This window comes from Rhinoraja longicauda, chromosome 43 (genome assembly GCF_053455715.1).
Source record: "Rhinoraja longicauda isolate Sanriku21f chromosome 43, sRhiLon1.1, whole genome shotgun sequence".
Lineage (NCBI taxonomy): Eukaryota > Metazoa > Chordata > Chondrichthyes > Rajiformes > Arhynchobatidae > Rhinoraja > Rhinoraja longicauda.
Window position 1 is genome coordinate 1,009,082 of NC_135995.1, and position 72,089 is coordinate 1,081,170.

General features: G+C 45.9%; 1 protein-coding gene and 1 long non-coding RNA gene across 3 annotated transcripts; both read right to left on the bottom strand.

Moving 5' to 3' along the window:
• Positions 1-6,314: 6,314 nt before the first annotated feature.
• Positions 6,315-19,611, bottom strand: LOC144612170 (putative G-protein coupled receptor 139). Of its 2 annotated transcripts, XM_078431736.1 has the most exons (3): positions 19,295-19,611; positions 15,470-15,558; positions 6,315-7,994 (listed from the first exon to the last, which is right to left on the bottom strand). In XM_078431736.1, exon 3 carries the CDS (start codon positions 7,915-7,917, stop codon positions 7,096-7,098), a length of 822 nt encoding a protein of 273 aa, XP_078287862.1. In that variant the 5' UTR covers positions 7,918-7,994; positions 15,470-15,558; positions 19,295-19,611; the 3' UTR covers positions 6,315-7,095. The 2 variants fall into 2 exon arrangements, with proteins under 2 accessions (XP_078287862.1, XP_078287861.1); XM_078431735.1 differs by lacking the exon at positions 15,470-15,558.
• A 14,333-nt stretch (positions 19,612-33,944) lies between these two features.
• LOC144612176 (uncharacterized) lies at positions 33,945-47,599 on the bottom strand. The gene is made up of 3 exons (XR_013549637.1): positions 47,536-47,599; positions 45,700-45,878; positions 33,945-34,029 (listed from the first exon to the last, which is right to left on the bottom strand). It is a non-coding gene; the product is annotated as an uncharacterized LOC144612176 (long non-coding RNA).
• Positions 47,600-72,089: the final 24,490 nt, after the last annotated feature.

Genomic DNA, 72,089 nt, shown 5'->3' on the forward strand with positions numbered 1-72,089 from the left:
AAATGGAGGCATACGTGTCCGAATATAATTTTGGTTGGAACCCGTCCTTGAGCTTGCAGAGGGATCCCTTCTTCTGCAGGCGAAGGGATATGGGCACAACCCCAACATTGTAATCAGATAAGGAAGCATGTGTTTCTTTCAGCTGCGAGTTCACTGTGTTCTGTGTGAAAGTTGTTAGTTGAATTTCATACTCCAACTCCTACCTTCATCCTGTTTCTCATAACTAGATGCTTCTCTTCACTCTCATGTCCTCTATGACCCCATATAATGTTACTATATTCATAAGTATTTAATACTCTAAAGACAGTTAATAAAGAATATGTCTATATTTCGACAATTTTTTTTATCGCTACAAAATTTTACGGTTCTTGCGTTTCCTTCTCCTGGAGGGTTCTGTCTGAGTGATGCAGTTTACATCTGGTGGCATGTATCCAATCAGGTTTTTCTTTTACTTTTACTGCTGTTCGTGTTGTTAGCAGCACCACATATTGTCCTTTCCATCTAGGAGAGAATTTTGCAGGCGTCTTCCCTCGATTATTTTGTTGACACACCAGGCATGTTCTTGCAACTTTATCAATTATGACTGTTATCCAAGGTACATACCATTGTTGGGACAATGCGTATGCCATCCCCCCTTGTCCCATGTGAGCCTGTCCATGGGCAAAAATATGCTCCTGGGGCAAAAATATGCTCCTGGGGCAAACTACACGACCATCAGGGTAGACCCAGACAATAGGGTCTTGATAACACCCTGCTTTGCTCCAGGAATTCTTTTCCTGGAATGATGCTAGGCTCTGGGCATCCTGTAACTGGGTTACATCAATGCTAACCGGGAGCATCCTTTGTGCTGCAGACTTAATTTTAGCCGCTTATAATTGCGGGGTTTGCCTGAGGGCAATCTGGCTACATAATCAGCTGATCTGTTTCCCTTTGATGCATCATCATCCGACGATGTATGAGCCTCGCATTTAATAAATGCAATCTGCCGTGGCAATTGAATAGAATCCCATAAATTTAAGACCAGTTTATCATGCTTAATAGTCTTTCTTGTTAATGTAATGAATCCTCTATTTTTCCATAACTGCCCAAAGTTATGTACAACCCCAAAGGCATAGTGAGAATCAGTGTAGATATTAGCACTTTTACCTTTTGCCAATATGCAGGCACGAGTCAGGGCATACAGCTCAGTTACCTGAGCAGACGTTCCGGATGGTAAAGCATATGCCTCCAGCACTTGGTGTGGTGTGACCACCGCATATCCTGCTAATAATCTGGGATCGCTAGGTCGGTGTGAAGAGCCATCAGTAAATAGGACCAGGTCAGGATTTTCAATCGGATGATTCTATAAGTCCAGCCGGAGAGTGGCAGTGGCTTCTACAAGCAATAGACAACTATGGTCACACCCTTCTTCTGGCAGTGGTACAAAGGTAGCTGGATTTATAGCAGTTGATTGCTGATAAGTATAGTTGGGGTGTGATAAACGGATAACTTCATAACCTGTTCTTTTAGCGGCTGTGAAATGCTGTTTGGCTGCAGAGTTCAATAATAACATCATGGCATGAGGAACAGTCACTACACACGGGTGATCAAGGACGATGGGGATTGTGTTTTCTATCATAGCCGTTGCCGCTACAGCTCGCGAGCAGGCTGGCATGGCATTTACTGCAGCTTGTAAAGCCACGGAATAATAGGCTACCTGTCTTTTTCCCCCTCCATGTTCTTGAATCAGGACCCCAGTCGCAAACCACTTTGATTCATTTACATAAAGTTGAAAGGGCTTTTTATAATTTGGCAATCCAAGGGCCGGAGCAGTAACCATAGCGTTCTTTAGATTTCTAAACGCCTGGTCTCTTTCTGCAGTCCATATTACTCCGGATGACTCAGTCTGCAAGGTGGCTGAACGTAATGCTGCATCTATTTCCCTGTAGTCATGGATCCCACAGTAACCCACCATGCCAAAGAAGAAGAGAATGTCCTTCTTTGTCTTCAGGACCGGGACCTTCTCTATTGCCTTTATTCTGTCTTTTCCAAGTCTCCTTCTGCCCTCCTGCAGCTGGAATCCCAGATACTGTAGTCCAGGCTGGCAGAACTGTAATTTGTCCAGGGATAATTTATGCCCTCTTTCTGCTAAATGTTGCAGCAATTTAATTGAGTCTTTACAATCAGGACCTGTCACAGAGGCTACCAAAAGGTCATCGACATACTAGATCAAAGTAGATTTTGCTGATAATTGACATTCCTCAAGATTATTTTTCACCGCTGCTGCATATACGGCCGGGCTTTCAGTATACCCCTGGGGTAGCCTAGTCCAGGTGTATTGTTGATCTTTGTAGGTAAAAGCAAACAGGAACAGGTTGTCTTTATGCAGGGGTATGGAGAAAAAGGCTGAACATAGGTCAATTACTGTAAAGGTGCCGGCTTCCGCCGGTATAGATGACAGAATAATATTGGTGTCAGGTACTAAAGGAGCAATCGGGATCACCATTTTGTTAATAGCTCTCAGGCCTTGGTTGGCAGAATGGAAGTATTACACGGACTTTGCGTTTTCACTAATACTTCTTGTTGTAATAAATAAATGATGACTATAGCTATCCCTTCTTAAGTCTCCGGGGACAGTCGATACTGTTTTAAACATGGCAAGGAAGCACCCTTTTTTAAGCGGTATGAACATTGATTTCTCTAACTTTAGATAGCTCCTCTGTCCCTCTCTTTCCCCTCCCCTTCCCAGCTCTCCCGCTGTCTTCCTGCCTCCAACTACATCCTTTCTTTGCCCCGCCCCCTCCCCTGACATGAATCTGAAGAAGGATCTCAACCCGAAATGTCACCTATTCCTTCTCTCCTGAGATGCTGCCTGACCCGCTGAGTTACTCCAGCATTTTGTGATACCCTTTTTTAAAGTCACGTTATGTTCAGGGGCTGAACGCACTCGCCCCACATGAATCTTATGCTTTGCCCATAGTTCAGAGGGTACTTGGATCAGAGCCATTGGGAATCTTGACGGATCCTCAGTAGGCCGTTGTTGCTTTTTTCTCTAACCCATGTGATCTTTCCTTCTGTGACCCTTGTGATCTTTCCTTCTGTGTCATTAATGAAGTCAATCTGGACCTCTCCTTTTGCCATTGGTAACTTTAAAACATGAATTGACTGTTTGTCCTTCAACCTTGATTTAAAATCATTTCTCCTACTTCTTTCGCTGTTGCTGGAGGTCAGGTGTGACTCAGAAGTGTCTCCCGTCTCCAATCGATCCCTTTGGTTTTGAGAGAGGTGGACCATTATTCCTAATCCCGGGACCCCAAAAAAACAAATAAGGGTTGACCGCTAATTGTTCGATGCTATTCAACCAGGTGGAGACTATTTCCTGGTACCCGGGATGAGGGAGGCGCGTATATAATGCAGTGCAATGTGTTCGCTTATGTTCTTGGCTGGTTTCGATAAGATACTGTAAATACCGGCCTTTTAAATCTTGCACTCTTTGCAGAGCACAATGGATTTGATTAACCAATTGAATGTACGGATTGTTACTCAATTGGCAACAATATCGGATGGGCCCCTTTTTTACCCTTGTTCTTCCTCCTTAATTAAATTTAGCAATTGATGTGTGTGCATTTGAGGGGGTTCCATAAACATGCCGTCTGCAGTACAGTGTAAGACTGCTCCCAGTTTGCAGAACTTGTCTTCCCAATAACGGGAGTGGTGCTGTTCTAGAGATTATAAAAGTGTCAGTAAGTGGGTTGCCATTTACCTGCACACGTGTGGGTTCTGATAAAGGTTCTATCATGGTGTCACCGGCAACCCCTATAGTATTAATATTCGAATTACTGACGGGGCACAGAGGACATTGTGTCTCCGGTATCGACCAGAAGGTCTAAATGGCAGTCACCTATCTTGCCTGCAGCTATGGGTTCTTATTCTGATTTAGACAATCTGATCAGAGCAACCTGTACCGCTTTACATCCACAGCATCCCTGTGATGATGGATTAGGAAGGGGTTACTGAATGAGAAGGGGGCAGGGCCTGGATCCCTTCCCTGTTGCTGTGGGGAACATCTGCAATCTCGAGCCCAATGCCCCGTCTTACCACATCTCCAGCATTTGCCTCGTGTTGTATCTTTTAATTGCCATTGTCCCCTTCCTCGGCCCCTACCTCTACAAATTCCTCCTCTTCCCCAGCCCCCTCTCCCCGTGTAATACTGGCCCGATGTTTTGGTTTCGGCTCTCTCGCCTGGGCAAACAGCCATTCCCTCTCCATGTTCACAAGCGCTGTTATCACATTATCCCACGGCTTATTTTGCCATTCTCCATTAACCAATTAAGAAATACATTGGGCTTTCTTAAGGGATCTGGAGCTTTGGCAACCATGGCTCTAACTTCAGCTGGGGTCCAGGGTTTCAACACGGGGACTTCTCCTATCATAGTACGGGGGGGGGGGGGGGGACTACATCAGTAACTCGGACTTAGACTCTTCCTCAACATTCATCATCTGGAGCATTGTTTGCTCATCCTTCATGATATCTTTTTGATATCTCCAAGATCGTGTATCAGGCCCCTCTCAGAGGTACTATCTGCTTCTGCCAGACCTGCCTGAGGAGCTGTGGCTCCTTTACCGGTGGACTGATCCATACGAGACCCAAAGGTAGAAATAGAGCCTCAGCACCTGAGGGGGCAGCGGCCTGTTCTCTTTCTATATATGCCGGGTTATATGGAGGTTGTCGCGGGCGAAATGCAGCCGCCATCATCAACATATCATCAAAATCATCCTCTACTGGGGGTGCCTTCTCCACAGGGAGTCGGGGATATATTGCTGCCACTTCCTTTGGTATTATAGGCACAGGTCCCTCATTTCCCTCTTTCTGCTTAACACCTTTTCCCTCCTCCAGGGGCTGGTGTCTTCTCTCCATCCCCACCCATTTCCTTATTATTTCTATCAATTTTAAAGGTATACACAGCACTCCATATATAACTAATAACACTACCACTGCAAATATTAATTGTGCTCCCATTTCGACAAACCATTTCTTTTTTAGAAATGAGTAGGACAGAGATAGCTTATAGCTTCCCCCATCCGGCCAATCTCCATTTGATCGATCAGCTGGATTACCACAAAAATTTACCACACATTGGTCATCTCTGTTTTTTGTTATGACCACATCTGCTGGCGATCCCGGTGGAACAATGGGATCTCCTACCTTTTCCCGGTGTCTTATGATCTTTGTTATCACCTTGGCAATGTTTTCTCTTATCTGCATCTTTCCCTCCTGGACCACCTGATTCTTTTCCTCAGGCCTCCCTCTATCAGTAGGATCAGATTTCCCCGACCGACTACTATTGCTTCCCATATTATTTTCACAGGTCTATAAATCAGAAGTTAGGGTTCCGCGGACAACTTGCAATAGTATACTATTCACAGTTTGCGCGCACCGGTTTGACTCCGACCGCAAAACTCAAAGTCACTTTTCAATTTTTGTAGTGCGCTTTACGGCACCTGCTTCAATTTATCTTCTACGCCCAGCGTGAGTAAATTAATCTTCTCCGCTTTTTCCGCATCACCTCTTGGCTCAGCGTGAGTCACCGGCCAGACAAGCGAGGTTCCCGGGGACTCTCCATCCTCTCTGGGAAGCCCACCCCCTTTCGATTGGGACTGTTTTATCCTTCCCTTTTATTTCCAACTTGTGTGTTCGTTCGAATCCCGTTATCATTGGGATCCTGCCGTCTACGCCAAATTCCGTGGAAGAAATTATTTTTTAGGGAAATTAAACGAAAATGAAAATAGGAGACTTTGCAGGTTTGCTACGAGACTTTATTGTGACTCAGGTTCGATCCTGACTACGGGTGCTGCACTGTAAGGAGTTTGTACGTTCTCCCCGTGACCTGCGTGGGTTTTCTCCGAGATCATCGGTTTCCTCCCACACTCCAAAGACGGACAGGTATGTAGGTTAATTGGCTGGGTAAATGTAAAAATTGTCCCTAGTGGGTGTAGGATAGTGTTAATGTACGGGGATCACTGGGCGGCACGGACTTGGAGGGCCGAAAAAGGCCTGTTTCCGGCTGTATATATATATGATATGATATATGATCATGGAGAGATGGCGGCAGGAAACTGCCTACCAGTTCTCTGACTTCACAGCAGAATTAGCCGACAGTTATACTGTGCAGTAAACAACTTTTGTTTTTTGTTAGATACAACTTTCCGAAAATATGCTATCTAATACATGGGAACCAATTATTTCACTAGTCATAACATTAATTTTGTTCGTGTCAACTTTATTCAACAACAGAGGGATAATACAAGTCAAACACACTACAAGGGCATCTTGACATTATTCTATCTCACATTTTAGGCGGCCCGCGTCACCATCACCTCGGGCTGCGGGTGGGGGATGGGAGGGGGGGTTGCTCAATGCATTCGGGGCATTGTCGCCAGTCACGGGGCCAGTTTGTTCACCGGTATCGAAGGGGGTAAACTTAAAACGATCATTTCACAAATCACAGATTCTCCACATAGATCAATCTCAATGTCGCCGAACGTTGCGGAATGAGGAATCGTTGTTTCCCACACCCGAGGGAGAGCCGATCAACACTGCGTCCTCCCCTGAGAGAAGGGTGACCTCAGCAGCGATGAGGTTGTGTCACCCGTGTCCTTACAAATTCTCATTATTAGCATCAATATATATTCTAATTATTCTCATATATTCAGACGCTCCAGGGGACACCAACATTTTATATTCCCTTTGAGAACCCGGTCCCCAGCACCATTCCACCCACCCATCGGACACCCGGCGACAAGGAGACAGTTATCAGAAGTGATCAGAATAGTTTATTCCCGGTCACTATGAACAACCTGTTTCCTGTGTGATTCACGCACAAGGTGATGTGACAGCGCGCAGTTATCCCGTGACTTACAATATCCAGTATTGCTACACTTGGACATCATTGAGATTATATTGTGTAGAAAGGAGTTGCAGATGCTGATTTATTGGTTGTAAATGGCAGCTACTGAATTAAATAATTCGTACACCGGGATACCTCCTGAAAACGTCAGTTTAAGATGCGTACATCTGTTCGACGTTCTGCTATATTTATAACTAGACTGGGAATACTAATGTTTCAATGATATGATTAATTTCACAATGAAACTCACGGGGTATTTAACCACGTTCTTCAGCTCCTCTCGGAACTTTCTCTGGGTCAGGACATACATACACGTGTTGGTGCAGGTACTCAGAAGCTGGAGCATTAACGAAATTGGCAGAAGATCACTGTCTGCGAAGTACTCAGCGCCCAAAGCGCGCTCAGACACAACATAAACAACCACTGTACTCCACAACGCAATAGAACTGCCTGATATGCTGAAGAGTAAAACGATGGATTTCCTCCGGTTCTCCATTTCCGGGTCTTTGCCATTCTCTCCACTGTTGCGGCCCCGGAGCAATCTGCGGACTCTACCAGAGACTAGAATGTACCTGGCGGTCAGTGAATTGACCAACAAAAGCAAAACGAACGGGAGACAAGGAGTTACCGCAAAGTACAAGAACTCAAACGCAGTCCATGAAGGTGAGGTTAAGAAAGACTGTTTCAAGGCGCACCCTCTGGGTTTATTGTCGCTGATATATGCTGACTCGACCGTAAAATACCACGGTGCACTGATTAAACAGCTCAGAGCAATTGCCGTTCCGATAACACCACTCGCCGTTCGCACGGTGCAATATTTTATTTTCAGCTTCTGGTAACAAATGGCCACAAACCGATCAAACGTGAAACCCACGGTGAACCAGACAGAGATTGTTGTGGCAACGCTGGTCAGGGCCCATGTGATGGAGCACACGGGGGTGATGGTGAAGAACGACAGCGGGAAATACATCACAACAATGGACTTTATTATGACATCAATGATGAGGACCATGAGGTCGGCCGCTGCCATTGCCACCAGGTAGCGAGTGATGCATTTGGAGAGACCGCACTTTCCACGGGACAGGATCACAATCGCCACCAAGTTAACTGCAAAAGAACGAACGAAGGATGTTATCTGGCGTTCACGAACAATACTCTGAGCTGAAAGGATTTCCGAGTGACATTTACTACTGAGTTTCCAGAATAAATTAAATTACAAGACATATCAGCAGGTAGATAATGAAAAGATACGTGGCGCGCACAGCTCTCGGGATGCGGGTTGGATCCTCTCCTCTGACTCGGGCTTTCCGTCGGTTCCCGCGCGAACGGATACTTTCCCTCGTAGCACCAGTTACCTGGTCCAATCGAGAGATCATTCCGTATCTTAGCTGGGTGCTCTAATTGACTTCGCAATGCAGATGACAAGTGTGCCAGTGGCGGTGCGTGGATCAGTGTGCGAGAATAATCTGCAGGCTCAAAGTAAATCAGAAGGTAGCCGAGAGGCTGACAGTATTCCTCTTTGGGAATGGCAAATCTAGATAGACCGTTTGTCCTCCTTAACGAAAGATAAATGTCGTTATTGGAGCACAATGCACAGATAGAGGTAGAGTCCTTCCGCGTGTAAACAGGCTCCGGCCCAGCTTGCCCATGCCTCGTCTACTCTTGTTCCACCTGCGCATGTTTGGTCTAGATCCTTCTAAACCCTTCCTATCCATGTACCTATCAAAAGGTTCAAATATTGGGTCGAAAAACACAATCGCCACAATTAGTGAAGGCAGAGTCTGTAACTGGGGCAATAACAGTTCAATTTGAAATCGTCCAACAGTTTCCAGTCCTGCTAAGTTTCGACTAACCTCAAAGCAATTTTCGAAGGCTTCTCTACCCCGTTCTTGAGTTCTGGTCGCCACATTACAGAAAGGATGTGATGGCTTGGAGAGGGTGCAAGGGTTTACGAGAATGATGCCTGGATTAGAGGGTATTGGCTACAGAGAGAGGTTGGACAGAATTGGATTGTTTGTTTCTGGATTGCTGGAGGATGCGGGGCGACCTAACAGAAGTATAGAAAATAGCAACCTTATTTCCAGGGTAGGAAAACCAAATATTAGAGGGAAGAGGTCTAAAGTGTGAAGGGCAAAGCTGAAGGAAGGTGTTAGCGCCATTTTCTTAATACACAAAGGCTAAGTGCCCGGACGCTGCCAGGGTGGGGGCTTGGGTTGGTGTTTGGGCCATGTCGAATAGGGGTGTTTCAGAGACATTTGGATACGTAAATAGATTTGCAGAAAATAGAGGGATATGTGTTAGCTCAGGCAAATAGGAGTTGGCCTTGGCATCATGTTCGACACAGACATTGTGGACCGAATGGCCTGGTTTGTGATGGACAGTTCTATGATTTATATTTTGTTTAAAATAATTTCCTGTCACCACCCGACTCCTACCACTGGAACAACTTTGTATCTAATTCTTCCCAACTGGATCCTATTTGCGCTAACCTTCCAGGTCAGTCGACCATGCGGGACCCTGTGAAAGCCACGGCTAAAGTACACGTCAGCCATCATGCCCAAGTTAATTCCCTTGGCTATTTATTTGAAAAGTTCAATCATATTCTTGAGACACAGTTTCTCAGGAACAAACTCACGCTCCCTATTTATAATCAGTGTTTACCTTTCCAAATTCCGATGAGTGGTGTAGCACTGAATTCCCTCAGGCAAATTTGCCACCACCGATATCAGAATGACCCGCCTGCAGATCCGTGCATACATTCCACATAAAAGAAAGGCATCACTTCAAGGTCAATACCCAACATTGTGATTGGGCAGGGTCAACCGGCAGTGGGGACTGGGCAGGGTGAAGGTACAGTGGGGACTGGTCAGGGTGAGGTTACAACGGGGACTGGTCAGGGTGAGTTTATAGTGGGGAATGGGCAGGGTGAAGTTACAGTGTGGAATGGGCAGGATGTGGTGAAAGTGGGGAATTGGCTGGGTGACTGGCCAGTGGGGACTGGGTAGGGTGATGGTGTAGTGGTCACTGGGCATGGTCAGCGGGCAGTGGGGACTGGGCAGAATTACAGTGCGGTGGGGACTGGGCAGGTTGAAAGCGCAGTGGAGACTCGGCAGCGTCAAGGCGGTAGCGGTAGCGGTAGAGTTGCTGCTTTACAGCGAATGCAGCGCCGGAGACTCAGGTTCGATCCTGACTACGGGTGCTGCACTGTAAGGAGTTTGTACGTTCTCCCCGTGACCTGCGTGGGTTTTCTCCGAGATCTTCGGTTTCCTCCCACACTCCAAAGACGTGCAGGTATGTAGGTTAATTGGCTGGGTAAATGTAAAAATTGTCCCTAGTGGGTGTAGGATAGTGTTAATGTACGGGGATCACTGGGCGGCACGGACTTGGAGGGCCGAAAAGGCCTGTTTCCGGCTCTATATATATGACTAGACCGAGTGGGCCCGTTGGGCCTGTCCTCGTAGGGTTTCCATTGTAACCGGGATGGGAGGAAAGGGGGAGGGTTGGGGGAGGGAAGGGGGAGGGAGGAGGGGAGGGAGGGGGGAGGGAGGGGGGAGGGGAGGGGGGGAGGGGGGAGGGAGAGGGGAGGGAGGGGGGTAGGGGTGAGGGAGGGGGGAGAGGGGGGGATGGGAGGGGGGAGGGGGGAAGGGAGGAGGGTAGGGGGGGAGGGAGAGGGGAGGGAGGTGGGTAGGGGGGAGGGAGGGAGGGGGACCTCCCCTTTTCCCAGTACCCCTCTTTCCCCGTTGGGCCCGTCCTCGTAGGGTTTCCATTGTAACCGGGAGGAGGGGAGGGCGGGAAGGGGGAGGGAGGGAGGAGGGAGGTGGGGAGGGGAGGGAGGGGAGAGGGGAGGGAGGGGGGAGGGGAGGGAGGGGGGTAGGGGGGAGGGGGAGGGAGGGGGGTAGGGGGGAGGGGGAGGGAGGGGGAGGGAGAGGGGAGGGGGGAGGGGAGGGGGAAGGGGGGAGGGAGGGGGGAGGGAGGGGGACCTCCCCTTTTCCCAGTACCCCTCTTTCCCCGTTGGGCCCGTCCCCGTAGGGTTTCCATTGTAACCGGGAGGGGGGGAGGGAGGGTGGAAGGAGGGGGGAGGGGGAGAGGGGTGGAAGGCTGGAGGGAGGGGGGGAGGGAGTGGGGGAGGGTCGGATGGAGGGAAAGAGGGACGGGTGAGTTAGGGGCTGAGTGGTGATGGAGGTTGGGATTGAAGGGGGAGAGAGTGGGGATGGAGGTGGGAAGGAGGGGGGATGAAGAGGTTGAGGGGGGAAGTGGGACCTCCCCTTTTCCCAGTACCCCTCTTTCCCCCACCACCAAGCCCCCACCGCAACGACCCCTGTTGTCCCCCTCCCCAGTCCCCATTCTCAGACCCTCCCCATTCTCTTGGAATAAAAAAATACTTTAAAAAAAATAAGTGCTTTTTAATTGCTTGTTTTGAAACATTCGCGGTTAAGTGCTTTTTAAAAAAACATTCGCAGTTAAGTGCTGGTTTTGAAACATTCGCGGCTACTTAGTGCTTCTGTCAGCTGCTTTTCAAAACAATGTTGCAACCATCTCACACAAGCATTGGGAGGATGGGAGGGAGGGAAGGGGAGGGAGGGAGGAGGGAGGTGTGGAGGGAGGAGGGGAGGGAGGGGGGAAGGGGAGGGGGGAAGGGGGCGGGAGAGGGGAGGGAGGGGGGATGGGATGGGGAAGGGGGGAGTGAGGGGGACCTCCCCTTTTCCCAGTACCCCTCTTTCCCCGTTGGGCCCGTCCTCGTAGGGTTTCCATTGTAACCGGGAGGAGGGGAGGGAGGGAAGGGGGAGGGAGGGAGGTGTGGAGGGGGAGGGAGGGGGGAGGGGAGGGGGGAAGGGGGGGAGGGAGGGGGGTGGAGGTGGGAAGGAGTGGGGAGGAAGGGGTTGAGGGGGGAAGGGGGGGGGAGGGAGGGAATAGGGGCCCCATGCTGATCTGTGTATGTTAAGTGACTCGCACAACTTTAAAAAACTGGCAGTTGCTTTTCGCAACAATGTTGCAACCATCTCACACAAGCATTGTGACGTCACAAGCTGAAGACCTTGAAAAAAAAGGTCAGAAAAAAAATTATGTAAATTTAAAGTAGTAAACACCCAATAGCAGCCGCTTGTCCATCGCGAGCTGATCTCTCATTGGTGCACGGGTGCCATTGTGACATCACGCGCTGAAGCCCTTCAAGAAAAGGGTTAGAAATGAAAAATTTAAACTTTAATATCTCTCTAGCTTTAAAAAGGTAGCTTCAATTTGAACGAAAGTACTTACAATAGTTGCCCATGTTAATGGTGAATACGGCGGTACAAAAATCGTAGCGCTTTGGTGTACCGTCTGGGAGGAGTAGGGTTTGGCCCCTTCAAGAAAAGTGTTAGAAATGAAAATTTAAACTTTAATATCTCTCTAGCTTTAAAAAGGTAGCTTCAATTTGAACGAAAGTACTTACAATAGTTGCCCAGGTTAATGGTGAATATGGCGGTACAAAAATCGTAGCGCTTTGGTGTACCGTCTGGGAGAGTAGGGTTTGTAAGTTATGGACAGAAACTCTTCGGAATCTTTGCGTACATACACATATACATACGGAATGTTGGACCGCAGAGTTTTAGTAGTATATAGATATGATATGATAAGGTGCAGTCATGTTTGGGTAGTGGGTACCGGGCAGGGTGAAGGGGCAGTGGGTACCGGGCAGGGTGAGGTTAATGTGGGGACTGGGCAGGGTGAAAGTATCGTTGTGATTGGGCAGGGTCAAGTGCCAGTGGGGACTGGGCAGGGTGACGGTGCAGTTGGGACTGGGCCGGGCCAAGCCGCGGGCGGGATGAAGGTGCAGGGGGAAGGTGCAGTGCGGACTGTTTAAAGTAGGGTGTACAGCGGAGGGACAGACTGCACGTCAGGATAGATAACAGTGGGGAGTGAGCAATCCCGGGAGGCTTATCGTGCGGATTTCCATTATAATGTTTTATGTCATGCTGATCAGGGAATTTGCAGGTTGACTATGGGTGATCTGACCTGGAAGCAAATGCTACAGTCAGAAGTGTTCTGTCGAATTACAGCAGATGTCCTGAAACTAGAAACCACGTTGATTGTTCCATGTACAACGCATTCAGTGTATGCCCGCGCTGCAGTCCACACCCCGACCCACGCTCTCCACTCTGTCTCCACCGTTCTCGCACACTCCACCTCCCTATTCCCATTTCCGTCAATACACTTTGTAGCGCTTCCATCCACCACATTCTCCAGTTCCTTCCCCAGAGGGAGAGCTTCCCACAGCTCGGAAACAAGCCATTACACCCACCACAGCCAAACTGACATGGATGTACCCACAGAACCCGTAGTCCCCATGCCTTGGAGTTTCAAGTGTTCCTCTTGATGACTTTGGTGTCCCTGCCTCCGTCAAACTCTTTAGTAGCGCGTCCTAGATTCCGAGTCTGAATGAGAAGATACCACATCAGATTATTTCAAACATTTAATCTAAGGGGGCGTGTCCAATGCTTGGCTGAGTAACTTTTCAGCACTCCCGAAAACAAAGCCCTAAACTGCTAAAAAAAAAGATGAACTAAAGGAATCAAGTACTTTAAATTAAATCAGAAAGTATACAGAACGTACGGATGCCTTCCAAGAAAGTAAAAGGAGGAGTACAACTGTCATTGACTGATGCACTAGGACACCCAGATCTCGTTGAACTCCCCCTCCTCCTAACTTGACACCATTCAGATAATAATCTGCCTTTCTATTCTTACTTCCAAAGTGAATAACCTCACACTTATCTACATTAAACTGCATCTGCCACGTATCCGCCCACTCACACAACCTGTCCAAGTCACCCTGCAGCCTTATTGCAACTTCCTCACAATTCACACTACCCCCCAGCTTAGTATCATCTGCAAATTTGCTAATGGTACTTTTAATCCCTTCGTCCTGCTGAACCGGATGGCCACAACGGATAGATCAACTTGCACTTTACCCTGTCCAAAACTGTTACAACTGTTTCGTTTCGTTGGGTTGCTGCTGTCTAAATTACCTAAATTATTGCATCGTATGGGAGGCGCATTCCCAATCTCGTTGTACCCCTGGGTACAATGACAATAAAGATATATTGTATTGTATTGTATTTATAAACAACCTAAAGCCAAAGTGGTGACAAATGGCCAATCTTCTCAATCATTTAATTTGGAAAGATCTAGTAGACAGGGATGTCCCTTGTCACCGGCTTTATTTGTATTGGCCATTGAACCTCTGGCAGAGCTAATAAGATCAGATTTAGACATTGAAGGATTTAAAGTGAATCAGGAAAATCACAAAATTACTTTATTTGCAGATGATGTTTTAATTTGTCTTACTAGACCATTGGAATCCTTAAGAAAATTATATTTCAGACTGGAAGAATATGGGAAAGTATCAGGATACAAAATTAATAAAGATAAAACTGAAATAATGCCTCTTTCTAAAGGTAATTATGATCAATGTAAAAGAGAAAGTCAGTTTAAATGGCAAAAAGAAGGCATGAAGTACCTAGGGGTTAAAGTAGATAATAAGTTAAATAATCTGTATAAACTAAATTATAAACCACTAATTAAAAAAATTGAGGAGGACTTGAAGAAATGGATGAATCTTCCAATTACATTGCTAGGGAGAGTGAACTGTATTAAGATGAATATTTTTCCGAGGTTACAGTATTTATTCCAAACACTGCCTATACCTTTACCAAATAATTTTTTTCAAGAATTGAATAAAATTGTGAGAAATTTTCTTTGGAAAGGAAAATGCCAAGAGTGTCTATGGAAAAATTAACATGGAAATTTGAATTAGGTGGACTGCAATTACCAAATTTTAAAAATTACTATCTGGCAGCACAAATGAGTTTTATTTCATCCCTTTATCAAGAGGGAGGAAAAACAGCATGGGTTAAAATTGAAATGGATAAAATAAAAGAACTATGCCCAGAAGAATTTCTCTATAAATGGGAAGCGAAGCTATTAGTTAAGGATCAAGAGTCACCTTTGCTAAAACATTTAATTAATATATTGTTGAAAACAGTTAAAGCTAATGATAAAAGATTTTTTCTAACAGCTAAAACTCCATTAGTAAAAAATAGATTACTGCCGTTTGCTTGGAATAATCAAATATTACAAGTCTGGGAACAGAAGGGTATTAAACATATAGGAGATTGCTACGAAGGAAATAATTTTTTGACATTTTCTCAATTGAGAAACAAATATCAAATTCCATATTTGTATAATCAAATATCTTTTTCTATTATCAATTACAATCTTTTTTAAGGGAAAAGTTAGGTAATTCAATGTTTTTATTTCAAATTAAAGGAATTGAATCCCTGATTCAGGGCAAGAGAACTAAAAAAATTATATCTTCAATGTATAAATTGTTACAAAAATCTAGTCCAAAGACAGGAATTCAAAAATCAAGACAAAGATGGGAAACAGATTTGAATATTAGCATTGATGAACCAAGTTGGGAAAGATTATGTTTAGAAAGTATGAAAAATACTATTAATGTGAGATATAGTTTAGTACAATACAATTTTTTACATCAACTATATTTAACTCCGAAAAAATTAAACAATTTAAATCTAAATTTACCTGAAATTTGTTTTAGATGCAACCAGGATGTGGGTACTTTTTTACACTCCACATGGGCATGTCCGAAGGTAACTCCTTTTTGGAAAGACCTAAAAAACGTTTTGGAACAATTGATGAATAAGACCATACCATTGGATTCAAGGTTGTTTTTATTGGGAGATACTAAAGGAATATTACCAAGATTAATTTTAGATAAATATCAGGAAAGATTTCTCAAAATAGCAATAGCAATAGCAATAGCAAAAAAATGTCTGGCGGTCACTTGGAAAGATCACAATGGAATAAGAATTGCAAGATGGTATGCAGAAATGCGTAGTTGTATCCCATTAGAAAAAGCTACTTATAATCTGAGAAATAAATATGATTTCTTTTTGAAACTTTGGAACCCATTCACTTTAAAACTAGGATTAAGAATTGGAAATATTTAATTTCAGGATTGTTTTGATACCCCTAAAAAGAATTTAATAAGAAATTAGCCGGAAGTGTTTCCTTCTTGTCTCCAGGTTTCCTTCTTTCTTCTTTCTTTCTTTCTTTCCTTTTTTTTTCCTTTCTTTTTTAAAATCTTTCTTCTTCTCCTTTTTCCTCTTTTTCTAACTGGGGGGTGGGGGGGGGGGGGAGGGGTTGTGGGTGGGGAGATAATACAGAACAATACAAGTATAATCGAATTTAAAATGTATAATCGAATTTATAATGTAGGTACCATCGCGTACTATGAGTTCATACATGTATTTGTTTTGTTAAAATTTAAATAAAATTAATTAAAAAACAACAACATTTAATCTAAACCAATGCCCTCTGGATATAGCTCTGTCTTGTTTGGGACATGTTTCATTGCACGTATCCGGTCCATGCCCCTTAATTTGTCCAATTGTTGGAGCTTCACTGTGTCTTTTTCGTGAAAATAAAATAACCTCAGTCTGTCGACTCTCCCGTCATTACCAAACTTTGCCATCGCAGAAAACATGCTCATGGATCTCCTCGCCACCTTCGACCTAGCAGTTAAGTTCTTCCTACAGTGTGGTGACTAGAGGTGCCCACAGAAGTGCAGATGTGGGCTAGCGAACATCGTATAAAGTTGTACCCCAACCACTCTGCTCTTGGTTTGTTTGTGCGGCAGGAAAAATAAAATGTCACATACACATTCAATGACAACTGATCGACAGTACCTGTATTGTGAATAAATACCTTCGATTTGTACCAGCATCTGCAGTTATTTTTCTTATACTGAGAGTACCTGTAATGCCGCCTCCGAAGATCTTTGGGCTTGTACACCATCGGGTTTGAAAGATAATCCTTTCTAGGAGCCTACCCTCTGCCCCGGGTTTACTCCAGCTTCACCCGAGTTATTAGTGAATGCAGACTCAGGAAGCTGTTGGTAGGGGAGAAGGGAATGTTGATGCTGATGTGTACCGAGTGCAGAAGATTGGGTAATCTCCTTGGAGACGGCCATGGTATGGTATGCATATCTGTAGCGGAATTTCTCCGATCAACCAGTTGCAAGTAAATTAATAGTGTATTCGTAGAAAACTTCCTACGTGTATGCGGACCATTTCGCTCATTGTTTCTGTGCCGAATAATCGGGCTTTGCAACGTGGATGTATAATCGTTTAGATCGGTGCTTGCAAATACACATTCTAGGGTTTACATGTAAGTTAAGTCTTTCATCTTCCAGACTTTCTGCGGACAGTTCTGGATCGTTCGCGATGTCTGAATCAATTTATTATCACCATCCATCTCCTCGCATCGTATTGGAAATGCCTGCTCTCTGCCAAATAAACGGTTTCCCATTCAAGTTGTTCCGCTCTATCCAACCACTCCTAATTGCCCGCTCTTCTCAGCAGCGCCAAGCACCATAGGTGCAGTGTGCTGACAGAACCTAAATGCCATCTTCAAACTGGAACCTGACTGGTGATTTACGCCAGTCAAACAGAATATCGCAGCTCTGGGAAAAGATACGAAAAAAATATTATTTTAAATGCCTGATTGGCCTGTCTTGTTAACACTGGTTTCCTTTGGACACACAAGCTGGTTGGCAGAATAATTTACCTGGATGTGGCATGGAGCTAGAAGCTTATAAAATACATGTCCTTCGGCTCACAGAATCAGGTGTCAAAAGTCGAGCAACCATTTCCTCGAATCATGCTGTTTTAATTCAACGACATTAACAACTATTCTTCTGCTGGCATACAGGTAACTTACAGCAGCGAATTACCTAACAAACTGCACATGCCGGGTCGAGAAAGGAAACCGGAGCAAATGGAGGAAACAGATACGTTCACGAACAGAATGCGTCGACATCATAAAAAGCAGTGCAAGATCGGAGCTCGTTCGCTTGATCTGTGAGGCCACAGAGCTACCAGCTACATAACTGTACCGACTGTGGAAAAAGAAAATTCTGAACCAGACACAGAAGTCAGTCATGACTTGTTAGAAACAAGTCGGGGCTGCACACGCCTGTACAAGGACCGAAATCAACACATCTCTGACGAGCTGCAACACCGCACATTCTCAGCAAAACGAAGGTTAAATTACGAAATTGTAACATGCCAGTAAGTAAGTCGGGAAATCTGAGACGTGCAGAACAATTAGCAACAATTCACAGCTACCAATGAGTGACCGCGGGGACCTGTTACAACGCAACATCCCATCAAATTGCCGTTCCTGCAGCTCACTGCAGTCGTCAACCCCAGCCCCAGTGTCCTGCAGCTCAAAGACTATTTTCAAATGGACCCAGAAACGACCGAACTCAAGCAACGTTGCCAGGGAGAAGCTAAAGCGGCCCCGGTCCAGAAAGCGGAGCATCACAACCACCGGCCAGCGGGAAAGTCAAGAATAAATTGTGGATGTTGCAAATCTGAGATAAATCAGAAAATATTGCCAACAACTGGAAATGCTGGAATATCCTGGGCAGGTCCCACTCGACCAGACTGTATAAATTCACCCGAATTCACACCGTCACCAACAGTAAAACCGCACACGAAATGCATAACGCCAAGGTTTGGAACACGTTACACAGATAATGTCGTTCAATTATCTATTCAGCAAAAATCTATCCCTGCTCCAGACATTCGCTACACTCCAGCCATTGTCCTTTCCAACATCACTGCCGTTCAGATTAACGTGTTTCTTCCCTTCTTTTGTTCCTGAGAAGGAAACTTTGATTTTAAACATTAACTCTTTCTCTTTCCACAAATGCTCCCAGACATGCGGTTTCAATCATTTTCGCATTTCATTCCAGACTTGCGGGGATTATTTCCAACATATGGAAATATTCCACGCCGCCTGTGAATAAAGAAAGTGGGCGGAGTGAAACTGGAGCGTTTCCCTGGCAACAGAGCAACCCTGGTCTCATACTCGGGCGGGAACATCAACGGCTGATTTTTATTCCCGGAAAAAGCAAGAATGTAATTGGTAGCATGACAGATTCACTGAGTGCCGTAACAACCGGAAGATCCTGGATTATCCGAACACTTATCCTAAACACTTATCCTGGATTATTTCAAAATGCATCAGCAGTGCGTTATTCCAATTAGTCCACAGACCAGAATGTGCTGTGCATTCACACCGACACTGCTGACGTGACACAGGCGGGCAGGTTCATAGATCAACTGCTAAACGTTTTGGAGTCAACATTAAACAGGACAATCTTACCTAAGTACCGTTTGAATGAAGATACCTGGTTAGTTTAAAATGAACCTCACATTTGGGCAAATACCATATGTAGAATCATAAAACAGCGAAGCAAGCGGCACACAGCAATTATCAAAATCTCAGATACTGTTTAACAATGATAAACACGGTGAGGAACTATGAGTAACCACTCACCGGGAACACCAACAGCGGCCAGAATCGGGTAGTAAATCGACATTATTTGATCAAGTCGTGAGACTCCCATGTTCTCGATGATGTGACGACTCCGCTGTCGGTACAGCACACAGGACTACTGCCAGCCTTCATCCTCGCTTCATCCCTTATTACAGCAGGGAGAAATCCCCAGCGGCACCAGTCTCCTCGCAATCGACGTTAGTTACACTCACTGAACAAACAAGTCACGCCAGCTGCTCCCAGTTTAGCACTGCTTTGGGAATTACAGACTTAAAGTGACGCGTCAAACATCAGAAAGCAGTCTGTGGTTACCATGGCAGTGAACACTGGGTAAAGTGTACAGAGTCTATGCAGAAATCGGCCAGGACGCACTGACCAACCCGTTGCTTCACTGTGAGGAGCAGACACGTTTCTGTCCGGGTGCTAGACCTGCCACACCAGGGGTTGTGGCTTATAATGATTGACAAGGAATTGACTCATTCTGGTTCAGCAACTGTGAACACGTGATTGAGTTGCAAAAATACATGGCGTCGAATGTGTGTTGTTAAATGACACATCACATATTCTAACAACTTCTGATTGCGTGGGAGGGATATAGGCCAACTATACTAGGCCTGGCCCATATGTGACTTATTGAAAGACACTTTATTGTCACATGTACCGAGGGTACCTAGGAACAGTAAACTGCTTTGCTTTTCATACAAACTAGGCGGTACACGGGTGTCGCACCAAGTGCCACCAAGGTGATTGTCCCTGCAGTGCCCTTGTGAAACTGGCCGGGAACGGACATAAATCTGATGCGACCACTCCGAGACCAGAACAGCGCCACACAGCAACACACACAGTCATGTTACACTGTGATGTAACATTATGATGTATGTTTCTATGTGATCCTCCCAACCATTCTCGCGGCCCAGTGCAACTGGACAAACATTTGTCACGCAGATAAAACCAGGATGTGCTGCGTGGACGGCCTTGTAGATTCCTCTATGTCGCCCAGTCTCCAAGGACGCCGTGTGCTTGGCATACCCCACAACATGAAACGTCAAGTAACCTAGCAAAGTGTTACGAGTAACTTTGCTGGAAGTAGTCGATCCTAAATCAAATTTCCAAGAGCTATCACTGATTCCCGACAATATCGGCCTTATGGCCGCAAGGGCAGTGAAATGAAAGCGGATGCAACGAAGGGCTGGACGGTGCAAGGACACGGGGATGCTCTGTCTCCCACCACAGTGGTCGGCAGTCCCACTGGTAAACGAGCGGGTCCAGCTCTAATGGGCAGATCTGCGGGTCCGGGATACTGTACCTGATATAGCGGCCAACACGAGGACGTCACTGACAGAACCTAGCTGTTCTCTGACCAATGCACCGGTCACAGTTTCAGGAGTCATTGGCGACGCAGGCGGCACCAATCAGCACTGAGACCGCTGTCCGTCCTGTCACTGAGTAACAGACACATCAGATAGAGTAATGATGGGCCAACAGCTCGGAACCGGACCTCCATGACGCTCCCTGTATTAAATCCGCACTACTTTATTCCACTACGATCGGCATCCTCGACGATGACCGAATCACGTGGATCACATAATCTTTTCGAAGGTCGCCGCACCCATCAAATGGATAATGATAAAACACCTCTGGGTAAAAAAAAATACTCTGAATGTCCGGTGATTTTCTACATTTTTAAGAAAGGAGGGCGAGAGAAAACGGGAAATTATAGACCAGTTCGTCTGACATCAGTGGTGGGGAAGATGACGGAGTCCTTTTTAAAAGACGAAATTGCGGAGCATTTGGATAGCAGTAACAGGATCGTTCCGAGTCAGCATGGATTTAAGAAATGGAAATCATCCTTGACTAATCTTCTGGAATTTTCTGAGGATCTAACTAGGAAAATTGCCGGTGGATGTAGTGAACCTCGACTTTCAGAAAGCCTTTGACAAGGTCCCACATAGGAGATTAGTTGGCAAAATTAGAGCACATGATATTGGGGGTAGGGTACTGACATGGATAGAAAACTGGTTGACAGACAGAAAGCAAAGAGTGGGGATAAATGGGTCCCTTTCAGAATGGCAGGCAGTGACTAGGGGGGTACCGCAAGGCTCAGTGCTGGGACCGCAGCTGTTTACAATATATATTCATGACTTGGATGAAGGGATTAAAAGTACCATTAGCAAATTTGCAGATGATACAAAGCTGGGTGGTAGTGTGCACTGTGAGGAAGATGCTATGAGGTTGCAGGGTGACTTGGACATGTTGTGTGAGTGGGCGGATGCATGGCAGATGCAGTTTAATGTGGATAAGTGTGAGTTTATCCACTTTGGGGGTAAGAATAGGAAGGCAGATTATTATCTGAATGGTGTCAAGTTAGGAAAAGGGGACGTACCACAAGATCTGTGTGTGTTAGTGCATCAGTCACTGAAAGGAAGCATGCAGGTACAGCAGGCAGTGAAGAAAGCCAATGGAATGTTGGCCTTCATAACAAGAGGAGTTGAATATATGAGCAAAGCAGTCCTTCTGCAGTTGTACAGGGCCCTAGTGAGACCACACCTGGAGAACTGTGTGCAGTTTTGGTCTCCAAATTTGAGAAGGATATTCTTGCTATTGAGGGCGTGCAGCATAGGTTTACTAGGTTAATTCCTGGAATGGTGGGACTGTCGTATGTTGAAAGACTGGAGCGACTAGGCCTGTAGACACTGGAATTTAGAAGGATGAGAGGGGATCTTATTGAAACATATAAGATTATTAGGGGGTTGGACACGTTTGAGGCAGGAAACATGTTCCCAATGTTGGGGGAGTCCAGAACCAGGAGCCACAGTTTAAGAATAAGATTTAGGCCATTTAGGATGGAGATGAGGAAAAGCTTTTTCAGTCAGAGAGTTGTGAATCTGTGGAATTCTCTGCCTCAGAAGGCAGTGGAGGCCAATTCTCTGAATGCATTCAAGAGAGAGCGAGATAGAGCTCTTAAGGATAGCGGAGTCAGGGGGTACGGGGAGAAGGCAGGAACGGGGTACTGATTGAGAATGATCAGCCGTGATCACATTGAATGGCAGTGCTGGCTCGAAGGGCCGAATGGCCTACTCCTACTCCGCCTACCTATTGTCTATTGTCTATTGTCTACATCATCTCCATTACCAATAGTGGCTGATCGAAACACTCCAGCCCTCCAGACAGAGAATGAATGACTGCTGCCATTCCCAGCCACAAGGTTTTTTTCTGTTTCCTTCCCGAGGTCCTTCTACCACTCACGTCAGGTCATCCATTTAGATTCACACCGAACTGTGGGGAATTGGCTGTGGGTACTGGTCAGAGTAGAGCACTACGGATCCGAGATGTGGTGACTCAGTCAACCGCGAACCAGATTAGGCTCTTCCTGAGAACCCACGTGATTTACACTTGAACAGTCTGCGTTGTCACAAATTTCTTGTCCATCAAGAGCGGGGTAATCAGAACTTCGATCTTACCGGACTACATCATGTTCTCTGGCAACGGCAGTGAATGAAGCTGAACCAGCCGGCAGCACTGATTCACAACTGGTGGAGCCGGAGCTCAATGGGCCGCATTTCATTTCGTCCCCGTTCGTTCGCGATCCCGACTAGAAACCGTCCGGTTACGGATCGGACAAAGAACATCACGAGGCCTTCCTTAACGCGGGAGAAGCTAAGAAACAGCTGAACCGCTCCCTCACAGGCCTGTAAAACACACGCAGTGCACTGTCTATACGAGCTCCCATGTTACCCATACCGAGCAGTGACGATGCTGACCAAAATAAAATTATAAAAAGCTCAACGTTGCACGTGACGGAAAACGAACTTGTCCCCACCGTCCTTATACAAGGATTGAGATGCATCGAAATACACACTTTATTTTATGTCTCATACCTTTGTTATGATAAGGAAGTGAGAGGCCGGCACGGTGTCTAATTGCAATGGGCAGCCTTTGGCAGAAACAGATTTACAATGTGAATTGTGTGTTGACGATGCAAACTACAATACCTGGGCCTGAGCTATGGAGAGATGGGCCTTCTGAAAACCGCAGCAGAGCACCGGAGTACAGACATGTAGGTGCCGGCAACACGACCAAACGATACTTGAAAGTCACTAACTGCTTTACACTGGCAATGGTTGGCTCGGACCAACGCCAAACTAACGCAACCACTCCGTCTAAATCCATTGCAGTACACAACAACGTGATACTTAAAGGAAACGGCATAGAGTATAAGCGTTCTGCCATTTCACAGACACTACATCGTCACGTAGCACAGCAAGTATCCTGGTCTTTGAAACAGGCGCTCTGTCCTGTACTCTCAAGCATTCTGAATACCAATGTGGTTCAGTAAGACAAATCTTGGAAACGCTGAGCAGACATTGTGCGGTCAGGTGCAATCTCAGATCTGTGCGGTAATGTCAAAAAGAACAGTGCAAGAACGAAGATCGTGATCATGTCCAGAGGACATATGACAATATCTAATAACCTCTGGTACAAATAAGGGTTTCACTAATTCTGGTACTTCACAGTTCTTAGATAAACCGTCAGTTCACCACAACGATAGTCCACGAAACAGGTGGTCACGTGTACATCCGTCCACTTCGATCTTTGTGAGATCGCAGCCCTATTAGTACACAGTCCAGAGACAAACACAGATAGTACTGCACCCAAGGGACTTATTTCACTGACATCAGTGGTGGGGAAGATGCTGGAGTCAATTATAAAAGAAGAAACTGCGGAACATTTGGATAGCAGTAACAGAATCGTTCCGAGTCAGCATGGATTTACCAGCATGGAATAGTCATGCTTGACCAATCTTCTGGAATTTTTTGAGGATGTAACTCGGAAAATGGACAAGGGAGAGCCAGTGGATGTAGTGTACCTGGACTTTCTGAAAGCCTTTGATAAGGTCCCACATAGGAGATTAGACCAGTACAAGTTCCGCCTTTCGACTCGAACATCTATATACTAAAACTCTCGTTTGTTATCTTGTTTGTGACTGAACTTCAGCCAAAACGGTACACGATAGCGCGACAATTTTAGGCCCACCTTACTCACCATTGTCACTTTAGTGATAATGCAAGTAGTTTTATTGAAATCGGTGTGATATTTTTAGTTATTCACATTTCAAAGTTTAAAAGGAGGGGAGGGGGAGGAGGGAGGGGCAAGGGGGGAGTGGGGGAGAAGGGAGAGGGGAGGGGGGGGTTGAGCAGAGAGGGGAGGGGGGAGGACAGGGTGCTGAGAGGTTTGGACTAGTGAGAAATAAATGCCAGCCGCAGCAGCAAGAACTGTCTTGCCCTGCTTCCAAGCATTGACATATCAAATTATAGCGGACATGACATATTGGGGGGTTATATTAATCGTCAATGTACTCATAGGGCTCTAACTTGTACATTACCGAGCAACAAAATCTATGGATGCATAAAAATGTTCCCCGTGCTCTGCAATGTGTGCTCACTGAATTGTGTAACACACAATACTGTGCTGTGTTGAAAAACAGCAGCACAACCTCTGGTCAAGTTTGCAGAAGAATGAAATAGACAATAGACAATAGGTGCAGGAGTAGGCCTTCGAGCCAGCACTGCCATTTAATGTGATCATGGCTGATCATTTACAATCGGTACCCGGTCCCTGCCTTCTCCCCATACCCCCTGACTCCGCTATCATTAAGAGCTCTATCTATCTATCTATCTATCTAGAACAAGGATAGGAGACGTCGGGACCCATCTTCAGACTGATTCTATCTGCTGAGTTACTCCAGCATATTGTTTCGTTTCACCTTAAAACCAGGCGCCGATGTGGCTGATCTACACCAGTGAACCTTTCTTCACCAGTTCATGTGGCTGTTGTTGCAGTTCATGCTGTAGCCCCTGGGGCCAATGCTTTCTTCAGGCCGCGGCCATCGACAAGATACGCTTGGTCAGCCTGCTGCGCCATCCCCTTTCACCTTCTGCCGCTTCCAAGTTGGAGTATGTTGGCGAGTGCGGGGAAGAAGGTGTAGGCGGTGGTGATGGAGGGAATGACGGGGAGGAGGGGGGGTTGAGAGGCCATGCGGACAGAGCGGCGGCAGAAGGAGCAGGTGACAGTGGTCACGCGGATTAAGCGAAGGAAGAAGCGGGAGTTGGTGGAAGGGGAGGGAGTACCACATTGAGTGTGTGATGTATGGTGGTCCTCCCGTGCAGCAGTTAGTGCTGCACAGGACAAAGGGAGATGTTTTGTACACAGTTATCTTGGCTGTACACAGTGTGTGAGTGTGATCGTGGGGTTGCAGCCATTTTAAGATGTCTTGCTGCCAGCATTGAATTCATGTAATAAAGACTTCTGTTGTACCTTGAAGACTCTAAAGTTTATACAGACATTGAACAAGAACACGAAAGGGATGTCAGGAGTGGGACACTTCGGATTATGTCCAAAGACCCAGATAAGAGCCGCTTTTTCGATAAAAAAACCCAAACATGTCTCGGCAATTTGATCGTTTCAATCCTGAGCGAGAAAAGTGGTTGTTGTATTTAATGCGTGCTGAGTTTTATTTTGAAAGTATGGCAAATACGACTGACCTGAGGAAGAAGGCTCTCTTGTGTTCATCAATGTCTCCAGAAACTTTTGCACCACTTCAAAATCTACTTACAAAAGAAGTAACTGAAGTTTCATGTGCTGAAATCACAATGGCTTTGCAGCTGCATTACGGAAAAAGTCGAAATTTCCTCGCAGCTCGCCTCCATTTCTACCGGACTGTGCAACAGGAAGGGCAATCTATCACCGAATTTCTTGCCGAACTTCGCACCAAGGCAAAGGCATGTGATTTTAAAGCTCAATGCTGCGAAAAGTGCCAAGACAATGCGTTGCAGGATAGACTGGTAATGGGGTGCAGGCACACATTCATGCAGCAGGCGATTTTCAAGAAATCGAATGCCTCATTCAAGAATGTGCTGCAGTGTGCTAAGATGGCCGAGCTGCTAAGTAAAGAACTGCACAAAATATACAGCGTCGAAGCTCCCTCGAGGTGCATACAGTTCGTCAGACTCGTCCACAATGCCAGAAACCATTTGATCGACCCAGAGCAAATCCGGAGAAGGACGGACAGTTTCAGAAGAGCCGTTCTGCTGTGGGGGAGGATCGAAACCCTGCTACCGGTGCGGCTCGACTGCTCATCATCACCGTGAGTGCCCGTATATCGAGTAAGATGAGCAGTTTTAAATACCTGGGAGTCCACATCAAAGAGGATCTGACATGGACAACACACATTGCCGCACTGGTGGGTAAGGCAAAGCAGCACCTTTACCACCTTAGACAGCTGAGGAAATTCAGAGTGTCTCTGAGGATCCTTCAATGCTTCTACTCTGGGGCTGTAGAGAGCATCCTGTCCTGCAGCATCACAGTCTGGTTTGGGAACAGCTCTGCCCAGGACAGGAAGGCCCTGCAGAGAGTAGTGCGTTCGGCAGAACGCACCATAGGAACTACACTCGCCCCCCTGCAGGACCTATACATCAGGAGGTGTAGATCGAGAGCAAGCAAGATTATGAGGGTCCTCTGCCACCCCAGCAACGGACTGTTCCAGCTGCTACGGTCAGGCAAGTGCTTCCGCTGTAACACTGTGAAAACGGAGAGGATGAGACGGAGTTTCTTCCCACAGGCCATCAGGACTGTTAACTATTATAACTCCAGGGACTAAATTTTGTCTTTTCTGTATTAACTTTAATTTATATGCTGTAACTGTAATTCTTTTTTTGCACAATCCGCAGGCATTGACACTTTCATTTCACTGCACATCGTGTATGTGTATGTGACAAATAAACTTGACTTAACTTGAGTCCGTTTGTTATGCCTGTAACCGAAAAGGTCATCTCCAGGCAGTGTGTCAATCGTAGGAAAGCGGAGAAAGGGCACGAAAGTGCAAAATACAGTCGACCAAATCGCGGAGACCATTTCTATTGAAGTGCTCGATGTGTCCAGGATCACCGACAAGCCGAGGATTTTGCTGCGGGTCTCGAACGTCGATCTACAGTTCCAGGTGGACACCGGTGCGGCTGTGTCGCAAGTGGGTCAGGACATCTGGGAGAGGATCGGATCGCCAAAACTGAAACCGGCCAATATCCGCCTTCTCAGATACGGACAACAGGCCATTCCCACAAAAGGCAAATGCACTGCCGCCGTTTCCTGTAATGGTATGACACAGATGTTGCCGCTGATCGTCGTTGGCAAAGAAGGTACATCCTTGCGCGCCATCGACTGGATTCGTGCTTTCAAGCTTGACATGAACGCCTTGATCTACGATGGATCAACTGTGGCATTGTCATCTACCACGGACTGCAACATGGTCAGCAGGTGCGAGAAGAACTAGCAGACGATTCTTGACCAGTTTCTGGCCGTTGTCGCACCTGGACTCGGGCATTGCACAAAGATGAAGGCACGGCTCATACTCAAAGACAAAGCCCTTCCGAAGCTCTTCAAACCAAGACCAGTTCCGTTCAGTCGGATGGACGCCATCGACAAGTAACTCTGCCGTCAGTCTGCAAAGGAGCATTCGGGTAATACGGCCGCCGAAACAACAGCAGTAACACGAGCAAGCAAGCAGCGACTGCCTCTGGAAGCGGGTATAGCTTCAGGAGATCTATATGAGGTGGAGAAGATAGTCGACAAAAGGAAAAATAAAAAGGGGAAGTGGAAGTACCTTAAACGATGGAAAGGCTATGGAAGTAATGAAGACACTTGGGAACCAGAGCATCACCTTCCTCACTGTAAAGAATTTATCGATGAGTTCAATGGACTCAACGCTTCCAAAGAAAACAAACTAAATCAGGGAAACGGGGAAATAGCCCAAGGCAAGTCTTGAGAGCCACTCAAGGAACAGCTCCATTGAGAGCATATGAATCAACCAAGGGCAAAGGGGGTGGATTACGAAAGAAACGGACTAATAGAAGCAAAAGTGGGGTTCAATGGCGAGAGATGGAAAGCATGCTCTGGGGGATAACAAGAAAATTGTAGCTACAAAAACAGTGCATTGCAGAACCACTGCGAGCGGAGTACAGATTATGTCATACAGAAAGACTGATAACTGGTTTCAGAATGGCGATGCGAGACACAGCAAAAATGCATTACAGTTTGACAATACCACAAGGCGACTCATTCACGAATAGAGACGTTCAAACTGCAAAGGGGAAGTGTGATGTTTGGTGGACCATGGGATGGGAGGGGAGGACCCTTTGGGATGGGAGGACCCATGGGAGGACCCATTGCTCCTCCCGTGCAGCAGGTGGCGCTGCACAGGACAAAGGGAGATGTTTTGTCCACAGTTATCTTGGCTGTACACAGTGTGTGAGTGTGTAACCAGATCGTGGGGTTGCAGCCATTTTAAGTAGTCTTGCTGCCAGCATTGAGTTAATGTAATAAAGACTTCTGTTGTACCTTGAAGACTCTAAAGTTTATACACACATAGAACAAGACCACGAAAGACTGAAAGCATCCTGTCGGTATCGGCGGCCTGAAGAAAGCATTGCCCCCAGGGTCCACAACGTGAGCTGGAACAACAGGCGCTTCATCTGGACAGCAGGATGGTGAAAAGGGGCTCACCTGTGCACTTTGCAAATTGGGCAGGGAACTCGAAAGCCTGCGCTCTAAGAGACCGAAGGTGGTGCTGATAATTCAAGTTCTTTACCTTCAGTCTGAATAACACACGTATACTGGAATACTGGATGAGCACATCAGATTTATTACACAGTGGGGTTCTTCCCGTGAGGATCTCCAGACACAATACTAGTGTCTGAAAAGATCTCAACTGAGGAGAGGGGAAGAACAACTTTTCTACGATTGTTTACTTTTTTATACAGAAAGGAAAAAGGGGTGTGACAGAAAAGGAATCGATGACCAATTACAATTCTAATACAATTCCCATGGTTACAGAGAAAACAAAATCATTAATACAGGTCACATGCTCAGAAACCAAACCATTAATATAGGTCACATGCTTTCGGGGAAACGCATCAATTTACCTAGAGTAGGATTCAAAACTTTTCCTACTTTCACACGCACCCATATAAGGAGTTGTTATTGAGAAAGAAACTTATCTCTATACATGAGCAATCTCGCAGCTGCACGACCTTGCTCTAACTGTCTTAATACACAAGCTAACACTATCAGACAAGGGAGTAATTTAAGAACAAAGAACCCCTCCCTATACGCCTCTGTCTACTCCCGATCACTCCCAGAGGGACAAACAGATTCCATTTCCAATGATAACATTTCTGCCACAAGCATCCATCTTACTGCTTTCTACTGAAAATAAGCATTCATTTTATATTAGCTAAAACAACAACAAAAGAAACCATCTTCAACCATCTACCACAAAATATCAATATCTCTAATTAACTATATCAGCTAATAGCATAGATTCTCATTCCCTCCTTTTATCATTCTATGTTAACTATCAAAGCTTAAAACAATAAATCACCTTAAACACCTCAAGAGTAAAACAATAGACAATAGATGCAGGAGGAGGCCATTCGGCCCTTCGAGCCAGCACCACCATTCAATGTGATCATGGCTGATCATTCTCAATCAGTATCCCGTTCCTGCCTTCTCCCCATACCCCCTGACTCCGCTATCCTTTACAGCTATATCTAGTTCTCTCTTGAATGCATTCAAAGAATTGGCCTCCACTGCCTTCTGAGACAGTGAATTCCACAGATTTACAACTCTCTGACTGAATAAGTTTTTCCTCGTCTCTGTTCTAAATGGCCTACTCCTTATTCTTAAACTGTGGCCCCTGTACCTTCATTTTCCCTCATGTGGATAGAGAATAACTAAGTACAACCAAACTTCTAAGTACAATCAAATCTAAACCTTGTTTATTTCTACAAAAAGAAAACTATATTAATGCTAGACCATCATTAACACTTCTAAACAAAGACCCCTGAAACCTGAAAAACGACTCCCTGCTACAATATCTCTTACATGAACTGCTTCTAGCCTGCATCGCCTTAACCCTTTCAGTTCCAAAACTCCACACATGCATCATTCTTCTGGTATCGTCCTCCAAAGGCCACATATCCTATTACACCTATTCTATTACGTTGGTCATCCTCAAAACCACTTCATCTTCCCCTTCATCTTTACCTCATCTAATAAACTTCCTAGTCGTTCAAACTCTTCCTTCACTATCAACATCCTCAGCCTCCTTATCATACAATTCAGTTTGTCTTACCACTAACATTTTTGAAGTACCAATACTCTCTAACACCATCTGCATTCTTTTCAATACGCATTTCAGAATAGCCAACACTACAAAAATACAAACAATTAAAATTCCCAGATACAATGCTATATCAATCAACTTGTCCGACCAGGCCCCGAAACCCCGATCACCCCAACTATTCGACTCCTTCGTGTTATCCATTTGCTCCCTTATCTTTGTAATAAAACGAGTAATATTCTATTCTAAAACGAGTCTGATCTCTAACTCCCATCATACAACTACCTTTCACTATAGCACAGACACCTCCTTCCCGAGCCAACAAATAATCTAGGTCATATCTATTCTGCATAATAAAGAGCCTAAGTTCAGTAAGTCCCTGGGTAATCATGTCGAGGGCCCCCGTAGTTGCATTACCCAAGATAGTGAGACCACAAATGAGGTGATTGCGATTATTAGAAGCCAAATAACCTCCAGTGAAGCCTAGACTAAAGAGGCTCGCCCATCCATATCCCACAGAGCTCCCATGTGTTCCCAGAAATGTGGGATCCTTCCGCTTTGAACAGATTTCTTCCGAAACAGCTTTAGTCACCCACCTTTGACGAGACACCCACTGGGAGGGACAGGGTATTGTCATAGGAAGTAGGGTTCCGATCGCCACCTGTCTCGGGAATGGTGGATTCAGGACATTAGTGGCTGTACCATTAAAGAAAAAGAAAAGGTTTGAATCCGTTAAAAACAAGGTGCCATGATATATCGAATACATGTTTAATTCACCTCCCTCCATTCAGTCCCTAAACTGCTCAGAGAACCATTGTGCATCTCTGCCACCTCTTTCGTTAGTCATCTAGGTAAGTGGGAACGTATAGTTTCCAACCACCACATGCGTTCTATTGCAGACTCCACAGACTTCCCAAAGCAAGAGGAACACAGGTATAATGGCGGCATTTACACTTCCCTTGGCCGTCTTTGACCTGACAGGTCCTGTTATCACAAAATGACATCAAGCATGTGATGTTGCTCGGGTTATCAACATATAATAATAATAATAATAATAATGCATTACATTTATATAGCGCTTTTCATATACTCAAAGACGCTTTACAGAGATTTAGAGAACATAGGGAAATGAATAAATAGATAAATAAGTAAATAAGTAAACGAACAGAGAAAGGAGACAGAAGGTGAGGTGACCTTCAGTGGTTGAAGGCAGTACTGAACAGGTGAGACTTCAGCGATGTTTTGAATGTGGTGAGTGAGGAGGAGTCTCTAACGGTTTGGGGTAGTGAGTTCCATAGGGTGGGAGCAGCGATGGAGAAAGCCCTGTCCCCCCAGGATCTGAATTTTGTCCGGATGTGGGGGGATAGGAGATTGGCAGCAGCAGAGCGGAGGGTGCAGGTGGGAGTGTGCCTGTGGAGGAGGTCAGTCAGGTAGGATGGGGCCAGGTTATGGAGGGCTTTGTAGGTTATGAGGAGGATGTTGTACTGGATTCTCTGGGGGATGGGGAGCCAGTGGAGTTTGTAAAGGACGGGGGTGATATGGTCACGGATCGGGGTGTGGGTGGGTAGACGGGCAGCGGAGTTTTGAATGTATTGAAGTTTACTGATGATTTTTGAGGGTGCGCCATAGAGGAGGCTGTTGCAGTAGTCCAGACGGGAGGTGATGAAGGCGTGGATGAGGGTTTCTGCAGCTGTGGAGGAGAGGGATGGACGGAGACGGGCAATGTTTTTGAGGTGGAAGAAGGCTGTCTTTGTGATGTGTTTGAGGTGTTTGTCGAAGGAGAGGGTTTGATCAAAGATGATTCCAAGATTCCGGATGTGAGGGGAGGTGGATACTGGGAGACCATCAATGTTGAGGATGAAGTTTTGGGTGGATTTGGTGAGCGTTTTTGGACCAATGATGATGATTTCAGATTTGTTGCAATTGAGTTTGAGGAAATTTGATTGAAGCCAAGATTTTATTTCAGTGATGCAATTTGTCAGTGTAGAGTGTGTGGTGGGGGAGATTGACTTGGTGGAGATGAGGAGCTGGATATCATCGGCGAAGCAGTGGAAGTTGAGACCATGACGGCGGATTAATTGACCAAGGGGGAACAGGTAGAGGATGAAGAGGAGGGGGCCAAGGACTGAGCCTTGGGGGACACCTTGGGGGAGGGGAGCGGTGGGGGATTTACAGTTGTTAATGGAGATGAACTGGTGTCTGTCAGAGAGGTAAGATTTGAACCAGGATAGGGCTGTGCCGGTGATGTTAAAGGAGGTTTCAAGTCGGGTGAGGAGAATGGAGTGATTTATGGTGTCAAAGGCGGCGCTGAGGTCAAGTAGGATGAGGATGTTGAGGTTGCCAGTGTCGGAGGAGAGGAGAATGTCGTTTGTGATTTTGAGGAGCGCAGTTTCAGTACAGTGGTTGGAGCGGAATCCGGATTGGAAAGTTTCATACAGGTTATTGGTAGAGAGGTGGTATTTAAGTTGGGAAGCTACAGCACGTTCCAAAACTTTGGACAGAAAGGGTAGAGGGATATACGCATCCCTCGTTTTCCTGGAGGAAACAATTCTCATATGACCTGAGGTCATCGTTGGGTGTGAATTTGCACAGTTTGGCGATATCCGCGACCAAACATACGTCCTGTGAATGTGAATTATCCTTTGGTAACGGGAGACAAAAAGCAGGCTGGGCAGTAAAGGGTTCATAAATGAGGTGGATAGGTTTAGGCGCCTTTATTTTTGCTTTCTCCCTCCAATTTATCACATGTAAGGTACTTTAGAGGGTCCCATTCTGGTTTTATGCTGAATAGTGCCTGTACTGAGGTTATGGGTGGGTAACAAACAACTGACTGTGGGGAGTCCGTAGCTGAGTGAGCTCGGAGAAATAAGTTACCTCTTGGGACTTCTCCGAGAAACATGAGATCACGTTTACGTCTCTGTAGTGGAGAGATCAGACATAGTTCCGTGGGAAATCTGCCTTCCTCACTTTGGCATACATAATCAAATTTACACTTAGTCCAAAAACAAGGTAACATTTTATGATGACGGTCCTTCAACAGTAATGAAAAGTGAAGCTGCCTCAAAAGTCCAATGCAACCTTTCAGTCGGCTGACGTTCCATTGTCCAAATCCCTCCGGGTTATCATCATCACATTGGACTACATCTCCTTGACACAGGTGGTGCACGTGGTTAGGCTGGTTCGGCCTGCACATTCTTTCATTCATCATTCCCGGAATCAGTAAGGCTTTAAAACAGATGATCACCAGGTGCACTTTCATTGTATGATCCATCTATTCTGAAGAGATATTTCTTAAGAAAAAAGGTTCGTAATTTAGGTTTCAGGTTCAATATTGACAATTTTACAGTGGTGAAAATGGATCCATGCATTTCTCCCTTCCACCTTACCTGCGGTTGGGGTTGTGAGAAGAACCTGGTAGGGTCCTTCCCATCGAGCAACCAACCCCTTCCTCGTCCAATTCTTGATCATCACATTAACACCTGCTTCAATTTTAGACCGAGTGATTAAAGGTGGGAGTTCAACGTATGCAGCTTGTACCCTGGAATGTAAGTCTCTTAATATCCTGGTTAATGATAAAATATAGTTTAATATAGTTAATATCTGTAAAATATAGTTAGTCATTTCCGTTGTAATGTGGTGAAAGTGAACAGTCTTTGGAACATTCTGGTCCCATGAGGTTCTGAGAGGTCTGCCGTAAATAATTTCAGCAAGACACAGCCCCAGCCGGGGTAGTACGTATCTGAAACAGGGCCACGGGAAGTAATTTGAGCCATGTAGTTCCCGTTTCAGTCTGCAGTTTAGCCAATTTATTTTTCAAGGTTTGATTAACCCTTTCAACCAATCCAGCAGCCTGAGGTCAGTGGGCACAATGTAACTGCTGCTGGATACCCATCTGGGTACAGAATTCCTTATTTATTTGACCCACCAAATGAGGGCCGTTGTCTGAACTTAAGCGATTTGGAATTCCGTACCTGGGAATAATTTCTCTCATTAACACTTCCACCACAGTAGAGGCTTTGTTATCCATTGTCGGGTAAGCCTCAATCCATTTACTAAAGACATCTACAATCACTAATACATATTTATAACGCTGACATCTTTCCAGCTCAATGTAGTCCATTTGGAAGGTCTCAAAGGGACCCGTGGGCAATGGTGTTTTACCCATCTCACAAGGTCTACCCTTTCCAGGATTATGTCGCAGACAAATCAGGCAACGATACCTTGAGCCAGGGATTGCAACCGTGGATGCCAGCATGTGGCTGGGAGCGTATCACTGGTTGCTTTAGCACCACAATGAGTTGCAAAGTGTATACATTCAATAACCCACATTGCTAAATCATCTGGCATACAAGCCTGTCCGGCAGGGGTGATCCACAGTTTAGATTCACAATCAACTGTACACCCCAGCTGTTTCCACAGTACCTTATCCCGGTCAGGTATTTATTCACAAAAGGCAAGAGTAACTCAGCAGGTCAGGCAGCATCTCAGGAGAGAAGGAATTGGTGACGTTTCGGGTCGAGACCCTTCTTCAGTCTGACTCCAGTGTTTTGTACCAGCATCTGCAGTTATTTTCTTATATTATCCCGGTCAGGAGCATCCTCCTGTAATTTAATGAAGTCTTGGATGGTTGGCATTGGCCTTTCCGAGGGAGACTTGCTTTTATTGAGCTTTTAGTCTGGCTCCTCATTTTAGGCACAACCACTCGCTGTCCCCGGGTCGCATCTCTAGCTTCCTGGTCTGCGCATCGGTTCCCTACATCTACATTCCCGAAATCTGTTTTGGTAACACAAGGGCTCATAACAAATCCGATATTAATTTTTGGTTAGATATATGTTTTCCTGCAGAAGTCAGGAATCCTCTGTTTTTCCACAATTGTCCAAACTCATGGATCACTCCGAAAGCATATCGTGAGTCTGTATAAACATTGATTTTTGAGTCCTTCCCCAAAATGCAAGCTCGTATTAAAGCAAACAGTTCAGCTTACTCTACTCCCTCTTCACACACGACTGTGTTCCTGCATTCGACACCAACACCATTGTCAAGTTTGCAGATGACACAACGGTGATCGGGCTGATCACCAACGGGGATGAAACAAACTATAGAGCGGAGGTGCAGAACCTGGCGGACTGGTGCTCGGATAACAACCTGTCCCTAAATACCACCAAGACCAAGGGGCTGATCATCAACTTCCGTAGGTCACATAACGGGGAATATGCTCCGATCTCTATCAACGGGGACAGTGTGGAGAGAGTGTCCAGCTTCAAGTTTCTGGGCACTCACGTTTCGGAGGACCTAACATGGTCCAATAACACTGCTGGTCAAGAAGGCACAACAAAGACTCTTCTACCTAAGAACACTGAAAAAGTCTGGTCTACCCCAACAGCTGCTGACGACCTTCTACCACTGCACCATAGAGAGCATCCTAACACATGGCATCCCTGTGTGGTACCTCAGCTGCACGGAGGCAGAAAGGAAAGCTCTACAGCGGGTAGTCCATAGAGCTCAGAGGGCCATCGGAACACAGCTACTAGACTTGGAGGGCATCTACAACACACGATGCCTCAGAAAAGCCACCAGCATCCACAAAGACTCTTCACACCCCTGCAACAGTGTGTTCCAACTCCTTCCATCGGGCAGACGATACAAGGCCTTCTACGCCCGCACCTCCAGACTCAGGAACAGCTTCATCCCCAGGGCCATAGCTGCTATGAACCGGTCCTGCTGAGCCGGATGGTCACAACGCAGAGATCAACTTGCACTTTACCCTGTCTAAAACTGTTACAATTGTTTCGTTGGGTTGCTGTTGTCTAAATTACTTAAATTATTGCATCGTATGGGAGGCGCATTCCCAATCTCGTTGTACCCCTGGGTACAATGACAATAAAGATATATTGTATTGTATTGTATTGTACTGGGCAGAATATGGAGACTCAAAGGCTGCTGACTCCAGTGTCTTGCCATCCTGACCCATGATTGCGTATCCAGAAAGTTTCTTCCCAAGCGGACTGACAGATGCACTACCATCTACATACATTGTTATATCAGGATCCAACATTGCAACATCTGATAAATCTTCCCTAACCGAAGTATTTTCTTTAATTACAAAGATGCTGGGTTTGCTGCTACTGAATGTGAACTGTAGACGGTAATATCCTGTTGTAGAGTCAGATTAGCAGCCGATTGTAAGCTGTTATAAATAGCCGTCAGAATTTGAGTGCATACAGGGTGTCCCAGTGCCACTGGGTCTAATTTAGAGGGGTAATAAGCCCCTGGCCGATGCTTATCCCCATGTATTTGAGTGAGAACGGCAGTTGAGCAGTCAGTGAGGATTGTACAGTACAACTGGAAAGGTCTGTCATAAAGAGGCCTCCCCAAGGCTGGTGCTTGTGACAACGCTGCCTTTAGATTTTCAAACGCCTTCTGGGCATCTGGATCGAGCTGAAACTCCCCCTCCATACTGCTATCGGGTGTCAGTCGTTTAGTTTCCATGGTGATATGAGGTATCCACTGCCTGCAGCAATTCACCATTCCCAACCATTGTCTCATTTGTTTTGCATTTCAAGGTATTGGGAACTGGCAGATCGGTTCAATGCTGCTTTCCTCCAGACTCCTTTCGGTTGCTGAAAGCATTACACCAAGAAACTTAACTTTCTTCTGAGCCACCAACACCTTAGATTGGGATACTACGTATCCTAGTGAGACCAAATAATTGAGCAACAGGGTCATGTCTTTGCGGTTGCTCTGTTCGTCAGGGCTAGCTACTAATAGATCATCCACATACTGAACTAGAGTGGAGCCGTGTCTGAAAGTCAAACCTTGCAACTGCTCCTGCAGACACCTAGAGGACAGTGTTGGGGAATTAACGAACCCTTGGGGCAGTCGGGTCCACGTATACTGTTGCCCATTATAAGTAAAAGCGAAGAGGTATTGGCTTGCTGAGTGTAGGGGCAAAGAAAAGAAAGCGTGCTGGAGATCAACAACTGCAAAGATTTTTGCTTGTGCCGGGATCTGGGCTAGAATGTGAGCTGGATTTGGTACCAATTCGTGTAGTGATTGTACAATAGCATTGATGGATCATAAATCCTGCACTGGCCTGTACTGGTCCCGCTTCCCTGGTTTCAGAACTGCCAGTATAGGCGTGTTACATGGAGAGTGACACTTAACAAGGATTCCCTGCTTCAGTAATCCTTTGATTAATTTATCAATGCGCAGTATTGGTTGCTGCCTTAACAGATATTGTTGGATAGACAGTAGCACGGCGTCCTTTTGTAAGGTAACTTTGATAGGAGTGATTTGAACATATCCCACCTGCGTGGGGTCCTCCGCCCACACCTGCGGATCCACATATTATTGTACCTCTCTCCCAACATGATGATGCAAATGTGATACGACTACTTTTGCAGATTGATAAAATAGAATAGAATTCCATGTTCCCTCCGCTTTGGTCATAAGCTAGGGGAACCAGGGCCGTTTTTACAGCATTATGGGCCCCCGGGCAAAGCAGTGTACTGGGGCCCCTACCGTTACTCTCCCTCACCCCCCTTTCCCTACCAGCCCCCCCCCCCCCCCCCCCGTCGTGCCGGCGAAAAGCACTTAGCGATGGACTTAGGGTGCTACATTGTTGCGAAAAGCACTTACAGATCCTGTGAGAAGCACTTAGTGACCGAAAATGTTGCAAAAAAAGCACTTATTGAACCTACATTTTTAAAGTAGTATTTATTTATTGCAAGTCACTTAACATACACAGATCAGCATGGGGCCCCTATGCTCGTGGGCCCCCGGGCAAGTGCCCATCAGGCCCATGCGTTAAGATGGCCCTGAGGGGAACATGAGAAGGGGATTGATCCTTCAAATCCAGAGTCCACCATTGGGGAGTAGTAGAGGCATAACATTGTCTCCTAGGGGCCCATGGTTTTACAGTGATTCCTTCATCTCCACACTCAAGGCTTAATTGAAAGGCACATAGCTGGTCTCTGGCCATAAGATTGCAATCTAGTCCGGTGGTAATCACAAATTGATGTTTCACAGATTTGTTTTGAAATGTTACGTCAACTGGTTCAGATATCGGATACTGTCGTGCTTGCCCCTGGAATCCAGACAAGCTTTGTGTCCTTCCTGATTTAGGGAGGTTGAGTTCTGACTGGACAGAGGACATGAATGCCCCAGTGTCCACTAAAAAAGTATGCCAGCTTCCTTTAATCATCAATGAGAGTGTAAGGGGTTAACATTAGGAATGCAGCTATGTGGGTTTTATTGCAGGAGTGTAAAAGCTCCAGCTCATTATACTGCTGGGGAGTCTTGTCAGTATGGAAGCGTGGTTTGTGGCTAAGTGCATTCTTTGATATCAGCAACTGGCTTTAAGGCTTTGATGTGTTAAGAGGAACATTTGGCTTTATGGACTGCTCTTTGTTCCCAAGAAAGAAGAGGTCATGATGGACACGCTGGACACAGAGGTCCCGAAGGACACATAAGGATTTATAGGCCATTGTAAACTTGCAGTATAAGGCAGCAATGGAAATGTACTGGCACATGTATTTAGGGTATAAAAGGTGTGTAAATGTAAGCTTTCGGAGAGAGAGACTACACTAGCAGCCTGAGCGTTTCTGAACGCTACGGTGCCTAGGCTCTATCCCACCTGGGTGAGTAGAATAAAGAGGTTAAAACGAATTCGGTTGTCTGATTATTCTGTTAATAGGTCACGAACTACAATAGAACGGGCTCTTTGTCTGATTGAGACCCGTTCACCACAAGATTGGCTAGTCAGTACTGGGGAAAGAGGTTATCCTTGGAAAAGTTCGCATATCCTCCTTGTCCCCTATTTCTCTGCCAACCTCCCCGGTATCCTTGCACGGGTCCCTCTCCTCCTTGTCTGAGGGGCACTCCTTTTTCCAATGGCCCTGCAGTTAAAGCAGACGCCTGGTCCTCCTTGTCTGCCTCCCCTCCCCTTGCTGAAACTTTGTCTCCGGGGAGTGTAGGGCGGGCCTTGAGTGGGAGTGGGTGGGCCTTGGTAATTGACATATTCAAACTCTGGTCCATTCCCCCATCCGGGGACACAGGATCGGGGCTCCCTCCGATACCCCGCCCTACCTGTGACAATACAATACAATACAATACAATATATCTTTATTGTCATTGTACAGGGGTACAACGAGATTGGGAATGCGCCTGCCATACGATGCAATAATTTAGTTAATTTAAACAACAGCAACCCAACTAAACAAATTGTAACAGTTTTCAGACAGAATAAAGTGCAAGTAGATCTGTGCCGGATCACTGTGCGATGTGACCATCCGGCTCAGCAGGACCTGTTCATAGCAGCTATGGCCCTGGGGATGAAGCTGTTCCTGAGTCTGGAGGTACCTTGAAATGCAAAACAAATGAGACAATGGTTGGGAATGGTGAATTGCTGCAGGCAGTGGATACCTCATATCACCATGGAAACTAAACGACTGACACCCGATAGCAGTATGGAGGGGGAGTTTCAGCTCGATCCAGATGCCCAGATGGCGTTTGAAAATCTAAAGGCAGCCTTGTCACAAGCACCAGCCTTGGGGAGGCCTCTTTATGACAGACCTTTCCAGTTGTACTGTACAATCCTCACTGACTGCTCAACTGCCGTTCTCACTCAAATACATGGGGATAAGCATCGGCCAGGGGCTTATTACCCCTCTAAATTAGACCCAGTGGCACTGGGACACCCTGTATGCACTCAAATTCTGACGGCTATTTATAACAGCTTACAATCGGCTGCTAATCTGACTCTACAACAGGATATTACCGTCTACAGTTCACATTCAGTAGCAGCAAACCCAGCATCTTGCCATGGCCAGACAAAATAAGTATGAGATATTCTTACTGAACAATCCCCGATTGCAGTTTAAGCATTGTACTACCATCAACCCAGCATGCTTTCTTACTGAACCACCTCGGGAACAGATGGACCCTGGACATGACTGCCTATTTGTAATTAAAGAAAATACTTTGGTTAGGGAAGATTTATCAGATGTTGCAATGTTGGATCCTGATATAACAATGTATGTAGATGGTAGTGCATCTGTCAGTCCGCTTGGGAAGAAACTTTCTGGATACGCAATCATGGATCAGGATGGCAAGACACTGTAGTCAGCAGCTTTTGAGTCTCCATATTCTGCCCAGTACAATACAATACAATACAATACAATATATCTTTATTGTCATTGTACCCAGGGGTACAACGAGATTGGGAATGCGCCTCCCATACGATGCAATAATTTAAGTAATTTAGACAACAGCAACCCAACAAAACAATTGTAACAGTTTTAGACAGGGTAAAGTGCAAGTTGATCTATGCGTTGTGACCATCCGGCTCAGCAGGACCGGTTCATAGCAGCTATGGCCCTGGGGATGAAGCTGTTCCTGAGTCTGGAGGTGCGGGTGTAGAAGACCTTGTATCGTCTGCCCGATGGAAGGAGTTCGAACAGACTGTTGCAGGGGTGTGAAGAGTTTTTGTGGATGCTGGTGGCTTTTCTGAGGCATCGTGTGTTGTAGATGCCCTCCAAGTCTGGTAGCTGTGTTCCGATGGCTCTCTGAGCTCTATGGACTACCCGCTGTAGAGCTTTCCTTTCTGCCTCCGTGCAGCTGAGGTACCACACAGGGATGCCATGTGTTAGGATGCTCTCTATGGTGCAGTGGTAGAAGGTCGTCAGCAGCTGTTGGGGTGGACCAGACTTTTTCAGTGTTCTTAGGTAGAACAGTCTTTGTTGTGCCTTCTTGACCAGCGCAGCGGTGTTATTGGACCCATGTTAGGTCCTCCGAAATGTGAGTGCCCAGAAACTTGAAGCTGGACACTCTCTCCACACTGTCCCCGTTGATAGAGATCGGAGCATATTCCCCGTTATGTGACCTACGGAAGTTGATGATCAGCTCCTTGGTCTTGGTGGTATTTAGGGACAGGTTGTTATCAGAGCACCTGTCCACCAGGCTCTGCACCTCCGCTCTGTATTTTGGCTTGGGTTTGTTCTTCCTCATCACATACTCAGTCTTTACTTTGACCGAGGTCAGATTGGCTTTCTGAGTCTTGCTGTCTCTCCAATAATATTTCACTGCTCTTTCCATCTGGCCAGGGTTACTTTCTGCCCAATCCATATAGTTAGTCTTTATCGCCTCAGCAACTGAAGTCGGAAGGCAGCTTATCAGGAAAGCACAGTATTGTGCTGAGTATATCCCATTCTGGTAATTAATGTCTCCTGACTGACTTCGGTACACCTCCGTGAATCTTTCCATAAACTCCTCTGCTCCTTCATTTTTCCGTGCTTTCGTATCAGTACTTTGGAAATGTTAACTGGCTTTCGGAAGGTGACCATCAGGGCCTCATATATGACATTTTCACGGGCGTCATTTTGAACATGCTGAACTGCCAGAGCATCATGGCTTGCAAAATTCAAATTAGCCGGAAATCTTACATGTTCAGCTGGGGTTAAGATCTGTTTTACTAAGGCCCATAAATCCCTAGATTCTGCATTGTAGACTTGTATAGTGGTCCGAAGAAAGTCCACAAATGAGGAGGGTGACTCCTTTCTTTCCGGCATTCTTGCCAAAATTGCCATTATATCGCTAGGTTTCCAAAGAAAGAAAATTCCCACAGTCTGGGTTTTCAAGATCAGAATCAGACTTCAAGGATAATGGTTCATCCTCAGAATCCTCACTACTATTATCACTATGACTCTGAAACATCTGCCTCTGATTTCCTTGTCGTCTTCTAGATCTAGACATACTAGGTGGTGTAGTGAGATCGGTACCCGATTATTTTTAGTCTCATTTCTGGTACGGGAAGCTGCAGGAGATGTATGCTGTGAACCCAGCTGCTGGCTCGTTCCCTGACCTCCCGAGGCATTATTCACCTGGGCTGTGACTGCTAGCGGCTGGGAATCAGGACTGCCAGGTATTTGGGATATCGGCGCAGGGGTAGGAGATATATATGGGGAGGGGGAAGTGGTGGTAGGCTTCTGGGACACCCTGCTAGTTCTAATATTCCACTCATCCAAGTCATCATCGTCTCCTCCTGCCAGGGCAAGGTCAGCCATCGGATTACATAACCCACTTACATCAATATCCCCAGACCCCATCAGGGTCTTACCAAACTTCTGTCTCGAATGTTTCTCATGAGCACATTCCTTCTTTAACACTCCGGCTGATTTAGCCACTCCCCCTTCAGTAATTCTTATTCCCAATTTCAAGGCATTATCCTGCCAACTTGCCAACACTGAAGCTTCCTTTAATTCTTGACAATACTGTTTCCACAGGGCAATAAGTTCCTTTGCCAGAGTACTCCTATTACTCTTCCAAATTATCTCCTGAACCTTTTTAACATCATCCAGAGCCTTTGTTCCTCCAAATGGCCAAAAGTCATCCCCTAATTTCTTGTTTAACTCCCCTAACAATTGTCTGAATTGCTCCGATTTGTCAGGATACTGTTCACATAAGATTTGCAAAGCACTGTTTGATTCAGTTGTAGTATCCAAATGATTACCCATCTTGCTGACTGATAATTCAACACAGTGCGTTGCAAATGACACAATTTACACAGTCGCGTTCCAAACGTCACAAATCTTATCACCTCCCACAACTTCACACAGGCACACACAACAACCTCACAACACTTTCACACACGCAACCGGACCCAATTTCACAGCGACTGTAGCCACGCTCTCAGGACTGAAACCTGACCAGTGTCCACGCTCTCAGGACTGAAACCTGACCAGCGTCCCACTCTCAGGACTGAAACCTGACCAGTGGTATTGATATCGATATCATACAATGTTAGTCAACTCCCAGTGATATCAATTACTGACCAAAATATCTGCCTCTTCCAGTATTCGCCAGACTGACCTGATTTCGTTAAGACATCACACAGGAGTTAGCGAATGGCGAATTCATCATCAGATGACAGATCAGAGGAAACCAATGCAGTAAAACAAACCACTTACATCGGGGCCCAATTCCTCTCTCTGCCTCCGAGACTTCTCAGCTCCTTGTCCGCGAACTCATGGTAATTGTCTTTTGAAATCCCACCGCTGCCACCAAAAAGATAATTCAACTTCTTTACCTTCAGTCTGAATAACACACGTATACTGGAATACTGGATGAGCACATCAGATTTATTCCACAGTGGGGTTCTTCCCGTGAGGATCTCCAGGCACAATACTAGTGTCTGAAAAGATCTCAACTGAGGAGAGGGGAAGAACAACTTTTCTACGATTGTTTACTTTTTTATACAGCAAGGAAAAAGGGGTGTGACAGAAAAGGAATCGATGACCAATTACAATTATAATACAATTCCCATGGTTACAGAGAAAACAAAATCATTAATACAGGTCACATGCTCAGAAACTTCTGGAATTCTTTGAGGATGTAACTAGGAAAATTGGCAGGGGAGAGCCGGTGGATGTGGTGTACCTTGGCTTTCAGAAAGCCTTTGACAAGGTTCCACATAGGAGATTAGTCGGCAAAATTAGAGCACATGGTATTGGAGGTAGGGTACTGACATCGATAGAAAATTGGTTGACAGACAGAAAGCAAATAGTGGGGATAAATGGGTCCCTTTCAGAATGGCAGTCTGTAACTAGTGGGGTACCACAAGGCTCGGTGCTGGGACTGCAGCTATTTACAATATACATTAATGACTTGGATGAAGGGATTAAAAGTACCATTAGCAAATTTGTAGATGATACAAAGCTGGGTGGTAGTGTGAACTGTGAGGAAGATGCTATGAGGTTGCAGGGTGACTTGGACAGGACGTGTGAGTGGGCAAATGCATGGCAGATGCAGTTTAATGTGGATAAGTGTGAGGTGATCCACTTTGGTGGTAAGAATAGGAAGGCAGAGTATTATCTGAATGGTGTGAAGTTAGGAAAAGGGGACGTACAACGAGATCTGGGTGTCCCAGTACATCAGTCACTGAAAGGAAGCATGCAGGTACAGCAGGCAGTGAAGAAAGCCAATGGAATGTTGGCCTTCATAACAAGAGGAGTTGAGTATAGGAGCAAAGAGGTCCTTCTGCAGTTGTACAGGGCCCTAGTGAGACCGCACCTGGAGTACTGTGTGCAGTTTTGGTCTCCAAATTTGAGGAAGGATATTCTTGCTATTGAGGGCGTGCAGCGTAGGTTTACTAGGTCAATTCCCGGAATGGCGGGACTGTCATATGTTGAAAGACTGGAGCGACTAGGCTTGTATACACTGGAATTTAGAAGGATGGGAGGAGATCTTATCGAAACGTATAAGATTATTAAGGGGTTGGACACGTTAGAGGCAGGAAACATGTTCCCAATGTTGGGGGAGTTCAGAACAAGGGGCCACAGTTTAAGAATAAGGGGTAGGCCATTTAGAACTGAGATGAGGAAAAACTTTTTCAGTCAGAGAGTTGTGAATCTGTGGAATTCTCTGCCTCAGAAAGCAGTGGAGGTCAATTCTCTGAATGCATTCAAGAGAGAGCTAGATAGAGCTCTTAAGGATAATGGAGTCAGGGGGTGTGGGGAGAAGGCAGGAACGGGGTACTGATTGAGAATGATCAGCCATGATCACATTGAATGGCGGTGCTGGCTCGAAGGGCCGAATGGCCTCCTCCTGCACCTATTGTCTATTGTTTAAACCAAACCATTAATATAGGTCACATGCTTTCGGGGAAACGCATCAATTTATCTAGAGTGGATTCAAAACTTTTCCTACTTTCACACGCACCCATATAAGGAGTTGTATTGAGAAAGAAACTTATCTCTATACACTAGCAATCTCGCAGCTGCACGACCTTGCTCTAACTGTCTTAATACACAAGCTAACACTATCAGACAAGGGAATAATTTAAGAACAAAGAACCCCTATACGCCCCTGTCTACTCCCTATCACTCCCAGAGGGACAAACACATCCCATTCCCAATGATAACATTTCTGCCACAAGAATCCATCTTACTGCTTTCTACTGAAAATAAGCATTCATTTTATATTAGCTAAGACAACAACAAAAGAAACCATCTTCAACCATCTACAACAAAATATCAATATCTCTAATTAACTATATCAGCTAATAGCATAGATTCTCAGTGCGAGTCAGGGATCCGTCCGCTAGTTCAGTTATAATCTGTTATAAAGACCCGTTAAAGTGAAGGTTCACTGTATTTAAATATATCATGTCATGTGTCAGCCTGTTCGCATCCATGGGAAATAAGCCAGGTGTATTTCACCCGTGTTCATCACTTACGCACTCATGTCCAGTCAACAGCCTTATGAAATAAATCTGCGCCGTGACCGGCCAAATAATATCCGTCTTCAAGTATGCCGACACAAGATTTACGAGGATGTTGCCAGGACTCGAGGGCCTGAGTTATCGGGAGGGGTTCAGTAGGCTTGGTCCCTATTCCATGGAGGTTCAGGGGTGATCTGAAAGAGTACAAGATCATGAGAGGAATAGATTAGGTAGATGCCGATATGGAAAATCTAAGAAATACCCCAGAATTAACGGGACAGAAAGATCATGAAGCGATAGGAGGGTATGGCCAAGTTATATAGGAATCGACGTGAAAGGTGAGGTGAATAATGGGCGAAGAGTATGAATGCGCGAAGTATAAGAAGTAAAGTGGATGAGCTTGAGGCTCAGTTAGAGATTGGTAGGTATGACATTGTGGGGATTACAGAGACATGGCTGCAGGAGGCTCGGGACTGGGAATTGAATATTGAAGGCTATGCGTCCTTTCGAAAGGACAGGCAGGTGGGCTGAGGAGTGGGGTAGCTCTTTTGGTGAGGGATGAAATTCAGTCCCTTCCAAGGGGTCACATAGGGACTGACGATGTAGAGGCGCTGTGGATAGAGTTGAAGAATTGTAAAGGTAAGAAGAAACTAATGGGAGTTACCTACAGGCCCCCAAACAGTAGCCGTAGGTATAGGATGTAAGTTGTAGCAGGAGTTGTAACAAAGGTAATGCTGTGGTTATGGGAGATTTCAATATGCAGGTAGACTGGGAAAATCAGGTTGGTTCTGGACCCCAAGAAATGGAGTGTAAGATCATGAGAGGAATAGATCGGTAGATGCACAGATCTCCTTTGCAGGGGAATCGAGGACCAGAGGACATAGAGTAGGGGAATCGACGACCAGAGGAAATGGGTTCAAGGTGAAGGGTAAAAGATTTAATAGGAATCCGAGGGGCAGCATTTTCATACAAAGAGTGGTGGGTGTATGGAACAAGCTGCCAGAGGAGAAAGTTGAGGCTGGGACTATCCCATTGTTTATGAACCAGTTAGACAGGTATATGGAAAGGACACATTTGGAGGGATATGGACCAAGCACATGCAAGTGGGACTAGTGTAGCTGGGACATTGTTGGCCGTTGCGGGCGAGATGGTCCAAAGGGCCTGTTGCCACATTGTATCACTCTATGACATGGGATACTGTCACTGCTGCAAAATACGTTGAGACATCAACAGATTGAGGAGCACGTGTGTAGTCAACTAGTGGCCAAACCTTCTGTTTCAGACCTTGCACGACGTAGATGATGAATGTAGAGAAAGATATCCACGATATAGAGTTGCGATGAATGGGTGAAATGAAGGGTGGTATCTGAAAGATGGAACCAGGTGATTGGAAGGGGGGGGTGGGGAGGAAAGAGGCAATGGGCAGGTAAAACTAGATGAGAGAGTGCAACGCGTCTTGCGAATGAGTGGTGCTGGTGGGATAGAAAAATGAAACAGTAAGGGAGACTGGATGCACTTTTTCTTCTGACAATAGAATGGCATGGATAAATGACATACTGAAATTATAAGAAAATTAATCTGTTGTAATATTTTTAACTGAAGTGTTTAGAAGCAAGGGAAGCTTATGTGAAAAGAGGCCGAGATAGTGAACATAACTTAAAAGTAATGTAACAAGCTCAATAAATAGATTTAGGTGATATTTTGTTCCACGAACAGCTAACTGGAGTAAACACAAACAGGTTTTAAGCCAATCTGCAGCTCCATCCAGGACCATAAGAAATTACAGAGAGTTGTGGACTCAGCCCAGGCCATCACGGAAACCAACCTCCCTTCTGTTGACTTCATTTATACCTCAGGTTGCCTCGCCAATACCAGCAGAATAATCAAGGACGAGTTGCAGCCTGGCCACTCCCTCTTTTCCCTTCTCCCATGGCAGCTCTGACGTGAATTCATTTTGTTTCCTGTCCACTAATGCGCAATTGTTTCTCAGTCCGTTAAATACCTCAGCTCAATTCAGCACTTCCCTCCAATTTCTGTCCTTACCCAGAATGATGGCAAGTCTTAGATTCCCTCCCTTCCCCCAGATGTTCCTCCCTTCCCCCCAGCTCCTTTCCCATCCCTTCTATCATCGCTCAGACCATCCTCACACCTTGATGTGCAATCGCTGCAGTCGGGGTGGGGCACTTATGAGTGGTTTGCCGCAGATAGTGACAAGAGGCTTGTGATCTGTCAGCACTTTAAAATCTCCCCAAATAGGTACGTATGAAACCTTGTGATTCCAAAAACCAAGACAAGGGTCTCGCGTTCAATATTGTAGTAGTTGGACTGGCATGAAGACAGAGTTTTCAAAGCGTACGCAACAGGCCGTCCTTCCTGCGAAAGGCATGCTCCCACTCCTTTCATTGGCGCATCTACCTCAAGGGTGACAGAGCATCAGGGCGATAGTACTGGAGTACAGATTCCTCCTGTGTGCTGCTCTTCAGGTTACAGAACCCCATCTGGTGGTCTTCTTGCCACAAGAATGGGACCTCTTTCTTCAGTAAATCCCTCAAGATGGCGACCAGGTCAGCATAGTTTGGGATGTAGGGTGATAAAAAATTCATCATCCCCAGGAACCGTTGTAAATCTTCTTTATCGTGTGGTGTTGGCATCATATGAATGTCCTTCACCTTACCAAGATCTGCTCTGATGCCTGTGTCTGAATAGATTGTCCCGAAGAAGTTGATGGACTTAGCCTTCACTACGCACTTAGCACTGTTGAAAGCTAGTCCTTCCCGGGACGCTGTCTCCAACAGCTTCTTCAGATTACAATCATGTTCTTGTTCCGTGGATCCCACTATGACAATATCATCTGCAATGCAGATGCATCCAGGAACCTGTTCTATGATTGTGTCCATACGCTGCTGGAATATATCCTGACTCACCGACAAACCGAAAGGTAACCTTCTGTAGCAATACCTGCCAAAAGGTGTGCGGAATGTGGTAAGTTCCTGGCTTGCCTCCTCAAGTCGGACAGACCATTAGCCCGCTTTTGCATCCAGTTTGGAGAACAATTTCCCATTGGCAAAAGCTGGATTGATTTCCTCAAGTGTTTGGATCTTGTGTGGGCAGCGTTTGAGACTTGCATTCAAGCGTTTTGGGTCTAGGCATACCCTGATTGATCCATCTTTCTTAACGGAGGTTGTGATTGAACTGCACCAGTCCGTATGGTGAGTTACTTTTCTGATGACTCCATCATCCTCCATTTTGTCCAACTCAGCCCGCAATTTGTCTTTGAGATGGATACTACATTTCCTTGGCGCATCAATGTGTGGTGTGGCCTTCTCCTTGAGATGAAGCGTGGCTGGCTCCTTGAAGTTGCCAATCCTATAAAGCTGATTAGGCCATCTCTTCATGAGGTCTCCCACCGAGTTGAAACTGCCTTGCTCCTTCCGAGCGTCTGATAGATGCTCTTCTGTTCCCATAGCATGTATTGTGACAACCTGAAGTTGCTTAATACCTGGGAGGCCTATGACAGCGGATCCTGCCACGTCTACCACGAAAAATTCTTGAGGACACCACTTCGATCCCTTGTACCGGTATGAAATGGATATAGTTCCAATACACATGATTTCTGTCCCGTTATATGCCATCAGTCGGACTTTGCATGGTCGTAGGTGCTGCTTATATTTGTCATTTGGATACATATCTCGTATGACCTGAAGGGGAAGGGTATTTCCTCCAGCTCCAGTGTCTATCTTCACCTTGTCGATGTTGCCCCTTCATTGACGGGCATATGATGTTCAACACCGCAAATGCCTCATCGCCTATTGGTGGCAGCCTGTCCATACTTGAAATGGCGATGGTATTGAAATACATATTCGATCCTTCCTCTTGACTGTAACAGTATGATGCAACACCTCCATGGGGCTGTTGCTGTACCTCATCAACTCCTTTGTATTTGCCACTTGACAATTTAGATGGGCGTATATGATCCATCTTAGACCTACAACATTTTGCCCAATGCCCTTTCTTGCCGCAATTCTTGCATGAGTCATGATACGACGGGCATTGCCTGGGCTTATGAAACAAAGCACATTGGCCACAAGGGCTTTGTCTCTCATCTTGCGGTTTTTGCCTCGTTGACCCTCTTGTCTTGACAGCATCAATATGGCTAGACCTGGGCTCTAAATTTGCAATGCACTGTCTGCCTGCTGCAATGGCCTCATACTGCCTGCCTAACGTAAGCACCTCTGGAATGGTGTGTCCTGCAGACTTCTGTAGAAGCTCTCGCTGTAGACCTTCATAGGGCGTTGAAGCAATTATCAACTCCATGACACTTTCATTGAGCTCAGTATCAGTGAAGTTACACTGGAGACTCTTTTCTCGACACCGGGTCACAAATTGATCGAGCAATTCTTCCGGTTTCTGGCGATACCGCATCAACTCCAACCTGTGGACTCTGAAATTTACCTTCGGCCTCAGCTGGCCCTCAATAAATGTCCATATGTCCTCTGGCTTGTTCCGATCCTCTTCACTCAGACCTGACACATTCAAACGACGAAGTCCCTCTACTCCTAAAGCGAGTTTTATCTTTGTTGCCTGCTTAGACACCGATGCGATTTCTAAGTCTTGCAGGCACAGTTGCATCCTCTGCTTGAACAGGGAAAACTCATTGGCAATGTCCAGCACTTGCCAGTTCATTTCAGGTAACCGAGACATGTTACTTGCTCTATACGCCGTAAACACAGTAACTTGAAAAAATTAAATATAGAACCAAAACAACCGTATCACTGGATTATACACCCCTTGCTATCAGTATTACTGTATAAACTATATGCAATCCACATATATATACATATATATATCCGAGCTTCCAATGCAAAACATTAAGCTTTTAGTAATACACACAGAATATTACACAGATAATTACACAAATTATTCATTTTTAGTCCATATCTTCCCTTCAAGAAGCAGACTTGCTGTGTAGATCAGCGTAGTACAGACTCTACATAAGTGAAGTTTGTTGCTCCACCGCGATGATTTGCCTCGCAACGCTGGGCTCGCACTGCTGGGCTCGCACTGCTGGGCTCGCACTATGCAGCTCCCAGCTGCTGTAACCGCGGTGCGATCGGGCCTTGGCTGCGGTGCGCGCTGGCTCTGCCCACTGGTGCTCCCGGCCGCTACCGCTCACTGTCGGTTCGCGCTGCCGCTGCCTCGGGCCCGGTGCCGTCCCGACTCTCCGGTCTCCGCGCCTGGGTGAGTACTCAGTCTCTCGGCCTTACCGCCCGTCACCGCCGTGGGTGGTCGATCTCTCCGGTCGCTGAACTCCTCCGTGGGTGTCGGTCCCTCCGGTCGCCGGACTCCCCGCGGTGTCGGTCCCTCCGGTCGCCGGACTCCTCCGTGGGTGGTCGGACTCTCCGGTCGCCGCGCCTCAGCGGGTGTCGGGCTCACCGAGAAGCAGTCTCAGGTTTCTGAACTTGGGCCTGCACGGGTGCTGGGACGCGATGTGGGCCTTCACACACCTCCCTCAGCAGCTTGCAGCGTCCCGTCGGCAACTCGGCGCTGACTTCTCATCAGGTAATTATACATACATATATTGGCCCTGTCGAGAAGCAATCCTAGCATCCCTTACCGAGCTGGAAAGCATTCACCTTCTTTTTCTTCTGCAGGGCTCTAATGTTGTATTTTTTTACTTGTTAACCTTTTTTGCTTGGGTTCACCTTTCTAGGCTAATCACCAAACCGGTCACCATGTTGTACTTCGTGGTCCGGTATCTGTTATACCTTTGTTATGACTCTGGACGGACCACAAGTACACGTGTTTAAAAGGTTATAATCTTGGAGCTTAAATCCAGGCTGTTTATTCCATGGCCACCTGGAACCAGAGTGCCCACCTAATCACCTCATTCTCTTATATACACGTTACTACACAGGCAAACAAAGTAGTCCTTGTGATACAACAAAGTAGTCCTTGCAATATCACAACACCTCCCTCTCTCCCCCTCAGGCTGTAGACCCTCCTCTCTCCCCATCAAAGCCTCATTCCTTCCCCAGCCCTCCTCCTTTCCTCTCCATTTACTCTCCTCAATTCCCCTCAGACCTCAACCTCTAAATCCCTCACAACTCAGACCCTCCTCCCCTCGGTCCCTCACAACTCAGTCGCTGCCTCCCTCCTCTCTCCTCCACCCTCCTCTCTCCTCCACCCTCCTCTCTCCTCCACCCTCCTCTCTCCTCCACCCTCCTCTCTCCTCCACCCTCCTCTCTCCTCCACCCTCCTCTCTCCTCCACCCTCCTCTCTCCTCCACCCTCCTCCCGGCGATCGGACGCCGCCAACCGCCCGCGCACGCGCTCTCTCTCCCGCGTGCGGAGCCGGGAGCGTCCCCCTCGCGCGGTGACGGTTGGAAGCCGCGCGGCCGCGGTGCGCAGGCGCACTGTCTCCAGACGGCCGCGGGGCCGCTCTGCGCGTGCGCTTCTTTTCCAACCGTCACCGCGCGAGGGCGACGCTCCCGGCTCCGCGCGCGGGAGAAAGAGCGCGTGCGCGGCCGGTTGGCGGCGTCCGATCGCCGGGCGGAGGTTGAAGGGGAGAGGGGGGAGGCAGCGACTGAGCTGTGAGGGACCGAGGGGAGGAGGGGCGGAGCTGTGATGACCGAGGGGAGGAGGGTCTGAGATGTGAGGGACCGAGGGGAGGAGGGTCTGAGTTGTGAGGGACCGAGGGGAAGAGGATGGTCTGAGTTGTGAGGGACCGAGGGGAGGAGGGTCAGAGTTGTGAGGGACCGAGGGGAGGAGGGTCTGAGTTGTGAGGGACCGAGGGGAGGAGGGTCTGAGTTGTGAGGGACCGAGGGGAGGAGGGTCTGAGTTGTGAGGGACCGAGGGGAAGAGGATGGTCTGAGTTGAGAGGAGGATATCGGTCAGGAGGCTCTGAAGGGAAGTGAGGAGAGTGAATGGAGAGGAATGGAGGAGGGACTGAGGGGCAGGATGGGACCTGAGAGGGAAGGAGGCTTTGAGGTGGATGTGGAGGATCTGAGTGCAAGAAGTGTCCGAGGGGCGAGAGGAGGGACATGGAAGAAGCCGAGGGAAAGGAAGGAGCATCTGAGGCGGTGGGAATCTATGACTTTCCATCATCATTAAAAGCACGAAGATAAAATAGGAGGAAAGGAGCAGAATTTTGCCTGGGCTGAGACATGAGTGTGTTGTAAACATGGGCAGGAAACTGACCAGAAAGTGAATCCACATCAGAGCAATGGTGGACCGTTAAGGAGAAAGTTCATTGGGTTTAGTTTGAACATGTTCCAAAACCAAGCAGGAGGCATTCAATGGGAAGCACGATGTAAAGTGGGTGAGGGAACACAGTGAGGGAGGTTTCTGTCAGACACTGAGATTCCAAAATTGCACAAAGCTTGATTGAATGTACAACATTTTAGAGTGAAATTTGGGGGTAGTTAGGAAAGCACGGTGTTAAAATATATTGGCCGCAACATTAATAGAAAAGCAAAGATGTTTCACACGTACATTAAGAAGATGACAACTATCGGAAAGAGTTCGGTTCGATGGAATCAAAAATTGTCCATTCCGCAGTGGCAGAGAATTTGGGTAAGGTTCCACATGAATAATTTGCCACTACCTTTACAAAATAAGAGTGAAGGGTAGATGCGAATAAGTGAGAAATATTGGAAGGAATGAACATAGTAAGACGGGGGTATTAATGTGTTTAGAACCTCTGGACCCAGTTGAACTCCACATTCAAATAAAATTCATCCCGACCTGTTAGAAGAATCAAGGGAAAGAATTATGAGGACTTTGCAATCCCCCCTGGCTGCAGGTTGTTCCCAAACGTAAATAGGAAGCTCTTAATGGAAGACACGTGTTTGGACGAAGAAATAACGCAGAGGAAAGTGTCTATATCAGGCAATGGCAACTCTACATTGCTGAAAGTCTGAAGGAAGGTGGAGAGTACCAGGATGAAATTAGAGGGAAGTTACGAAAGCACAAAGGAACCATAGAGTTAGGAAAGCACAAATAAATTATAGAGGCAGTAACATTGAAAAAGAAGCTAAGATGTTTTAATTACTTTACTGAAAGGCTTGAATGGTGAAGGGCTTGGATGGAGTGGATGTGGCGAGGATGTTGCTATTAGTGGGAGAGTCGAAAACTAGAGGTTATCGCCTCAGAATTAAAGGACGTTCTTTAAGAAAGGAGATGAGGAGCAATTTCTTTGGTCAGAGAGTGGTAAATCTGTGGAATTTTCTGCCATGGAAGATTGTCGAGACCTGGTCAGTGGATATTGTTAAGGAAGAGATGGATGGATTTGTAGTGGGTCTGGACGCAGCAGGAATCAGGCAAGACGCCAGGTAAGGATTAACAAAAACTTTAATGTAGCATCAGAACATCCACTCCAGTCTCTCGCACAAGAGTAAACTCTAGCCCCTTCAGGCAAACCCCGTAGCTCCAGACCCCTCCCCAGCCCTGTCCACTCAGTGCCGAGGGGGATGACCCAGGGAGTAGCCTAATCCCCGGGCACCGACACAGATTCTTGATTAGTACAGGTGTCAGAGGTTCTGGGTCGAAGGCAGGAGAATGGGGTTAGGATGGAGAGCCAGATCAGCCATGATTGAATGGCAGAGTAGACCCGATGGGCTGAATGGCCTAATCCTACTCCTATTCCTTATGACCTTATGAGGAAGAGGACAAGTAAGTAAAAAGTAAGACCCATTAGGATGTTTCCAGAAAGGAAAACCTTAGCTGTAAGGAAAAACGTAACAAACTGTAAATGTTCTCTTTGGAACTGGGCAGATTGGGGATTGAATGAATTGAGATGAGGTAAATTATGGGGAGGTTAAATGTGAAAGATCTATTTTCCCTCACCAGAGGTGTTAGCAACAAGAGTAGATTTTAAATAATTGTTGGAAAAGATTGGGGGAGGTGCGTTTTTTCCTCTCGAAGGTGGAAGGGAATTCACCTTGTTCAGTGATTTTCGACATGCGGGGTGAAGATTTCATGTGTGATAGAAGCACTGTTGGTGTTTCGTTCTTTCGCTGGATCCAAAAAAGGAAGTCCTTTGTTTGATTTATGAGGAATTGGACAAAACATTTGTCAACATGGAAACCTCACGTTTATATTGTGACGTTTCTCTCTTCCAGCTCCGTCTCAACAAAATCAAGCAACCTTTCACTGGCTCAGGGCACAGAGCAAACACACAATGAACCACAGCCCCACAGGTGAGCACCAGTTGAATGGTGGGGGGGAGGGGGCGGGTGCTCTGTTTCGATATCCAACACTTTGATCTGTTGATTCTCAGCCCCTTCCAGGCAGCATTTTGATTAAGTTGCAAATATCTGCAGGACCTAATGTGCAGCTGCCACTAGTAGCTGTGGGTGACAGTAATGTCCTCGTTATATAACAAGACAGGGTCAGTGTGATTTAGTGAAAAATAAAAGTTTGTTCAACACATCTAATTAAGCAGGTGACTGGTGAGCTGGAGAATTGTTCTTTCTGAGCAAGTGGGTTCATGTTGTTGCATTGAAAAACACTTCCTGAACAATCATCAGGCTCTTGAACACTGCACACCAACCACTACCTCACCAACTGAGGACTTACCACTGTTGACTTTTTGGTTGTACTATGGACTGTGGTTTTGCACAGGCTTTGGTGACATGATGTTACTGATTATTCATGTATATATTCTTGAATACTGTGTGCTTATATGTTATCTTACTTGCTGCAGCCTGCAAAGCTGCACAATGAACTAAACATAGCACAAAAAGTAAGGAAATTTGTGTTTGGTAGATTATTTCTTTGTTGTAACAATGCTTCTTGGCAATAAATCTTATACCGTTGGAAAGCCTGTTTATTTCCCTTTTAAATGGTGCCACATTTGTAAGGAACATGCATTTGTGGGATGAGCAGCAGAGCTGAGTATGTGGGTTGCGCCCATGAAAAATCTGCCAAATCTTCTCTGCCAATGCCGAACAGCTTATTCTGCCATTGACTCTTGTTCGGTGTTGTTTGGTGGATGGATGATTGAAGTCTGAAGAAACAAGACATATTGGCAATTTAACAATTTATTCATTTAATAAACAGGAGCCTCAGTAGCGTGTGGAAGAACCATACACAGCCACAACAGCCTGGCACCTCCTCCTCATGCTGGTCACCAGCCTGGTCACACACTGTTGTGGGATGGCATCCCATTCTTCAACCAGCATTTGTCGCAAGTCAGCCAACGTGGTTGAGTTGGTCACTCTGGCACGAACAGCACGCCCAAGCTGATCCCACAAGTGTTCAATGGGGCTGAGGTCAGGACTGCTGGCAGGCCATTCCATCCTCTCCACTCCCAAATTCTGGAGGTAGTCTCTGAGAAACCCTGCTCTGTGGGGGCGAGCATTGTCATCTTGGAAGATAGAGTTCGGTCCCAGACTGTGGAGATATGGGATTGCCACTGGTTGCAGAATCTCATCTCGATATCTCTCTGCATTGAGATTTCCTCCAATGATGACAAGCCTCGTTTTTCTAGTGAGGGAGACACCAGCGCAAACGGGCCTGACGGTGAAGGGCAGTCATGGCAGGCCTCCTGGCAGCCCTATGAGATCGGAGATCGGCTGCGTGCAGTCTGTTCCGAATTGTCTGGGCAGAGAGCCGTCGGCCATATCGTCCTGCAAACCTTGACTGCAAATCTGTAGAAGACAGCCTATGGTTCCTAAGTACTGACAGGATGAGGAAACGGTCTTCTTCGGGTGTCGTCTTCTTGGGACACCCACTTCGCTGTCTGTCTCTGACATCCCCCGTTATTTGGAACTTGGCCTTCACTTTGGAGATGGTAGTAGGGCTCACTCCAAATAATGCCGCAACTTGGTTTTGCGGAACACCAGCTTGAAGTTGCCCTATCGCACGGGCCCTATCCAGATCAGTCAAACGTGGCATGCCGATTCTTGGAGCAGACACCTACTGACCACTGTAGCAGGGCCCATGCTCACAGATGCTGCCAATCAGGTGCTAATCAGGCACCTGATTGTCAGCACCTGGGGGTACCAGAAGCACAAAACATGAGTCAATAGCAACAGCAGAATAAGCTGTTTGGCATTGGCAGAGAAGATTTGGCAGATTTTTCATGGGCGCAACCCATATACTCGGCTCTGCTGCTCATCCCACAAATGCATGTTCCTTACAAATGTGGCACCATTTAAAAGGGAAATAAACAGGCTTTCCAACGGTATAAGATTTATTGCCAAGAAGCATTGTTACAACAAAGAAATAATCTACCAAACACAAATTTCCTTACTTTTTGTGCTATGTTTATGACAATGAAACACTCTTGAGTCATGAATTACCAATTTGATTTATCAGTGACTTATCAATGGCCCGAAGTTGTGGTCTCTCCTGCAAATAGAGTTGTCTTCTCTGCAGCTACCTGTTTGATCATTTTGAAGATTTCCCGAGGTTGAGGAATGATAGGATGAAGAGAAAAGAACCCCAGCCTTTTCAATCATTCTTGACAGGCATAATTTTTCAGTATGTGTTTGTTTTAGTAGACACTTTTATCTTTTAACACTTTGTTAGATCTTTGATTTTTCCTTTAACCTATCCCTCCCCACCTCTCTGCAACTTGAAGCTAACTTTTTTTTTTTTTCCTTTTAAAGTTCTGTTTTTGCTTGAAACCTGAACTGTTTCTCTTTGCATAAATGTTGCCGGGCCGCCGCCAGACAGTGAAGAGGGAGTGCTACACCATGGGAGGGGTAATGAGGAGGAAGTGCTACACCATGGGAAGGGCAGTGTGAAGTGAATGAGACTCTGTGGGTGTGGCGGTGAGAAAGACGTGTTGCATTGCAGGATGGGCAGTGCAGAAACGTTGCGGCATAAAAGACCGTGTCGGGCGCCCTTCCAGGAAAAGGGAACTCCAGTCTCGATCAGGTGCCAGATGAACAAACAGGATACGATCTGGCCGCGTGCTCTGCCAATGTGCCAGTTCTCGTGGGTCTGAGGTATCGGGAGAAGAGAGGTAGGTTAGGACTTTATTTCTTGGAGAGCAGGAGGCTGCAGTAATATTATGGAGGTGTAGAAAATCATGAGGCGAATTCATTGGGTGAATGCACAGAGTCTTTTACACAGGGTAGGGAAATCAAGAACAAGACATAGCTTTAAGGTGAGAGGGGAATGATTTAATAGAAAACTGAGGGGGGGGGGGACGTTCACTCGGAACTACATGGAACAAGCTGTTCAGGCATCTAAGGTAGAGCCATTTTACAGACACTTGTTGGTGAAACGTCCCTTGAACTGAGCTTTAACATGGAGCGGCAAAGTTTATGGGAGATGTGCGGGGCAGGACTTTTACACAGCGTGTGTTGGGGTGCCTGGAATGCACTGCCAGTGATGGCGGTGGATGCAGATATGTTAATGGTGGTTGAGACTTTTCAATGGGCATATGGATATGCAGGGAAAGGAATTATATTCCGTCATCCTTGGCCTGCACCTCGTCCTCCAGCACCTAGACCGCCAGGGGACCTAAGCAAGGTTTTGTTTGTGGATTTTAGCTCTGCATTCAACACCATTGGTTGTGCCTGAAACCCTCTGTCAGTGGATCACCAACTTCCTGACAGACAGAAAGCAGCATGTGAGGCTGGGAAAGTACACTTCGGGCTCGCTGATCCTCAGCATAAGAACATCTCAAGGCTGCGTACTTGCCTTTACTCTCCCTATACTAACGACTGCACCTCCACAGACTCCTCTGTCAAGCTTTTCAAGTGTGCGGAGAGCACAACGCTTGATTGAACTGATCTAGGATGGGGAGGAATCTGCCTACAGAGAGGAAGTTCCCTGGAACCATCATCTCCAGGGACCTTAAATGGGAGGCCACCATCGAATCCACAGTCACAAAGGGCCAACAGAGGATGTACTGCATGCGGATGCTGAGAAAACACAATCTGCCACAGGCACTGATTGTCTAGTTTCATACTGCCATCATGGAGTCTGTCCTCACCTCCATCATGGTCTGGATTGGCTCAGCCACCAAGTACGACATCCGGAGGTAGCAGCGCATCATTCGATCAGCTGAGAAGGTTGTTGGCTGCACCCTTTCCCCCATTGACGAACTGTAAACTGCAAGAGCCAGGAAGGGAGTGGCTAAAATCATGTCTGACCCATCTCACCCTGGCCACAAACACTTTGAAGCAGTTCTTTCTGGGAGGTGACTCTGGACTGTCAAAGCCGCCACAGCCAGACATAAAAACAGCTTTTTTTCCCTATGAGCAGTAGCTCTACTCAACAGCGAAAAGTCTGTAGCCTCCTTTTGCTCTGGTATTTTAATTTACTCTTCACATGTTTAAATTATAATTATATTTTTTATTGTCTAATGTATGTTGTGTTGTTATCCTTGCGAACAAAGCACCAAGGCAAATTCCTTGTATGTATACATACTTGGCTAATAACATTTATTCAATTCAATTCAATTCAATTCACTTCTATGCATGCTCATCCTTCCTCTAGTCTACTGACAAGAATTTCAGTAAGAACTCCAGGTGCCGTCTAACCTGTCTTTGCAAAGTTACAAATAACGTCGCCAGAATTATGTTCCATGCACCAACCTGCAATATTATAAGTGTAAGAAAATAACTGCAGATGATGGTACAAATCGACGGTATTTATTCACAAAATGCTGGAGTAACTCACCAGGTCAGGCAGCATCTCAGGAGAGAAGGAATGGGTCACCCATTCCTTCTCTCCTGATATGCTGCCTGGCCTGCTGAGTTACTCCAGCATTTTGTGAATAAATACCTGCGATATTATAAGGGTGTTCACAGGGAAACTACCCGTGTCCCCTCTTTCGGCCAGCAGGAGTCTGAACTGCAAGATCTTTCTTCAACAGATATTCCGTGGTGCTCCGGGGGCACAGGTGGCTGCAGGTGCTGGAATCTGGAGCAAAACAAACTACCCTGAGAAACACAGCGGGTTAAGCAGCAGCTGTGTCATAGAATAGAATAGAATTTCTTTGTTGTCATTGCAGTGGTACATACAACGAAGTTCAGGCGCACTGCCTGAGCTGAGCTCAAATGTACAAGACACAAAATAACAATAAAATAACAGTTAAAGAGTGAGAAAATCCAAGGGATATACGAATTGGAGGTAAACGTGGACCTGGTGGTTAGATGGTTTACACATGTCCGCATATTTAGGGAGCGCAAACAATAAGGGAGCCTATGAAAGATACACGGTTTTTACATCATTGATAGATAACAACGAAGATGAAGCAAGTGGAGGGCTGTCCGTGAAAGTACAAGATGGGAGGTGAAATATAAGGGGAAGACACAACATTAATGAATGACCCTTAAACCCTTGATCTTCAGAACAATATTGGGGTATAGTCCATCATCCCAGGTAAGTGGCAACACAAGCAGTTAGAGATGTAAAGAGGCGTATGGTATATTGTATTCGGTGGCCCTGATGAGGCTTCTCTCCTTTCTGCGAGATTATTAGTGTAGACTTGACGATGGTTTCGTCGGATACTTGCACTCTGTCAGCAAAGTCATGCTCGAGCTCCCGTTTATGAACTATTTTAACTCCGCTGCCCGTTCCCGTATCCATGTTTCAGCCCATGGCACCTTGGGTTGCAAGGGTGAAGCCGCATGAAAACTGCACTCAGCGCCTCGTATTTCAACCCAGCCGCATGGACACAGAATTCTCCAATTTCAAGTAATACACCGCAAACGCCGTCACCTCTTCCCCGGCCACGGACCCCTCCACAGATGTACACATTCCCCTATCATCTCGCACTACACTCATCATACTCCGTTCTCCTCCCGCTCTTATCCCACATCGTGCCACACAATTGCATTGATCCGTCTTATCTTCCCTCCCCTCTTCCCATCTACCTTCATCCCTACCTTTGTCCATATTTCACTCTTCTGGTTCTTTCCCTATGCAAATCGTCTTTGCCCCGTTTACATCAATAGTTTTTGTGACTTATTCTACCTATCTCCAAATCACTCGTCCCCATCTCTATTCACATCAGCCGACAGGTTTTCTCTAACCAATCTCTCTATTTCAGCTTTCTGGACCCGACTCCAGTCAGTCAGCATCGGGGTCCCGACCCGAGGATAGTCTCTCTTCTCTCTCCGCAGATGCTGCTTGATAATCGGAGTTCCTCCAGCATTTTATTTACCACAGGCTTGTGGCTTGCTTTCATCAGTCGGGGCGATGAGTATGAGTCCTTCTGCAGTTGTACAGCGCTCTAGTGAGACCGCACCTGGAGTACTGTGTGCAGTTTTGGTCTCCAAATTTGAGGAAGGATATTCTTGCAATTGAGGGCGTGCAGCATACGTTTACTAGGTTAATTCCCGGAATTGCGGGACTGTCGTATGTGTAAAGATTGGAGCGGGTAGGCTTGGAAACACTGGAATTTAGAAAGATGAGAGGGGATCTTATCGAAACGTATAAGATTATTAAGGGGTTGGACACGTTAGAGGCAGGAAACATGTTCCCAATGTTGGGGGAGTCCAGAACCAGAAGCCACAGTTTAAGAATAAGGGGTGGGCCATTTAGAACGGAGATGAGGAAAAACGTTTTCAGTCAGAGAGTTGTAAATCTGTGGAATTCCCTGCCCCAGAAGGCAGTGGAGGCCAATTCTTTGAATGCATTCAAGAGAGAGCTAGGGCAGCGCAGTCAGGGGGTATGGGGAAAAGGCAGGAATGGGGTACTGATTGGGAATGATCAGCCATCATCACATTGAATGGTGGTGGTGGCTTGAAGGGCCGAATGGCCTACTCCTGCACCCATTGTCTATTGTCCATTGAGTCAGCAAGTAATGTTACAGCTTTGATGACTCCGCATTTCGAGGATTCTGGCGCCCCATTATGTGAAGAATGTGGAAGCTTTGGAGAGGTCGAAGAAGATATTGACAAGAATGTTGCCTGGCTTAGCGATTATTAGCTGTAGGGGGAAATTGAACGAAGTTGCATTAGTTTCTCTGGAACATAGGTTGGCGGGGATATCAGGTAGAAGAACTTTGAATTTTGAGAAATAGGTGAGACATCAGAGCCATCTTCCTCTTCATATCCATATTCATATTTCCTCCCTGGGAAGTGGCCTTTGACTTTCTTACCTGTCTTTATTTCTCATCATTTTATATTTATAACAGAGCATAGCTAGAGAGCATAGATTTAATGTGAGATGGACAATGTTTTAAGGAATGTGTGCGGGGCAGGAACTTTTTACACAGAGGGGCGTTTGCATCTGGAACACGCTGCCAGTGCTGGCAGTGGAACCAGTTAAAATACTGGCATGTAAAAGGCTTTCAGATGAGTATATGTATTGCTCTATGTTCAATGTTTTGAATGTATAATAATCTACTTCTAAACTGCCACGTTGAGTCCCTTGGTCTCACCCAGCCAGCGACGTTCCTATTGTACGGCCCATTCGTCACTACCTCTCTCCTACTTAAGTCTGTCTTCGTTTCCTCTTTCATCAAAAGAGTAATTCATAACTTTTCGTTCTTATTAACTGTTTTTTCTTCAATCAATACAATAAAAATCGTGTAGTCGTTACCGTGTGGTCCTTGTGAGTGTAGCTGGCGCGAGTGTGGCAGTCGAGAGTGTGGCAGTCGAGAGTGTGGCAGACGTGAGTGTGACTGGCGCGAGTGTGGTAAAAAAAGTATTCTTTCCATCCTCCGAGACTAAACTGACCCACAATCTCTGTCGCTACGCTAGTCTCCTCCCATGTCGGCACTCCCCATTACGTATCGAATCACACCCACAAGCATGCAAAAAAAGACAGAAACTAGAAATATTAAACATAGCCATAATACAATGACAGTAACTAAATTAAGCGTAAATGGCTCCTACACACCGGCCCCTAATTGTTCTGCGTATATAACGAAGCAATTACCAATAGATACTATAAGGAGCTATACAAGCTTAATATTTATCAAAAACAAAAGTAATATGCATTATATTTTGGCATTCAAACTTCTTTAGCGATTCTTCAATCTTCTCCTTCACCTTCTAGAAGCAGACATATCTTGGTTATCGGTCTTACCAAGATGATGTCCTTAGTCTGAAGTCGTACAGTACACAGAAAACCTTTAACGTCTGGCATGATCTCCAGTATCTTTTTACGAAGTTTTGACAAGATGTGATTTCTTCCTCCATGTCCGATATGTTCATGAATATGTCGTAACAGCAATGTTGAAATATGAAAGTCCTTCGAGAGAATAATAGGATGCTCAGCTTCTTCAGGCACCGCTAGTTTATTTAGGTGACCGCCTACTCTCAGAAGTCCTTTATCCAGTATCGGGTCAAGCCTGTATAAACAACTACTTCTTTTCACACCATGTTCACCAGCTTGTAATGCTGATAGCTCTTCCTTATATTCTTTTATTTGACAGAAAGAGATAACTGCATTTTCTGCCTTTAAAATATCATTCGGACATAAACACTGTCCCCGGTACAATACTCAACCTTTTCTTTCAGCTTGCCAGGATCCGTTTCAAAGCCACTCATAGGAGCCCGATTTTCCTTTTTCTTACGAGTCCACTGCAAAAGCAATGTTTTTAATTTAAGAAACTAAGCCACCACAGTCTTCATCTTATTCCATGATGAGAAATGGGTAATTAAATAGTTTGTTGAATCCAATGGGTCCTTAATAATGGTGTTCACTAAGATGTCTTCCTTGATCTCCGGATCATTAGCAGAAATGTCAGTTTCCAGGTTAAACTTTGGCCATTCTCAGTCTGGTTTACATAGAAACTCTGGCTATTGATCCATCTCTTACTGCTGTCTATAGGTAACTTATTCTACATATCTCCAAATCCCTCGTCCCCATCTCTATTCACATCAGCCGACAGGTTTTCTCTACCCAATCTCTCTATTTCAGCTTTCGAGACCCGACTCCAGTCAGTCAGCATCGGGGTCCCGACCCGAGGATAGTCTCTCTTCTCTCTCCGCAGATGCTGCTTGATAATCGGAGTTCCTCCAGCATTTTATTTACCACAGGCTTGTGGCTTGCTTTCATCGGTCGGGGTGATGAGTATAAGTTTCCTCCCACACTCCAAAGACGTACAGGTATGTAGGTTAATTGGCTGGGTTAATATAAAAATTGTCCCTAGTGGGTGTAGGATAGTGTTAATGTACGGGGATCGCTGGGCGGCACGGACTTGGAGGGCCGAAAAGGCCTGTTTCCGGCTGTATATATATGATATATGATATAAGTCCTTCTGCAGTTGTACAGGGCCTTAGTGAGACCGCACCTGGAGTACTGTGTGCAGTTTTGGTCTCCAAATTTGAGGAAGGATATTCTTGCCATTGAGGGCGTGTAGCATAGGTTTACTAGGTTAATTCCTGGAATTGCGGGACTGTCGTATGTTGGAAGACTGGAGCGACTAGCCTTGTATACACTGGAATTTAGAAGGGTGAGAGGGGATCTTATTGAAACATATAAGATTATTAAGGGGTTGGACACGTTAGAGGCAGGAAACATGTTCCCAATGTTGGGGGAGTCCAGAACCAGGGGCCACAGTTCAAGAATAAGGGGTAGGCCATTTAGAACGGAGATGATGAAAACCTTTTTCAGTCAGAGTGTTGTAAATCTGTGTAATTCTCTGCCGCAGAAGGCAGTGGATGCCAATTCTTTGAATGCATTCAAGAGAGAGCTAGATAGAGCTCTTAAGGGTAGCGGAGTCAGGGGGTATGGGGAGAAGGCAGGAACGGGGTAGTGATTGAGAATGATCAGCCATGATCACATTGAATGGTGGTGCTGGCTTGAAGGGCCGAATGGCCTACTCCTGCACCTGTTGTCTATTGTCTATTGAATCAGCAAGTAATGTTACAGCTTTGATGACTCCGCATTTCGAGGATTCTGGCGCCCCATTATGTGAAGAATGTGGAAGCTTTGGAAAGGTCGAAGAAGATATTGGCCAGAATGTTGCCTGGCTTAGCGATTATTGGAAGCTGTAGGGGGAAATTGAACGAAGTTGCATTAGTTTCTCTGGAACGTAGGTTGGCGGGGAGATCGGGTAGAAGTACTTTGAATTTTGAGAAATAGGTGAGACATCAGAGCCATCTTCCTCTTCATATCCATATTCATATATCCTCCCTGGGAAGTGGCCTTTGACTTTCTTACCTGTCTTTATTTCTCATCATTTTATATTTATAACAGAGCATAGCTAGAGAGCATAGATTTAATGTGAGATGGACAATGTTTTAAGGAATGTGTGCGGGGCAGGAACATTTTACACAGAGGACCGTTTGCATCTGGAACACGCTGCCAGTGCTGGCAGTGGAACCAGTTAAAATAGTGGCATGTAAAAGGCATTCAGATGAGTATATGTATTGCTCTATGTTCTGAATGTATTATAATCAACTTCTAAACTGCCACGTTGAGTCCCTTGGTCTCACCCAGCTGGCGACGTTCCTATTGTATGGCCCATTCGTCACCACCTCTCTCTTGCTTAAGTCTGTCTCCGTTTCCTATTTCATCGTTCTCTGAAGGGTCCCTGACCTGAGTCTGCAATAGTTTCCCGTTCGCCCACGGATTATCTGTCCTGCTGGGTGATTCCAACATGTTCCGTGTCTCTGTTAAGTTCTTTAGCTTTACAGTATTTAAGATGTTCAAGCTGAAGAATCCGACTGATGGGACTGTTCTGACAGCGGGAAACAAATCGAGGTGCGACCGTCCACTTCTTTTCCAAAGGTAATGTGAAATTAATTTAGCGTGTATTTAATTCAAACAAACATATATGTTTCACGACACCATCTTATCCAATGGAACACTTCTTAATCATACACATTGGCACTGAGCTTGTCTCAAGTTTTGCATGCGGATTTCTCGGATCAAGCCTTGGTCGATAGCAATAGCTCTATGCACAATACCCCCAAGTGAATCAAAACGCCACATTCCCCCACGATTAAACAGTGAGCTTGTAATTCCGTTTGAATAGTACTTTGTGAATCAAAGGCACAGCAATTGCTCCCATGCCCCGCCCGTCATCCATAACAACTGACTTGGAAGAGACATGGCGCTTTGAGCGCTCAGTGTAACAACGAGCCCGTTATCTGCAGAACCTTCTCTGGATCCGCAGATCAGGCTTTCTATCTCATTAACAGGAGACACACAAACGATGATGAAACCACACCTTGCTTCAGCTGTTACGTTTTTGGAAGCCTTGTAGGGCTAGGACATTAATGACGGAAAGTTAGGATCCTTCCAATTGTGTATGAAGTGTCCACCACATTTGCAAGGATACAGAATGGCAACCACGTAGTTTGATAAGGAGACTCGTAAAAGCATGGAGGGTATTAAACTGCACATAGAATATAAGATCAGGAAGCCATAAATTCAAGTACATATACAAATCTGCAGGCCATATTGTCGGCGCCGGCTGTTTAAACGTATCTTATACGTATTTCATCCCGCAAAAAAATGTTGATCCTGTTGCGCTCTTCGCGATTTGCAGTGGCCAAATCCATTCCATCCTCCGCATATCTGGGACAAGGAAGCAAAGCCGAAGTAGCCAGCGAAACAAAATAATAGGTTGGACAAACCTGCGGCTTAGGCGCCACCTCTGGAGGGGACGGGCAGACGACACCATGTCGGGACCCTTCTTCATACTGAGGGTGCTTGGACGGAAGCCCTTTCTCTGTGTTCAGCAAATGTCCTCCAGTTGACATATAAAGACCCCCCATTGGGATAGATCAAAGTTTGACTCACTCTTGGAAAATGGGACAGGGCAAGTGACTGAGATGTCATTTGGGGAGCGCTTTAGGACCAGTGACCATAGTTATATTACTTTTTATATGGTTATGGAAACGGGCAGAACTGTTCCTCACGTTAAAGTTAGAATTGAGGCAAGGCAAACTTCAATGGTTTTGGCAGTAGCCTGCAAACTCTTACTGGAGTGAGTTGTTACACAGATAGGTGCCTGGCATGTGTTGCCAGGGTTGGTGTTGGAGACAGATACGATGATGATGTTTAGGAGGTTTTTAGATCGGTACATGGATGGGAGAATGAAGTGATATGGATCACGTATAGGCAGACGAGATTAGTTTGTTTGGTATTATGTATGGCGTGGGTGTTGTGTGCTGGAGGGCCCATTCCTGCAATACGTTGCTGTAATTCTGTTGTATGTTTGTGACAAAGGAATGTCTGGCAAGTGGACAATCTTTCTGAGTGAAACAGTGAGAGTTTAAGACCTCCATGTTCCTTTTAGAGTGAATGGCAAGGCTGGAAGTACTGGGAAACCCTGGTACAGATTATTTAATGGCGAAAAAGGAGAGTATTGGGCACCTCAAAGTGCTACGCAGACATTTATGTGAAGAGCTGTAGATCTCCTATGAGAGGGCCTCGTTGAATATTTTGGATGCTTTAGCATGGAGAAAGATATGAAGACCAGGGAATTCGCAAAGGTTAACAGTGATGTTTTGGCGTTAGTCTGCATTGCATTAGAGATGCTGATTGTCATGTATGAAGGTAGATAGATCTCCTGAGGCTGATCTGGTGTATTCAAAGCACAGAGGGAAGCCAGAGAAGAAAGCCGGCTGAGAGATAGGCATCGTTGTTAGCCAGTGAGGTGCCGCAGTTACTGAGGAGATTCTTAGGGTTAAGAAAATACATGCATTTGAAAAGGCAGGGGTTGAATAGTGACAGCAAACACAGCTTTCGTGCGCGGGAGATCATGTTCCACAAACTTTATTTAGTTTCTGAAGCTGTAAAAAAGGACAATAATGATTGGGCAGTGTACGTGGTCTGTATGGGCTTCAGCAAGGCATTCAATAAGATGCTGCGTAGAAGATTATTCTGCAAGGTTTGATGGCATGGGTTGGAGGAAATAGATACTATTGAGATATTTAATGGACTTAATATAAGGTAGCAGAGGGTGATGGTGGAAGAATGGCTTTTGGACTGGTGGCCCATGACTAGTGTATTTCAGGGGTCCGTATTGGGTCCACGTTGGCTGGCAATGTTTAGACATAGTCAGAAAGTTTGCAGATTACTATAAAATAGGTTGCATTGTGGACAGCCAAAAGTTTACAACGAATTGCAGCAGGATCGATCAACTGGGTAAGTTTAGCAGAGGAATGGCAAATTGAATCCAGGCAAATACGAGGTGCTGGATTTTGGAAAGTCAAACCAGGATAGGATTTTCCGAATGAATGGCAGGAATGATGGTAAGGAATGATATTCATTCCCTTGCAAGGGGTGACATAGAATCAGGAGATGTTGAATCAGTATGGATAGAAATGAGAAATTGTAAGGGTAAAAAGACCCTAATGGGAGTTATCTATAGGCCCCCAAACAGTAGCCTCGACATAGGGTGCAAGTTGAATCAGGAGATAAAATTGGCGTGTCAAAAATGTAATACTACGGTGGTTATGGGAGATTTCAACATGCAGGTAGACTGGGAAAATCAGGTTGGAAATGGACCCCAGGAAAGAGAGTTTGTAGAGTGCCTTCGAGATGGATTCTTAGAACAGCTTGTACTGGAGCCTACCAGGGAGAAGGCAATTCTGGATTTAGTGTTGTGTAATGATCCTGATCTGATAAGGGGACTAGAGGTAAAAGAGCCATTAGGAGGCAGTGATCACAACATGATAAGTTTTACTCTGCAAATGGAAAGGCAGAAGGGAAAATCGGAAGTGTCGGTATTACAGTATAGCAAAGGGGATTACAGAGGCATGAGGCAGGAGCTGGCCAAAATTGACTGGAAGGAGGCCCTAGCAGGGAAGACGGTAGAACAGCAATGGCAGGTATTCCTGGGAATAATGCAGAGGTTGCAGGATCAATTTATTCCAAAGAGGTGGAAAGACTCTAAGGGGAGTAAGAGACACCTGTGGCTGACAAGGGAAGTCAGGGACAGCATAAAAATTAAGGAGAGGAAGTATAACATAGCAAAGAAGAGTGGGAAGACAGAGGATTGGGACTCTTTTAAAGAGCAACAAAAGTTAACTAAAAAGGCAATACGGGGAGAAAAGATGAGGTACGAGGGTAAACTAGCCAATAATATAAAGGAGGATAGCAAAAGTTTTTTTAGGTACGTGAAGAGGAAAAAAATAGTCAAGGCAAATGTGGGTCCCTTGAAGACAGAAGCAGGGGAATTTATTATGGGGAACAAAGAAATGGCAGACGAGTTAAACCGTTACTTTGGATCTGTCTTCACTGAGGAAGATACACACAATCTCCCAAATGTTCTAGGGGCCGGAGAACCTAGGGTGATGGAGGAACTGAAGGAAATCGACATTAGGCAGGAAATGGTTTTGGGTAGACTGATGGGACTGAAGGCTGATAAATCCCCAGGGCCTGATGGTCTGCATCCCAGGGTACTTAAGGAGGTGGCTCTAGAAATAGTGGAAGCATTGGAGATCATTTTTCAATGTTCTATAGATTCAGGATCAGTTCCTGTGGATTGGAGGATAGCAAATGTTATCCCACTTTTTAAGAAAGGAGGGAGAGAGAAAACGGGTAATTATAGACCAGTTAGTTTGACATCAGTGGTGGGGAAGATGCTGGAGTCAATTATAAAAGACGAAATTGCTGAGCATTTGGATAGCAGTAACGGGATCATTCCGAGTCAGCATGGATTTACGAAGGGGAAATCATGCTTGACAAATCTACTGGAATTTTTTGAGGATGTAACTGGGAAAATTGACAAGGGAGAGTCAGTGGATGTGGTGTACCTCGACTTTCAGAAAGCCTTCGACAAGGTCCCACATAGGAGATTAGTGGGCAAAATTAGGGCACATGGTATTGGGGGTAGGGTACTGACATGGATAGAAAATTGGTTGACAGACAGAAAGCAAAGAGTGGGGATAAATGGGTCCCTTTCAGAATGGCAGGCAGTGACCAGTGGGGTACCGCAAGGTTCGGTGCTGGGGCCCCAGCTATTTACGATATACATTAATGACTTAGACGAAGGGATTAAAAGTACCATTAGCAAATTTGCAGATGATACTAAGTTGGGGGGTAGTGTGAATTGTGAGGAAGATGCAATAAGGCTGCAGGGTGACTTGGACAGGTTGTGTGAGTGGGCGGATACATGGCAGATGCAGTTTAATGTAGATAAGTGTGAGGTTATTCACTTTGGAAGTAAGAATAGAAAGGCAGATTATTATCTGAATGGTGTCAAGTTAGGAGGAGGGGGAGTTCAACGAGATCTGGGTGTCCTAGTGCATCAGTCAATGAAAGGAAGCATGCAGGTACAGCAGGCAGTGAAGAAAGCCAATGGAATGTTGGCCTTCGTAACAAGAGGAGTTGAGTATAGGAGTAAAGAGGTCCTTCTACAGTTGTACCGGGCCCTGGTGAGACCGCACCTGGAGTACTGTGTGCAGTTTTGGTCTCCAAATTTGAGGAAGGATATTCTTGCTATGGAGGGCGTGCAGCGTAGGTTCACTAGGTTAATTCCCGGAATGGCGGGACTGTCGTATGTTGAAAGGCTGGAGCGATTGGGCTTGTATACACTGGTATTTAGAAGGATGAGGGGGGATCTTATTGAAACATATAAGATAATTAGGGGATTGGACACATTAGAGGCAGATAACATGTTCCCAATGTTGGGGGAGTCCAGAACAAGGGGCCACAGTTTAAGAATAAGGGGTAGGCCATTTAGAACCGAGATGAGGAAGAACTTTTTCAGTCAGAGGGTGGTGAAGGTGTGGAATTCTCTGCCTCAGAAGGCAGTGGAGGCCAGTTCGTTGGATGCTTTCAAGAGAGAGCTGGATAGAGCTCTTAAGGATAGCGGAGTGAGGGGGTATGGGGAGAAGGCAAGAACGGGGTACTGATTGAGAGTGATCAGCCATGATCGCATTGAATGGCGGTGCTGGCTCGAAGGGCTGAATGGCCTACTCCTGCACCTATTGTCTATTGTCTATTGTCTATTGTCTAACTGAGGAGTATTGTAGTTTAGTTTTTTCATTTGGAGATACAGGCTCTTTGGCCCACCGGGTCCGCGCCGACCAGCGATCCCGCACACTAACTCTATCCTACACCCACGAGGGACCATTTCCATATGTGCCGATCTAAAAGCTTCTTGAACTCCACTGTCGTATCTACTTACGCCACCTCCCCTGTCAATACGTTCCAGGCCCCGTCACTCTGTAAAAAAACTTGCCTCGAACATCTCCATTGTACTTTCCTCCTCTCACTTTATACCTACGCCCTCTAGTGTTGGACACTTCCATCTTGGGAAAAGGTTCTCAATGTCAATGCCTCTCATAATTATATAAACTTCTATCAAATCTTCCCGCAACCTCAGGCATTCCAGAAAAAAAAACTGAGTTTATCCAACCTCTCCAAGTACCGAAACACTTTAATCCAGGCAGCATTCCAGTAAACTTCCTCAGCACCCTCGTCAAAGTCCCCACATCCTTCCTGTAATGGGGAGACCTCTACTGCAGACAATACTCCAAATGAGGCTTAACCAAAGTCCTATACAGCAGCATCATAACTTTCTGACCCTTCCACTCAATGCCACTGGCAATAACGGCAAGCATATCATCTGCAATCTTTATCACCCCATCTACTTTTTCTGTCACATTCATCAAGCTATGAACTTGAACTCCACGATCCCTCTGCACATTAATGTTGTTAAGGGACTTACCGTGATTGCATCCTCTCCCATTACATTCAACCTCCCATAGGATGGTGGTGGGTGTGTGGGTGATTCTCAGGTATCTCAGGCCCAAAGGATGTTCCACTGTTATTAATCCTCCCTCAGTGAATCAGCTCACAGTCAGGGAGAACCAAAAGGCAGGACACACACAAGAATGAACAGGATTATGTTCCATCGCCTTCGCTCTGACAATCTTACCAACTAATCACCGTCACCTTGTACTCAAGACAACCCTCCTCAGTGGCAGCAGCACCACCAGGTTTTATGTCATCTGCAGTTTATTTCCAGTGATCTCCTTGATCAGCAAGGATTTACACAGGATTTACTTTGTGTCTTTATTGTATTACTTTTAATAATATTAGTAAATTAAAGTTGCATTACAGCTAACGGAAACATAGAAATATATTATTCTTGAACAGTGTGTACTGTCAGATGCATCAGAAATATTGAGACATTACAGGAATAGGTCATTGAATGTAATCATGTTTAATTCTGTCACGTCACTGAGAAATAATCAACTGTGTAATTTTCAGAATGAAATAGGAACTTTATCAATAAAACACAGAAATCATGATGGAATATTCAGATGGCAGTTAATACAGATATCTCTGACACCATCAGCTTGGATTCCTACCAAACCACCACAACCCAACACAGCCCATCAGCCCACCCTACACACCCACCACCCCAATTCACACACATCGCCCACACGCCCAGCCCATTCACCACACCTCACCCCATATGCCCATCCCACCCTACCCCAACCCACACACACACCCCACAAAAGTATCCCACCCCTCTCCACCTGCCCGCTCCACTACACTCTCAATCACACGCCTCCCCAC

Bases quoted from the DNA above. Each gene is read 5' to 3' on its own strand.
- LOC144612170 (XM_078431735.1), bottom strand. From the start codon at position 19,364: ATGGGAGTCTCACGACTTGATCAAATAATGTCGATTTACTACCCGATT. The intron at 7,995-19,294 runs GTGAGTGGTTAC...GTTCTTTTGCAG, and splicing joins GGCCGCTGTTGGTGTTCCCG to TTAACTTGGTGGCGATTGTG.